Source organism: Peromyscus leucopus, chromosome 1 (assembly GCF_004664715.2).
Source record: "Peromyscus leucopus breed LL Stock chromosome 1, UCI_PerLeu_2.1, whole genome shotgun sequence".
NCBI classification, from domain to species: domain Eukaryota; kingdom Metazoa; phylum Chordata; class Mammalia; order Rodentia; family Cricetidae; genus Peromyscus; species Peromyscus leucopus.
Window position 1 is genome coordinate 132712692 of NC_051063.1, and position 72089 is coordinate 132784780.

The 72089-nt window shown below is 38.9% G+C and overlaps 1 long non-coding RNA gene across 1 annotated transcript; it reads right to left on the bottom strand.

The window, feature by feature from the left end:
* Nucleotides 1–30482: 30482 nt before the first annotated feature.
* Nucleotides 30483–42953, bottom strand: LOC114682551. The gene is made up of 2 exons (XR_003733062.1): nt 41079–42953; nt 30483–33490 (listed from the first exon to the last, which is right to left on the bottom strand). It is a non-coding gene; the product is annotated as an uncharacterized LOC114682551 (long non-coding RNA).
* Nucleotides 42954–72089: the final 29136 nt, after the last annotated feature.

Sequence of the window (72089 nt, forward strand, 5' to 3'; positions counted from 1 at the left end):
CATGTACTTGTCCCTGGTTACTGGCTATCTACCTAACAGCCTCACATTCCACTGGCTGATGGCTTATTGTGATTCTGGACTGTAAATTTTACCTTTCAGGGAACAGTTTCCGATATACCATTTTAGATTCCACAAATGCACTTATTTGTGGAATCTGATACTTGAAATTTTCATAGAGTCCCAGGTGGCTGAGAATTGTCACTTATACAGTCATTTCCTTAATGGCTTCTCTGAGGGAGCATATGATTAATACATCCCTGTTTTCTGTCAGGTATTTTTTTCCCAATGTAAACCATCCTTGCAGATAGTGGAGGATTCAAATCTTAGGTAGTGATCACAAATATTAAAGCTGAAGCAGGAGATTCAGAGGAAGGATCACATACCCGGCAGAGCAGATGCAGGTGGCTCAGAGCAGAAGTGTGGAAAATCCCACCCACTCCCTGCCTATCCTATGTTTCTATTGCCTCTGTCTGCTGCAGTTCTCTGGGATAGTTATTTTCCTCCTGTGTTGTGCACAGTCAGGCTTTGGCAAAGTCCAGCTATGAGCTGGAATTTAGCCAGGAGCCTGGCTATTGAAACTGTGGACTGCAAGCCTTTTTATTCCATCTGTCTGACTCATATTCAAATACACACAGACCAGGAACCAATAAGGTGAGAGCTGTCTAAAGTAGAGTGCAGAGCAAATGATGCAATGAATTTGGAGATCTCCATTAGAGCTGTGACTCATCTCTGTCTCCCTCCACGCTGTGTGTTCTAAAATGGGCAAGGAAACTGAAAAGTAACACAGGATAAAATATATTTACCCTTGGTTCTGCCTCCATCTAACGGTAGAAAACAGGCTGATGGTGTCTTGTAGTGTTATGAAACTAAGCCACCCCGAAACTTCATGACTGTGCATCCTATCTCCATCAGTCCGGAAGATAGTTTAGTCATTCCAGGGCCTTGGCTACTAAGTTACCCTATGGTATGTGATTATGTAAACTTCATGCAGCTTGATTACAACATGTGAACTCATGTATGGGAGGCCAGCTTTAAATGCTGGCCTCCTATCCAAACCATTCCCTCACCATGATCAACTTATCTCTCCTCTACTCTATCACGTCTGCTGTCTCCTGTGGAATTTTGCTCACACTCCTTAACACAGCCATGTGATAATCCATGCACACCCCCAATCTACATTAGGGATCAAGGCTTCTTCCCCCTGCAGGCCAGCAACACTCATCACTTTCCTCTAAATGGTAGGTACCCTTCAAGGTAATTCTTTTAACACCCAGCATATAAGCTTGAGGGCTTCCACCACTGAATACATCTCTCCTCCCAGACACCTTTTATCCTGCCCTCACAAAGAGAAAATTTTCATCATACACAGTGAAACAAACAGGGCCATGTTTTCTTAAGTGCCAGAGGACATCAGAAATAATGCCTTGTCACTACTTGCAGGAAAATGAGATTTTACCCCACAACTGTACTCAATCTCTCTTGATTGGGAATACCATTTATTTTTTTTCTTCTTCTTGATTCTGTCTTCAGGTTCTCCTGTACCTACTGACATATTCTGCTTCATCAATTTATATCTGTGAGTCTAATAAAACTTTCAAATTTCTAGTTTAAACTGTTGTGGATATCACTCTTTATAAATAAAATTCTGATTGGGCAGTAGCCAGGTAGGAAGTGGAGGTGGGAAGAGGATAGAAGAGAATTCTGGGAAGTGGAAGGCTGAGGCAGTGAGATGCTGCCACCTGCTACCATGAGAAGCTGTTATGAATCAGTAAGCCATGAGGCACCTGGTAACATATACATTAATAAAAATGGGTTAATTTAAAATATAAGGAGCCTGCCACAGCCATACTCTTCATGGCTAATATGTCTCTGTGTGTTTACTTGGTTGGGTCTGAGCAATTTTGGGACTGGCAGGTGAGACAGATTTTTCCTGACAAATTTTTCCTGATGAAAGCATAGATCCACTGTTTCAAAGAGATGATGGCTCCCAGAGCTGGCAGTTAACGTACCACTGCCATGTTGAAAAGCTGAGGTGGGCACAGCCAGTAGCTACAGTGCCTTTTCTCTCTTAGAATGCTTCAGTTTAAAGCAATAATTCACTAATAGGCAGATTCACTTTGCAATGTCTGTAAATATGTATGTAGGTTTGGAAGAAAGATAAAGAGGAATATACACAGTAATATAAAGAAGTAGACTGTTTTTAAAAATAAAGTCTTTAAAGAGACAGTAAAGGTGGTATAAAAAATAAGCCACATAAAATTGGATATTATACAGATAATCTGGATTATGTTGTTTTGGGGATTTTTAACTGCAGAAAAACAGTTGGCAAGAAAGAGGAGGATTTATATGAGCAAGAATTGTTGAAACCAAGGTTGGATAAAGCACAGGGACAAATAGCCAAATGAATGGAAACTCATGAACTATGAACCCATAGCTGAGGAGCCACCAATTGGTTCAGGCCCTCTGGATAAGTGAGACAGTTGACTGGCTGATCTGTTTGGGAGGATTCCAGGCAGTAGACTGGGTCCTGTACTCAGTGAATGAGTTGGCAGTTTGAAACCTGGGGCTTAAAGAGGGACACTTGGCTCAGACTGGGAGGAGTGTACTGGAACTGCATGGAATTAATCTACCAGGTTGAACTCAATCCTCAGGGGAGTCTTTGCCTTGGAAGAGATGGAAATGGTGGTTGGGCTTGGAGAAAGGTGGGGGGAAGAAAAAGAGTGGAGAACAAGGGTATCTGTGGCTGATATGTAATATTAACTTAAATTATAAAATAAAAAAATAATAAAATGTTACAGGTATTCACTTATAAAATTTTATTTCATATTATCCACGACACTTTCCCATCCTTGCTTGCTCTCATACTCTCCCTGTGAGTCAACTGAAACTCTCAATCCTTTCTCCCTCTCCTTTCAAAAAGGATAAGGTCTTTGTGGGAATCAACAAAGCACTGAATATCAACTTGAGGCAGGAGCAACCACCTCTATGCTGATTCAAGGCTTAATAATGCATCCTACCATAGAAAATAAGTTTCCAAGAGCCAGGACTTGCAATAATGGCGTGTCCTGGTCCCACTGCTAGGGTTTCCATGAAATACCAAGCTACAAAAATGTCTCCCAGATGCAGAGGGCTTAGCCCAGTCACATGCCAGCTCCCTGGCAGTCCATCAAGAATCCATTAGCCCACAAAACATCAGGTCATCTGTCTATGTGGTTTTTCTCATCATAATCTTGATGCCCCGCCCCTCTGCTCAGATAATCCCTATATCATATGTCCTGGACCCCAAGTTCTCAAGCATGGGTTTGAATCTGGATCTCTGTATTTTTTCCATCAGGTACTGAATGAAGGCTCTATGAAGACCATTAGGATAGTCACCAATCTGATAAAGGGGGAAGGCCAATTTGGGACCACCTTGCCAGCTAGGGACCTCCCTGAAAAGTTGTCAATAAGACAAAACAGCTACCTACAGGATGTGAAAATAATCTTCACCGATTACACATCAGATAGAAGATTGCTTTAAAAATACATAAAGAACACAAGTAACCAGGGATAAAAATACCAAATAAGGCCAGTAAAAATTGGGGACAGATATAAAGAGAAAGTTTTCAAAAAAAACAATTTGAATATCCCAGTTACACTTAAAGAAGTATTAACACCCTTAGAGACCAGGGAAATACAAGTCAAACTGCCAGTAAGATACCATCCCTAAGACACCTGTCAGAATGACCATGATCAAAAGTACTAATGGTAGTATATGTTGAAAGCAAGTGGATTAAATGGTGTTTGTAAGCAGTGGGACATATGCTACTCAGTGACAGAATGGACCCAACAGCTTCCCAGTGCTACAGCAGTAATCGTAGATCCTGATAGTTAAGCCATGAAGCTAGGCTCTCAGAGAGGTGGGTATGAGGGGAAAAGAGCCAGCCATAAATGTTGTGTGCCATTCCATAGCCTAAGCTGAGCCTTGTTAAACTGCAAATATCATAGGAATTGAGGATTTGTATCATGAGTTAAAAAAACTATACAGATATTCAGTAAAGAAAGAATCAGACAGAAAAAAATGTCAAGATATTTAACAGTATGTTTAAAAATATACATAAACCAGTGTCTCTGATGTTATTGTGTAATAAACGCACACACACACACACACACACACACACACACAAACACACACATACACACACACAAACCATACAAGAAAAACGCTGAGGAGTCTCCTGTACATTAAAGAATAGAATTTGGTAAATATATGTGTGAGCATTGTTGATCTTACAAAGGGAGATCCTTTTAACAATTGTTTACATTATAAGCATGTTATAAAGAGTCCCTTAAGCCATTGATAGACCTGTTATCTCCACTTATAATCATTCTTCTTTATTAAGGTAAAATTGCAGCTAAAAGGACTACAAAGCAACAAGGTAAAGTTGATGACATCACCAGCTTTTTCAAATGTCATAATTTACCAACACTTAGCCCTGCATAGGGCATTGCTGGTTTCAATTAGAAAGACAGGTCTAGTTTTCACCATAAAATTTTTCAGAAATGCAGACCTATAATATAGACATGAACACAAAATATATGGAATATAATATCTTAGTATATTTCACTTGACCAAGAAGGTACAAGACCAGAAGGAGACCTTTATCTGATAATTCCCTGAAAACATGTAACTTCTGACAGTCTTCTAAATATTTATCCTCATAAAAACAAGCCACATTGGCTGTTACTGTCTGAAAAAAAGCACCATTTACATGACTAAAACAGATCTCCAAATATGCTCAAATGGAGTACAACTTATAATGTTTTGTGTCATGTCACCTGATCAATCCAGAATCTCACCATTATTCTTTGAATAAGAACATATTTCATGCAATGATCAGACACAGATCTCATTTAAAAAAGAGGATATCTGCGTGAAGACGGTGTGTTCTAAAAAAGATAGGGAATTAAAAAGCACAAATATTAGAAAATTTGTGTGCCAAGAAAATATTACATGAAGGTAAGGAATCAAATACAAATGTTAGCACAGTAAAACCACAAATGATAATGCCAACATAGATGGGAAAATCTCTCAAGATTCCCACTTAGCAGAAAATCTTGCAGAAATATTGGATGCTAAGAAAGAAAGAATTCATTTAAACTATATCAAGAAAGTGTACACATGCATGTGTATCTGTGTATATGTATACACATGCATAAGCAAACTCATACATATTCACATACAAAAACTGATATCAATGTTATAATGTTGAAATGCATCATAGAACAAATGGAGAGGTATTGTAAAAACTGAATCCATTATACTATGAAGGGTGTCAGTGTTTTCAAACTAATGAGGCATTAATGTGTTTTTTGTTTTATTTCATGGACAAAAGCATATCTTTAGTGCCAAATTAGAGCTTAAAATACCATTTAAAAATAAACTTACACATTCCAATATGATGGAAATAAACTATTTTTGAAGTACCTACAATGTTATGTCATAATAGAAAAGAAATGCAATTTCTGGTATTTACATCTTCACTGGGATTGACTACATGTGGTAGGACTGAAGGTTAATCTGCATGTTAGTGGACTAAATGTTGAGGAACAAGATTTCTCACTCTCATGAGCTACATACTCTAAAAGAGGAAATAGTGAGTAATTGTCAAATATAATTTTGTCATAGTGGACAAATAATCACTGGAGGAGTCAAGTAATTAGTTCAAGAAAAAATGAAAAATGTGTGTTTATTATTATCAAATGAAAGATTGAAAGCCTGTTGCCATCATCAATAAATAATTGACTTCCAATGAAGTTAATGCCCTCTCTTCCTTCATTTATAGTAATGGACTGAGAATTAGGAAAATATCATGAACAACAGACTGTTAATGCAAGAACACAGTAATAATGCAAACCAAAAATGCAAAGTTGATACTGTGAATACCTAAAAGCCACCAGGATATTAACAAGTGAGTTTCCAGTGCTATACGTTATCTTCCATACTATATTGATTCTGGTAACTGATAGAGAAGTGACTGCAAATGTTACTGCTCCAGATTTTCAGTGCCTCTGTGGTACATGAATAAAATTATAATGCCAAGCCATTCCCACAATAAATCTCCCAGGGTAGAGAAAACAGCAGGATTTCACCAGTCTTTGCCAGATACTAAAGCATCAAGAAAATCAACTTAATTGCCCATAGAGAGGACATCAAGACTGGCACAGGGATGCTATATCCTTAAAGAAAGCAGTAAATTCATAAGAATGGAGGAGCAGGACTCCCCTAGCCTATGCCACATCCTAAACCTGAAGTGATTTCAAAACAAGAAGGAGAGACCACATCTTTAAAGAGAAGCGAAAGCTACAGAAGCAGGAATCTGCTTGCTGCACATCGGAAAGGATCAGGTGACTCAGGTCTGTAATGCTTGAATCAAACAATCTTTGATTTGGAAATTTCCACGGGATCTGTCTCCCCTTGTATTACAGGAGAAATCTGCCTTGTGGGCAGCAAATAACAATCGGATTTTAGTTTGCTCATAAGCAGCTGAGACCCAGATTATACCCACAGGCTGACTGGTGAGAAACTGCTCTGCTGACAATTTTTTTTAGCTCTTCTGGCTTCTGAATGAGGAGGATGTGCATTCAAATTTTGTTTGGAATAGGAACCTGTTGGAGCCCATTTAGGCTTTACCAAGCAGGTCTACATAGAGAGGATGATTTAATCATGGCTCTGAGTGCAGGTGGCTGAGATGTCCTGCACCTGTATTGCAGGGCTGTTGTCGTTTCTCCACCCTTTGGCATTGCTTTAACTACCCAAGAGCAGAGAGAATAGATGCTGGATGGATTAGGATACAACCACTCTCAAAACTATCCCATATTTTCTATGTGTTTCTCTCTCCTAAAGCCTTCTAAATCATATTTCCTGCTGTTTCTACTCGAGAATTCTCTGTGGAAATGAGGGGGTGGTACATGTGGCAACCCACATGAAACAATATGGAGAGTGAACTTAATTCCAGCAATGGAAAGCACATCCTGGGCACTCTTTGGGATCTCCTTCAGAGCTACTGATTCATTTCACCCTCCCAACTAAATTTGTGCTGCAGCCAAAACAACAAAACTGAAAGTGGATGACAGAAAATGATGTAATGAATCTTAGGCCCAGAATTCAATTCTCAAAAGAGAAGAATATCTCAGGGAAATTAAATAGTGATCATGTACCCGGTCCATGTCCCTGTTTCCTGGCTATCTACCTAAAAGTCTCACTTTCCACATGCAGATGTCCTTTTATAATAGTAACTCTGAGGGAGCATATAATCCATACATCACTGGTTTCTGTCAGGTATTAAGGCTGAAACAGTGGCTTCAGGGGAAGCAGGACATTTCCTGCAGAGCATGAAGGTGCAGGTGACTCAGAGAAGGAGTGTGGACAATACCACCAAACCCTGCTTATTCATGTTTCTACTGCCTCTGTCTGCAGAGGTTCTCTGGGACAGTTATCCTTCTCTTGTGTTATTTCCAGTCAGGCTTTGGCTAAATCCAGCTACGAGCTGGAATTTAGCCAGGAGCCTGGCTATTGGAACTGTGGACTGCAAGTGCTTTTATTCCATCTGTCTGACTCATATTCAAATACACAACCAATAAGAAGAGAGCTACCTAAAGTAAAAGGGAAAGAAAATGAAGGTAATGGTTTGGACATCTCCATCAGAGCTGTGACTCATCTGTCTCTCCCTACTTCCTGTGTGTTGTAAAAGGAGCAGGGAAACTGAAAAGGGAACACATTATAAAATGTAATTACTATGGTCTCTGCCTCCAACTAACAGTAAATTATTGGCTTATGGTTTCTTGTGGTGTTATGTGTCCCAGTCACCCCCTAACTACATGACTGTGCATCCTCTATCCATCAGTCAGGAAGATAATTAGTCATCCCAGGGCTTTGCCTACTAAGTTACCCTATGGTATGGGATTATGTAACCTTCATGCAGCTTGATTACATAGTCTATGCTCCTGCATGGCATAGCTATGTGAGACATGAATAAGCCTGCAAACAAGACTGTCAAATCTAGCACAGGCTATCTGACAAGCCACATGAAGGCCTCCCGGTCCATGTTTAAAAGTTTGTAGAGAAAGCCATTGGGCTTGAACCCACCGCTGTCCCATGTTAGACAACTGGGCCTCATCTGAAACACTATTGATATGGACATAGGTTAGTTGACTGACCCTGTGTGACTCATGACATGGGGACAAGAATCAAAGAGCATTATACAGGCAATCTCGTACACTGGGTAATTGATGATTGCAGGTACCGAGGTCCTTACCCAACAACTCTCATGTCATACCAAAATCGTGAGTATCCATAATTATATAGGGATGATCCATTTCCCTCCTTTGGACACTGGAGGCCTTTAATGCATCCTCTGGGAGTTTTGGGGTCTTACCTGTCATTCCAATCTCCCTGTTGTCTGGGTAGAGGGACACCCGAACTTACCCCACCAAACCTCATGACTTAAATGTATTTTCATGAGAATATCTCTTACACACAGTTTTGGATGGGGAAAACTATCCTGTGTGCATAATGGGAAGACATTTTTAGCAAAGGCATTAGCTTCTAGTTCATTATTGCACACATTTCCCTACCGCAGATTTTTCAGCAGCCCCTCTCCTCCTCCTTGGCACTCAGCCCACTAGCTCTGACATGACATTTCCCTTTCAATCTCTTATGTATACCCCAGAGTCTTGGATAGCCAGAACCCTGCTCTTTCTAGAAACCATCACTCTATTTTTATCCAGATTCAGCACCCTACCTGTTACTTAAGCCTATCACCCCTGAACTTCTCAGAAAGATGCTACTTCATCCAAATTCTTCTCCTTTTAACACCTCTATACTTAGATTTAAGAAGCCTAATAGAATACACCACGTGATTTAAGACCTGCATGTAGACCAATTTCTAAATGGTATCATTAAATAAAAAACACGGTGCTAAACATAGGGGTGAAGACTTAGAGATCAGGAAAATGGGAAAAGTCACAAGCAAACCTTACCTGACCAGCCCAATGAAAGCTACTTGCTGTCTTACACATGCTTTCATTGCCTTGCTCTTATGCTCTTTAATTGGCTATATTAGCCCAGCTATCTCTTTTTATATTGTATGTCTGTACAGAACTCCAGGTCTTTAGGTTTGGTACTGGCCCTAAAAAGTGTGTCACCATGGTTTGCTCTGTTCCCTAGTATGGCCTTGAGAACACAGAGACCCTGTCTAAAAATTGTGCTGCCTGAATTTTTGTTTACATATAATGGCTGTCCTCTCCTGCCTGATATCCAGCAAGCTTTAATAAACCATAAATAAAATAGGACCACATTTCAGCACAAATAAAATATCAGTACACCTGCAGCTCATTAGAACTTCAGGGGTTCTCTCAATCCTGTAATGCCTGGACTTTCCTCAATTCTTTACACTATCCCTTCAGAAACCACACACTACTCAGTTCTAGATCTCAAGGTTACCTTCTTTCCTATACCTCTAAGACTTCTGTCTCAATAATCTTTTCCTTATCCTGGGCAGATGCTGACTCTTACCTGTATATGTAGCTAACTTGGACTGTCTTGACACACAGTTCATGGACATCCCACAACTTTTTCATCAATCCCCACCTTCTGGGTTGCTCTCCTTCTCCCTCATTGGCTTTACCTTTTACAATTAGTAGATTACATTCTACTCTGTGACCCATATGTGTAAGTTAGTCAAACTAACACCTCCTCTTCAAATTTTTTTGTACAGTTGGAGTAATGGAGTCTCAAGTTCCAAAATCCAGCTCTCCACTCCTCAGGTCACCTTTTTGGATGTAAACATTACCACAACATATTAGGCTATAGCTTCAGATAGAAAGCATCTAATTCAGTCTTTTGTAGGATGCTCTACTAAACAGGATATTCTTACCTTTCAAGAAATAGCTGACTCCTTGAAATCCCGTGTTTGATATTTTCAATCTCCTGGCTCACTCCTTTTATGAGGCAGCTCAGGGATCCTGCATTAATCCCTCATTCACCCAATTATTAATTCTTTTCAGAAATTGCAATAGGCTCTGCTTCATGACTCTGCACTACACCTCCCTAATATCTCACCTATACCTTCCAGTTAGCACAGGGGCAATTCCTAAAGGTTATACATACTACAAATATGCTTTTTTTGTTTTGCAAGACAGCTCTGTGTAATTTTGGTGCCTGTTCAGAATCTCGCTCTTTAAACCACGCTAACTTTGAACTCACAAACATCTGCCTGAGTCTGACTCTGAAGTGCTGGCTTTAAAAGCATTTGCCACCACCACCAATTTCCAAATATACTTTGCATACCCTCCTGTCCCACACTCACATGTGGAAAAGGCATGGGTTTCTCACAGCAAAAGGACAATTCATAACTAATTCAGGCCAAATATTGGTCAAGGTAAAAGCTTCCTGTTTCCCAAATGTAATAGGAATTATTCACTGTCAGTCTCATCAGACTGACAGCTCTATCATCTCAAAGGGAAATAACAATATCAACCTAGTGTCTAGGACAGTAGCAATCTAGACTCCAGACTCATGTCCTTCACTACAGGCAATATATATAGTTCAACCCACATCCTCACAGTCATCTCCTGTCACTAGGCCAATTCTGTCGTGTCTATACCAGCTCTTTCATGCTAATAGAATTGTTCCGTTTCAGTTAATAGAAAGGGAACCTACAGCCCACCTGCTGTGGGATGTTCTGTATGCTCTGAATATCTTGCTCTGATTGGTTAATATAATAAAATGGTGAATGGCCAGTAGCCAGGCAGGAGGTATAGGCGGTCAAATAGAGAGGAGAATTTGGGGAAGTGGAAGCCTGAGTGAGGGAGATGCTAACAGGAACCATTATGAGAAGCAATTTGTAATGATACTGTTAAGCCACGAGTCACATGGCAACTTATAGATTAATAGAAATGGGATAATTTACGACATAATAACAGCTAACAAGAACCCTAGCCATTAGGTCTTACAATTTGTAAATAATATTAGTCTTGGTGTATTTTCTTGTGTCTGAGGTCAGCAGGAGCCAGGCTGAATCAGGATAACTTCAGATACAAATGGCACCCAATGGTTCGAGTTTCCACCTGAAATCTGAAAATAACCAATTCTAACAGGAGCATGAACCATGTGGGTGGTGAGAATCTGCAACATGCGAGCTTGAACTACTGTATGGTGGGTTCCCCGCATGTGGGCTTGACCGATTCCCACTGAGTTACACAGAGTTTTCTGTAAGACAATACAGCCTCATGGACTATCCCTTAATACTAAAATTTTCTTTATATTTCCATAAGAATAGAGCATCCTCATCAAGCAAGAAGTAATATGAGAAGCTGCAATCAAATTTCCAAATATGCCATGCTTGCATTGGAGGTGAAATTGGCTCACTCCTTCTCTAAACCCAAGCATATTGCTAAAACAGAGGTTGAGAGATTCTTTTTTCCCATAAAGAGCCCTCTGGTGAGGGATAGAAATAAAGAAATATTTTTTATTTAAAAATGGTTGATTTAAATACAATCTCTTTATGAAAATAAAAGTGGGTTGATTGGACATAGATATGATAGGAAGAAAGGGTAGATGATTGAATCTACTTTTAAAGAACAACTTGTTTAAAATATTTTACATTGCTCCAGATTTTGGTTATTGATACCACTTTAAAGTTAATTTTGTAATACTGTATATATATTTCTACTCTTGTTTAAGATATCATGTTTATGTAATTCATTTAGAATGTGCTGGATAATTAAAAACTATAGATTAGTAATTAATTTTCTATGATAGTCAAACTTATATTCATGTTAAGTATTCTTGGTATACATAGACATATTGCAGTTAGGTATGTAATATTCAAACACTTCTAAGACCAACAGAATATGGCATTTTTTTATATTTTTAGACATTCTGGAGAGTGAGACATGTCTGCTCCTAGCATCACCAAATTACTTAATAGGAGAGGTTGGGCACAGAAGATACTCCCTATGGATTTTTATCTTCTTCTTGGCACACAATAGCCATTTGGGCAAGAAAATGTTCTTTCCTGGACTAATTGATAAAATATATGACTCCATGTGCAGGAAACATAGGAAGGTGACCACTGAAATTTGTTTGGCAAAATGGTGCTTTAGGTTTCTGTTTTGTCAAGGTAAATGCCAGACATTCTACAGGACACAGAGAGAAGTGACTGAAAAGTTGGCAGAGGGGGCACATGCCTTTTATCCCAGCAATAGGGAGGCAGAGGCAGTTGGATCCCTGTGAATTCGAGGCCAGCATGGTCTCCAAAGTGATTTCCAGGTAAGGCAAAAATTTACAAAGAGAAACCCGTTCTTAAAAAAAATGAAGAGAGAAAGAGGGGGACAGAGAGAGAGAGAGAGAGACAGAGAGAGAGAGAGAGAGAGAGAGAGAGAGAGAGACAGAGAGAGAGAGACAGAGAGAAAAAGACTGAGAGACTCAAGACCTGGGGGCTGAAGACAGATACCCCATCTGTATAAAGGAACTTTGGATGACAGTCTAGACTGCCAGCTGTCTCTGTCTACTCTCACAACATTCCTGAAAGTGGCTTTCATCATTTTCCCATTTCGCAGGTAATAGTATATTCTTCTGAGGTCTTTGATGGAGTTAAAGCCTAGATACTTATAATTTTCCATAGTTATGATAAAAGATATGTTAGATAAGAAAAGTTAGACTCACATATATAGGATAGATATAATATCTTCCATAATTTTGGCAGATACAAACAGACTAGATATTTTAACTAAAATTCTTGCTTGATAATTGTTTTGTTATTTGTAATTTTACTATGTGAAAAGTAAAACTTTCCTCTTTGAAGAAAAGAAAAGGGGAAGTGCTGTGGGATGTTCTGTATGCTCTGAATATTTTGCTCAGATTGCTAATAAATAAAGTGCTGATTGGCCAGTAACCTACCAGGAGGTATAAGTGGAAAAAAGAAAGAGAAGAATTCGGGGAAGTTGAAGGCTGACTTAGGGAGATGCTGCCAGCTGCCATGATAAGAAACATGTTAAAAAATGGTAATCCAAGAGCCACATGGCAACTTATAGATTAATAGAAATAGGTTAATTTAAGAAATAATAACATTAAACAAGAACCCTGAGCCATTAGGCCATAGAGTTTGTAAATAATATGTCTCTTTGTGTTTGCTTGGTTCTGAGTGCCATGGATCTGGGAAAGAACAGGATAACTTCAGCTACACCTACCTCTGAGAAATTATAGTCCTTATAGTTCTTAAAAACTGTTACTGGTGCCGGGCGGTGGTGGCACAAGACTTTAATCCCAGCACTCAGGAGCCAGGGGCAGGCGGATCTCTGTAGTTCGTGGCCAGCCTGGGCTACCAAGTGAGTCCCAGGAAAGGTGCAAAGCTACACAGAGAAACCCTGTCTCGAAAAATCAAAAAAAAAAAAAAAACTGTTACTGCCTGTTGTAAAATTTGACAGAAGTCAGAATACAGTTCCACATATTTGAGCCAAAATTTTCACTCCAGCCAGGTTAGAGGGTCCCTTCCAAGGCCTGACTGGCAGCTCAGTGTTACTCATATGCCCTCAGTCAGACAAAGTAAAGATCTCTTCATGGTTCAGGACTCATTATCAAGTTGTGGAGAGATATTTCTTATTTATACTATGTGGTCTCAGACAGTCTCTGACCTCCTTCCCCAGGATTTGGGATCCCTGTACTTCTTCAGTCTGATATTACTCTGGAGTTCACCTCCAGATTTTCCAGACCATATCTAAAGCTTTTAATATATCTTGGCATTTTCATATCCCATATCATCATAAGTCATCAGGGAAGGTAGTGTATACCAAAAAATCTTTAAAACACATTCTTATTAAGAGGACAGTGGGAAATTTACCCTGACTTGGTGAAATTATTGTTTCTAGCTCTTTTCAGGCTCTGGACACATCCAAAGCAAGCCCTTTCAATCTCACCATTTGAACTCATGTATGGGTGACTAGCTCTAACTCCTGGCCTCTGATCCTAACTTTTACCTCTCCCTGATTTCCTCCTATCTCATCTACTCCATCAGCTCTGCTGTCTCCTCTGGAATTTTGCTGACTACTCCTTACACCAGCCATGTGATATTCTATGCCCAACCCAAAATCGACTTTGGGGATCAGGTCTTTCTTCCAGTCCAGCAAACCTCACTCCTTTACATTACATGGAAGGTATCATCCAAGGTACTTCTTGTAAACCCCCATAGGTTCTAAACTTAAGGGCTTTCCCCGCTGGATATATCTCCATGGCCTGAAACCTTTTATCCTTCCCTCACCCAAGAGAAATTCTTCCCCATACACAGTGAAAAAAACAGGGCCCCATTCTCTTAAATTCCAAAGGACATCTGGATTAATGCCTTGTCAACAATTCTAGAAGAATGTGGTTTCCTGACACAACATTCATTCCCACTAAATTGTTAACCCCATTAGTTTTTTTCTTCTACCTGATTCCCCCTTCAAGTTCTCCTGTCCCTACTGACATATGCTGCTTCATCAGTTCCCCTCTGTTGACTCTAACATCATATTCAAATTTCTAATTAACTGCACAGCTAATTGTTACAAGACCAACATCAGCCATAGATCCGGAGGCAAGAGAAATAAAAAAACATACTCAAAATATACTGGTAAGAAACCCTAGTAGACCAGATGTATAAATATGTCATTGTCAATAGGGTCTTCACTTTGTAAAAACAAACTTTAATATAACAAACTATCATTGTTAAATGCCCTCAGAAAGTTATCACCTATGTCTCCTCAATATTAAAATAATAAAGTAAACAGGTACCTTAAGGTTTGTCTCAGGAGAAGATAAAAATGCCTAATTGATAATATTAAAAGAAATAACTCATGATCCACATTTCTTTCTCTCCCTCTCCTTCTCCTGCTGTGGATGTTGTTCTGTATAAATAAAATGCTGATTGGTTATTAGCCAGGCAGAAAGTAGAGGCAGGAAAATAACTACGCAGAGAAACCCTAATTAAAAACCCGAAAGAAAAAAAAAGGCTAAAATGGCTACACCTAATAACAGTATTCTGTATAAAGGGTGAGTTAGTTATGTATACATTTGTATATGAACAATTAGGTAAAATAACATTAGTAAAAAGTGGTGTTTATTTTGATAGTTTACAGTGCTGATATTAAATTGAAGGAGCAAAAAATATGTGAAATAATTTAAATGTACATATGAATGGAATTCTAAACTAAGACAAGGCAGTGTACAAAAGCATATGTATATGTGTATATGTATATATATATATATATATATACTCATACATACACACATATACAATTTATATAAATATTATAATTAATTGAAATGCATCATAGAATATGTAGAGAGAGATGTTATGAAAACTTAATTCCTTATACTGTTAATAAGTTTCAGAGTTTTCTCACTCATGAGGCAGGATTTTGTTATTAATTTGAAATTATGTCCAATGATATGACTTTAGTGTAACCATGAGGCTCCACAGACATTTTAAAAATATACTTACACTGCATAATATTATGGAAAGAAGTACTTTTTAAAGTCCCTACACATTAATGTCATCAGAGAAGACAAATCCATCTTCTGCTACTTGAAGATTCACTGGGAATGACTACATATGATAGGATGGAATTTTATTCTGTGTGTTAGTGGATTAAAATGAGGAAGAAAAAAATTTCCCACACTCAGAAGCTACATATCCTAAAAGGGAAAATAGTGATCAACTTTCAAACAACAGACTCATATAAAAACAATTTCTTTCCTTCTGCCAAGTTCATATAGAAATTAACTAAGCCCTAATGACAGGGATATCCTAACATATCTGTGACTCACTTGGCCCTAATCAGAGATGTACTTCACACAGTATTTGGGAAACAACAAAATGATGTGCAGGGTGGGTCTTACTTTAGAGCCAGAGAATCTTTTGTGTGTTATGTTCTGAAGTTTAATGTCTTCTGCAAAACAATACCTGTCATATATTGGATTGGCTTAACAAGTAAGAAAATATTATGTACAAGTGATCCTGCATGCCAGAACACAGTGATAAAACAAAAAAAGAATGCAAAGTTGAGCCTGTGAGAATATATATAGCAAGAGGATGATAACAATAATTTTCCTGTTTAATACTTTATGATCCATATTTTATTTTCTTGGGTGATAGGTAGGTTAGTGTCTACAAATATTACTCATTGATATTTTCATTTACTCTGAAGATCACGAAAGAATGTACAGTACCATAGCCATGGCCACAATAAATCTTCCAAGATAGAGGAAAGAGAATTTCGCTAGTCTCTGCCAGAAAGTAAAGCCTCAATAAAACTATCTGCCTTGCCCATAGAGCATCACTTCAAGCCTGACATGGATGCCATATCCTTAAGGGAATAAGTAACTTCAGAAGAAGAAAAGGGCAGGTTTCCTCTAGGCTCTGCCAGATAGGAACATATGAGGGGAATTCAAACTACCAGAGGGAGGCCACATCTTAAAGACAAGCAGTATATGCAGAAGCAGGATCTGCTTGCTGCACATTTGACAGGATTAGGTGACTGGGGCTGTAAAGTTGGGAATCAAACAATCTCTGACTTTGCGAATTTCCAAGGGCTCTGTCTCTTGTGCATGTTAGGATCAATTTGCTTTGTCGGGGCCAATGTACAATAGGGTTTTGGTTATACCCATGAGCAAATGAGACACCAAATGTAGCCAGAGACAGACTGGTAATATATTGCTCTGCTGACAAGTTTATTAGCTCTCCTTGCCTCTGAATGAGGAGTATGTGCTTTACAAATGGATTTGGAATATTAACCTGTTAGAGCCCATTTACCCAGCAAGTTTGCATAGAGAGGATGTTTAGATTATGGGCCTGACTTCAGGTGTCTGAGATGGTCTACACTATGCAGTACTGGGGAGGGTTTTTTTTTTTCTCCACCTCTTGATCTCTCTTTAAATACCCTAGGCCCCACAGATTTAAATCCAGGGAATTTTGAAGCTATTCTGTAATTTCTATCTGTTCCTCTCCCCCCTATCATTCTAACTAATATTTCCTGCTTCTTCTAATTAAGATTACTCTTGGGAAATGTGGGAGTTCACAATGTCCCTCACACTGGAACCAATAAGGAGAGTGATCTCAAATCTACCAATGGAATGCAAATCCTGTGACACTCTATGACATCTGATTCAGAGCTGCTGAGTCATTTCACCCTCCCAAATAAATGTGTGCCGCAGCTAAAAAACAAAACTGAAAACGGATGACTGGAAAAAATGTAATGTATCCTAGGACCAGAATGCCATTTCCAAATGAGAAAAGCATCCCGTGGTGATCATGCTTCCAGCTACTTGGCCCTGGCTATCTACTTGAAACCATTGCTTTCCACCTGCTGATGGCTGAGTGTGATTTGGGGCTGTCAATTGTACCTTTCAGGAAACAGTTTACTATATGCCATTTTAGATTCCCCTAAATCACTTTATGTGGAATTTGGCACTTGAAATTTTCACAGAATCCCAGGTGGCTGTGAGAATATTCCCTGAAACAGTCTTATTTTAATGGGTCCACTGAGGGAGCATGTGATCAATACATCTCTGTTTTATGTCAGGTAATGTTTCCCAACATAAAACTTCTCTGCCAACAATGTGATAATGCAGAATGCAAGACTGAGGCAGAGATCACAGATACTAAACCTGAAGCAGTGGCTTTAGAGACAGTAGCAGATTTCCTGCACAGCAAACAGGTGCAGGTGACGCAGAACAGGATTGTGGGAAAACCTTACAAATTCCTGCCCATCTCAGGTATATATTTCCTGGTCTTTTGCATCTCTCTGGGAAAGTATTCTTTATCTGGAGTTGTATTCAGCTGGAATTTATCCAGGAACCTGGCTGGTAAAAGCCTTCAGTGCAGGCATTTTTATTTGTTCAGTCTGCCTCCTATTTGAATAGACATAGATGAGGAACCAATAAGGAGTGAGACCTGAAATCCAGGAATACAAAGCAAGTGATATCAGTGAATTTGGAGATCTTGTCAGAAGTGCTGACTCATTTATCCCCCCTTGAGTTCTTAAAGAAGCATGGAAACTGAACGAGGAGCCCAGGATGAAATTTAATTTACTCTGGGCTCTGCCTCCAGTGAAAAGTAGATACCTGACTGATGTTGGCTGGTGAGCTGAGCAAGTTTTCAGCTGCTTTGTCTTAAAATATACCTATCTACAAGAAAGGCTCCATTCCCATAGGCACTTTTCTGATTGTGACTCGTGGCTGCCAAGTACATCTGACAGCTCTCTCTGTGGTAGTTTTGTTTCTGTTTTTTTCTGTTTTTGTTTGTTTGTTTGTTTTCTAGAATTTGGGTTGCTCTGTGTAGCTTTGGTACCTGTCCTGGATTTCCTTCTCTAGAACATGCTGGCATCTAGCTCACCAAGTTCAGCCTGGGTATGCCTCCATAGTCCTAGGATCTATTTAGGAACTGCCCCCTTGCAGGTTTTCAAAATGCTGCCACTAAACCTTCCAGACATAATTCAGCCCTTCCCTCTATGTACCAGAAAGATAGAGTTATTCCCTGGGTGCCCAAGGCCATTATCTGTGTCCACTTTTACACTTGTAGCACACCTATCAAAAAAAAAAAAAACCTATACCTCACCACACAGGAATTGTCACCATGCATTCATGCTTTAGCAGCTGCTGAGCTCCTTATTTGATAATCAAAGAAACTAATGTTCGGTCAGTCACAACTCTTTTCTCCCACTGTAACCTGTCCCATCTCATAACTTATAAAGCCTTACAAACATCATCTCCTTCTTCAGATCTTTCTTTCCAGGTGGTGATACTGGAAAATGCCACATTTACTTTCCAGTCTTGTCCATCCCTTCATATTTCCAGCCACCTTCCTCAACCTAACCCTGATCATTCTCTATCTCTTTCCTGTACTGAAACCTAGAGGAACTATGTTGCCCAATTCTTTACATAAACTGGAGAGCACATTGCCTCAGGCCACTTATACATGATGAACAGATTCAGCTGCTTTTCACATGAGTAGACACCTAAAGTGTGTTATAACTTAGTGTCATATGCCGAGGTGGCAGAATTACAGGCATTATCCACACATTACTAACCAACATGCTCAGATGGTAGCTTCCTGGGTTCCTTCCAATTGGACCTGAGGTAATCATTAAATGTTATATAGTCTCCAAATATGCTTTTAATAACATACTGTCCCATGCTGCTTTATGGAAAAAGAACAGACTCCTTACAGCAAAGAGAGGATTCATATCTAACTAAGGCCAAATAATGGCCATGCTCAAATCCTTCCATCCCCAAAAGCTATAGAAATCATCCATTGTCAATCTAAGCATTCAACAGTTCCATCATCTCTTGGAGAATAAATCAGGTTGACAAGGTAGCTAGAAGATTGGCCTTTAAGCGCCTAGACTTGCCACTTTCATCTCAGGAAATCCATACAAAGTAGCCCACATCATCACAGTCAACTCCTGACACTAGGCTAATTCTGTGCTATCTCCATCAGCTCTTTCATACTAATAATCATGCCCTGTCTCAATTCATGAAAGCCCACCTACATCCTACCTCTGAGGACTTACAGTTCTAAGAAATATTAATGTCTACTGCGAAATTTACCAAAGTCAAATCCCAATTACAAACATTGAGCCAGACTTCTCCATACAATAGGCTAGAAGTTCCTTTGGAGGAACTGACTGGCAGCTTGATATTACTCTTATGGCCACTGTCAGATGAACTGCATATCGGCTCATGGTCTTGAACTCATTTTCAGTTAGATATAGGCATTTCTAGTTACTAATAAATGGTCTTAGACAGTAACTGACATCCACCTCTTGGAGATAATCTGCCTATTTGGGATCTTGGTCTTTCTTGAGTCTAGTAATTGTCTGGAATTCACCTCCAAGATTTACCAGATCATATCTAAAGCTCTTAATGTACAATGGAATTTTCATATCACTTACCCTCCGAAGTCTTCAGGGAAGTTAAAGCATACCAATATTTCTTTAAAAAAATATTCTTTTTAAGCTGCCAGAACAACTTCACACTGAGTGGTTGAAATTATTGTCACCAGCTATTGTCAGGCTCTGTTGACTTCCCAAGCAGGCCCTGTCAATTCCACAATTTGAAATCATGTATAGGAGACCAACTCTGAATGCTGGCCTCCTATACAAACCATCACCCCTCCCTGATCACCTGCTCATTCCTCTACTCTATCACGTCTGCTGTCTCCTATGGAATTTTGCTGGCCCTACTTACCTCAGACAAGTGATAATCCATGCACACCTCCAGTCCACATTGTGTATCTGGTCCTTCTTTCCCCTGCAGGCCAGCAACCCTCATCACTTTCCTCTAAATGGTAGGTACCCTTCAAGGTAATTCTTTTTACCTTGAGGACTTCCCCCACTGAAAACATCTCTCTTGCCTGATACCTTTTATCCTTCCCTTACCCAAGAGAAATTCTTCATCATTCAAAGTGAAACAAACAGGGCCCTGTTCACTTATTAAGTTCCAGATACATTAAAATGAATGCATTGTCACTAATTCCAGAAAAATGAGGTTTATTCCACAACTGTTCTCAATGCCTCTGGATTGGGAATACCAATTATTTTTTTCTTCTTCTTGATTCTGTCTTAAAGTTCTTCTGTCCCTAAGGACATAGTCTGCTCCATCAATTTCTGTCTGTGACTCTAATAAAACATTCAAATTTCTAGTTAACTGCTCAGCTAATTGTAACAGGACCACCATCTGGCATAGAGCCTGTGGTGAAAGGAACATCAAGATATACCCAAGTGGTAAGAAACAATAACCAGAGGTATTTAGACCTCAAGACAAAAGTAGAGCTTGGACTCTACAAAAAAAATAATAAAAACAGACTATAGTATATAATCCCTCACTGTTAAATGGCCTCAGTAATCAATCACATGTGTCCTTATGCTTTGTCTCACGTGAAAATAAAAGTCCTGATTGATAATAAAGTAAAAATACACACATGTTCCATGATTCTTCTCTCTGTCTCTCTCTGTCTCTGTCTCTGTCTCTCTCTCTCTCTCTCTCTCTCTCTCTCTCTCTCTCTCTCTCTCTCTCTCTCCACCTTAGAAGACCAAAGTACAGGCAATCTTCTCCCCTGGGCAATGAACAATTGAAGATACACAGTTCGGTACCCAACAAAGTCCTGTCATACCTAAAACATAGATTAGCCATTATTATATAGGAATGACCCATTTCCTTCCTTTGGGGACAGGAGGCACTTATTGGATCATATGAGAGTTTTGGGGTCTTACTTGTCATTCCAATCTCCATGCTGTCTGGGTAGGTGGACAGCCTTATGCACCTCACCAAACACTAAGACTTAAATGGATTTTCAGGGGTATATCTTTTACACACAGTTTTGTTTGTGCAAACTTGCCCTCTGCCCCTAATGGGAAGAGATTTTTATCTAAGGCACTAGCTCCTATTTCATTTGTGCCCACATTTCCCTACAACAGATTTGTCAGCAATTCCTCTCCTCTTCCTACTCCTGGACACTCAGCCCATTAAATCTGACATGATATTTCCCTATCAATCACTCATGTGGACCCCATAGTCTTGGATAGCCTGAACCCCTCTCTTACTAGAAACCCTCAATCTATTGTTATCCAACTCCAGCACATTACCTGGTACATCACTCAATCTCAGTATACACTTTCTTTCCGGAGTCTTAGAGGACTTAAGCCTATCATCCCTGAAATTCTCAGAAAAAAATGCTACTTCATACAAACTCTTCACCTTTTAAAACCTCCAAACTTAGAGTTAAGAAGCCTAATAGAATATACCACCTGATTTAAACCTGCATGTAGACAAGTTTATAAATGGTCTCATTAAATAAAAAACACGATGCCAAATATAGGGGTGAAAGACTTAAAGATCAGAGAAATTGGAAAAAGCACAAGTAAGCCTCACCTCAAGAACCCCTCAGCTTCCAAATGCAAGCTAATTGCTCTCTTGCCCATGTCTTTATTGCCTTGCACTTATGCCCTTTAATTGGCTGTATTAGCCCAGCGATCCCTTTTTTACATTTTATGCCTGTACAGAACTCTATGTATTTATATTTGGTACTGGCCTTAAAGGAGTGTGTCACCATGTTTTGCTCTATACCTTATTATGGCCTTGAACACACAGAGACCATGTCTTGTAAGTGTTCTAATTGAGGCTGTGCATTGCCTGAATGTTTGTTTACATAATATCACTGGCCTTCCCCCCACCCCGATCTCCAGCAAAATTTAATAAGGCATAAATAATATATCACTACTTTTCAGCATTAATAAAATATCACTACACCTGCAGTTAATTAAATCTGCTGTGGCCCTCTCAATCCTGTAATGCCTAATCTTTACACAATTCTTTACCCTCCCCCTTCAGAAACCACACACTTCTCAGTTCTAGATCTCAAGGATAACTTCTTTTCTATACCTCTCAACCCCCTGTCTCAAAATATCTTTTAATATCCTGGACAGACCCGGAAACTTACTTCTATATGTAGCTAACATGGACTGTCTACACACACAGATTCATGGACATCTCACAACTATTTCATCAGTTCCCAAATTCTGACTTGCTCTACTTCTCCCTCATTGGCTTTAACTAATACAATAAGTAGATAACAGTCTACTCTGTGGCCCATAATTTAAGTTAGTCAATCTAACTCCTCCCTTCTTGTAAAATTTTGTACAACTGGACTTATGGAGACTCAAGTTCCAAAATCCAAATACCACTCCTCAGGTCACCTATTTGAGTGTAAACATTACCACAACATTCTAGGCTATATATTCAGATAGAAAACATCTAATTAAGTCTTTTGCAGGCTGCTCTACCTAACAGGATATTCTCTCATTTTTAGGAATAGTTGACTCCTTGTGTTCTGCATTCCATCTTTTTAATCTTCTTACTCACTCCGTATATGAGACAGCTCAGGCATACAGCATGAACACCTCATGCCCCCTGTTATTATTCCTTTCCAGAAGTTCCAATTGGATCTGCTTCAGGACACTGCAATACCCCTCCCTGATCAACTCTTACTTTCTCTGTCTATGTAACAGAAAGAGAGTGATGTCATGTGCCACCACTACCAGCTTCAAATATACTTTTCATATCCTGTCCCACATTCATATCTGGAAAAAGCACAGGATTCTCACAACAAAAGGAAAACTCAGGCCAAATAATGGTCATTATAAAAGCTTCCTATTTCCCTAATGTAATAGGAAACATTCACTGTCACTCTCATCAAACTGACAGCTCTATCATCTCTAAGGGAAATAACTGTACTAACCAGGCAGCTAGGACTGTGGCAATCTAGATACCAGATTCATGACCTTCACCACAGGCAATACAAATATTTCAACCCACATCCTCACAGTCATCTCCCATCACTAGGCCAATTCTGTCCTATCTATACCAGTTCATTCACCCTAATAGTCTTGCTCTTTCTCATTTCATATCCGGAAACTATAGCCTACCTGCAGTGGGATGTTCTGTATGTTCTGAGTGTATTGCTCTGATTGGTTAATAAATAAAGTACTGATTTTCCAGTAGCTAGGCAGTAAGTACAGCCAGGACAAAGAGAGAGGAGAATTCATGAAAGTGGAAAGCTGAGTGAGGGAGATACTGGCAGATGCCATGATGAGAAGCAACATGTAATGATTCTGGTAAGCCAGATATCACATGGCAACTTACAGATTAATTGAAAGGGGCTAATTTAACATATAAGAACAGCTAAGAAGAATCCTGAGACATTAGTCCATACAGTTTGTAAATAATATAAGTCTCAGTGTGTTTCCTTGTGTCGAGGGCAGCGGGAGCCGGGTAGAAATAGGATAACTTCAGCTTCAAATGGCACACCACTGCTTGAGTTTTCATCTGAAACCTGAAAATAACAAATTCTAAAAGGAGCAGGAACCATGTCTCATGTGGGTAGTGAGATACTGCAACATGTGGGCTTGACCTACTCTATGGTGGGTTCTAGGCATGTGGCCTTGATCTATTCCACTGAGTTACACAGAATTATCTGTAAGACAATAAAGCCTCAGGAACTACCCCATGATCCTAAAATTGTCTTATGTCCCCAAAAGAATGCAGCACCCTCGTCTAGCAGGAAATATTTTGAGAAGCTACATCCAAATTCCCAAATATACCAATAGGCATTGGAGGTAAAATTAGGTCACTCATTCTCTAAAACCAAGCATATTGCTAAAACAATGCTTGAAATATTATTTGTCCCATAAAGAGCCCTCTGGTGGGGGATATAAAAAAAGCAATATGTTTATTTATAAAGGGTTGATTTTAAATGTAATATCTTTCAAAAAATAAAAATGTGGGATAGGATCAAGATATGATAGGAAGAAAGGGTAGATTATTGAATCTACTTTCTAAAAACATCTTGTTTAAAAGGTTTTACATTGCAATACATTTTAGTTATTGACACAAGTTTATACTTAATTAGGTTATAGTGTGTGTATGTTTTTAGTGTTCTTTATGATATTATGTTGATGTATTTCATTTAGACTGTACTGGATAATTAAAAACTGCAGATTAATAATTAGTCTATGATAGTCAAACTTATATTCATGTTAAGTTTTCTAGGTATACATAGACATAATTCAGTTAGGTAGGAAAACTTCAAACACTTCAAAGACCTAAGGAATATGGCACTTAAAATATTTTAAAAATTTGGAAGATCATTACAGTGAGCCATGTCTGCTGCTGGCGTCAACAATTTACTTCAGAGAAGAGGATGGGCATTGAAGACCCTCCATATTCAGTTTATCTTCTCTTTGGCAAAAAATAAAATATCCATGTGGGCAAGAAACTGCTCTTGCCTGGAATAATTAAATAATGTATGACTGGACATGCAGAAACCACAGGAAGGTGACTACTGAACTTTGTTTGGCAAAATGGTCCTTTAGGTCCCTGCTTCATAGAGGATACTGCCTGACATTCTACAAATAAAAATCTGATAGCAGAGTTACAAAAATTTATAATATCATGGCAACCAGAAGAAGATTTTAAATTCCCTCTGTTTGTCTAGTAATATGTTTAAAAATACTTCCAATGTATAGAGTCACGTTGGAACTACAGAGACAGTTTAAAACATTCACTTCAGAATTGTATCATTCAAAGTATTTTGATATCAAGATATTCCTTGCTCCATGTAGGACCCCATGTGGACCTCCCCCAATAATTTTTTCCTAAACTTTCTCTTCTTACTGGACAGCAACTTGTCAGATTCTCACAGCAAATCCAAGAAGCAATGGAATAGTCCTAAGAGTATAAACTGTGGAACACAATTTACTGCATGACAATGCCCACCTACCTCAAAACCCTCTATACTCACAAAATCAAACAATGCACACTTAGCAAGATGAAAGCATTTCTGGGAGACTATCTGTCCCCATGCTCATTTACCTTTATCCCCTAAACCCTTATTTTTTTATAAGAATGATTCTAGATTGTTATACTTCCTAGCCACACTCCCAGCAGCATGTTGAAACATGCACATTCCTACAGCCAGGAAAAATGTTTAGTCACCACAGGACCTTATGTTGTAAGTAATACATGTACTGTGTGATCACATAATTTGCCAGCAGCATGAACATGTAACCTATCTAGGTACAAGCATGGCATAGCTTCATAGACTCATATGCCCACATTGGGAAGTCCCACAAAAGCAGGTTCCACCAATTCCTCTGCATGATAAACACAAAGGTTATTTCCATAATCCTATGCAACTTTTCCCTATTTGCTTTGCTTAATATACTCTGATAGTGGGTTTCAATGTACCTCAAGTTTCTTTCAAAGGGAAAACAGTTCCCAAAAAAAGAATAACAGAGAGTAATGAGCAGGACCCTCCAAATATCTCTCAGATTCTAAAGTCTGTAATGATTTGTCTTAATCACAGATAAATAGTACTTCAGAACAGACACAGGGATGTTGTTTCTTTTTGTTTTATTTTTGTACCCTTCTGAAAGGCCAAGAACAAAATATTAATGACAGCATTTACTGAAAAGCATGTAGATTGAATGGTGTTTATAAGCAGTTGGCAGTTTTCTCCTCTCTGTCAGCATGGACCAACAAGTTCCCAGAGCTACAGCAGCAATCCTGTATAACTAAGCCAGAAAGCTAGGCTCTCAAGGAACCAGGGATGAAAAGCCAACCAGAAATGATATGTGACAACACATACACTAGGCTGATTCCTGTTAAACTGCCACTATCATAGGAGTTTAGGATTTGTCTCATGAGGTCAAAAACAATACAGAATTTCTGTAAAGAAATATTCAGTCAAAAAAATGTCTAGACATGTAACAGTGTGCTTAAAAATGAACCACATACCAGCGTCTCTGTTGTTCTTTTTTAATCCACATACACATCATACAACAGAAATACTGAGGATTCCTTGTACATAAAAGCACAGAATTTGGTAAAATTATGTGAGATCAATGTTGTCCTTAAAAAAGAGGTTCTTTTGAAAATTGGTTACATTATGAGTATTTTAATAACAATCCCTTAAGCAATTGATAGATCTGTTCTGTTCACATATACTCATCCTGCCTTATTTAGGTAAAATTGCATCTAACAGGACTACAAAAAAAAACACGGGAAATTTGATGACTTTACCAGCTCCTTCAAATGTCTAATTTGAAGGGCTGGACTTTAGCCAGGAACCTAGCTGGTAAAACCCTTCAGTGCACTATTTTATTCAATCTGACAGCCTCCTATTCGAATAGACATAGATTAGGAACCAATAAGAAGAGAGATCTCAAACCCAGGAATAGGGTTTATTTGTGTGTTTGTTTTGTTTTTGTTTGGTTTGGTTTTTAGAAATCAGTTTTGTCTGTGTAGCCGTTACCTGTCGTGGATTTCCTTCGCTATGTAACAGAAAGAGAGAATTAAGCACTTGGGGCCCTAGGACATCATCTGGGACCCAATTTGGCATGTACAGCATATCTGTAAAACGAAAAACCTAGACATCACCACTCAGGGATGGGTAACTTGTATTTGAGCTTTAGCCGCAGCTTAGCTCTTTATTGTGGAATCAAAGAAACTTTTCTGTGGATCACTCTTACCTAACTTCTCCTACTATAACCTGTCCCATCATTTAATTTATGAAGTCTTACAAACTTTACATCCTTCCTGAGTTCTTTCTCTCATTGTAGTGTTACTGGTAGATGCCACACTTATTTTCCAGTGCTCCCAACCCTTCCTGTTACAAGCCTTCTTCCTCAGTCAAACCCTGCCCATTCTCCATCTCATTCCTGCACTGAAACCTTAGAAAAAGTGTGGCCCCATCCTTCACATATAGACGGGGATTCAGAATATTTTTATTCTGATATCCACTGTGTGTAATTAGACATGTGCATAAGCTGGGTGTTTGGAACATGGGGCCTATGCAAGGACACTTTGTTCAGCCTGGGAGGAGGGGACTGGAACTTCATGGACTGAAATACCAGGTTGAGCTGAATCCATCTCCAGGGGAGTCCTTGTTCTGGATAGATGGGAATGGGGCATGGGCTGGGGGTTGCACGCAGGGGGGGTTAGGCAGGAGGAGGGAGGACATGGGAATCAAATTATAAAATAATAAAAGAGAACTAGATATCAAGAAATTTACCATGATCATAGAGTTCATAAATCTCTGTGTTTATTTGGTTCTGAGCATCTGCAGGAGCCAGGTATACACAGGAAAACTCAAGATACAAATGGTGCCAGAATTGAGGCCAGAGTTTGCACCTAGAAGGTGGGAAAGAAGATTCCAAAATGGAGCAAAAAACATCTTCCTAGTTGTCTATTTCAAGTTACCTGTAGCCTGGGGGCTGGACCTACTCTATGGAAGGTTTGTGGTGTGTGGCCTTGATGTAGCATGGCAAGAATGAGATATCTAGCCCAACTTTTAGGGTGTTTGGCCATGCCATCACCAGAGTAGGTCAGTCCCGGCTGTCTCTCAGCCATTGCCAGCAGTCTTTTGTGGGGGTATCTTTGTGGATTTCTGTGGGCCTCTTTAGCACTTTGTTTCTTCCTTTTCTCATGTGGTCTTCATTTACCATGGTCTCCTATTCCTTGTTCTCCCTCTCTGTTCTTGATCCAGGTGGGATCTCCCACGTGATGGGATGGCCAAACACCCTAATAGTTGGGCCAGAAACACCATCCAAGGACTGAGGAATCTGGATGCAGATATCCACAGCTAGGCCCCCGGGTGGAGCGCTGGGAGTCTAATTAGCGAGAAAGAGGAGGGTTTATATGAGCGAGAATGGTTGAAACCAAGGTTGTATAAAGCACAGGTACAAATAGCCAAATGAATGGAAGCACATGAACTATGAACCACAGGCTGAGGGGCCCCCAACTGGATCAGGCCCTCTGAATAGGCGAGACAGTTGATTAGCTTGATCTGTTTGGGAAGCATCTAGGCAGTGGTACCAGGCTTATGGCATGAGATAGCTGTTTGAAACCTGTGAATTATACAGGGATGCTTGGCTCAGTCTGGGAGGAGGGGCCTGGACCTTCCTGGACTGAGTCTATCAGGTCGATCTCAGTCCTCCTCGGGGGTGGCCTTGATCTGGAGCTGGTGGGAATGGGGGGTGGGCTGCGGGCAAGGGGAGGGGGGCAGGAAGGGGGAGAACAAGGGAATCTGTGGTTGTTATGTAGAACTGAATAGTATTGTAAAATAAAAAAAATGAGATATCTAAAAGCTGCACATTACACTGTATGGTGGATTTAGCCTTTGCTTGTACAGACAAAAAAAAGGTATCAGAGCTACATGCTGCTTTGATAGAGGAATAGACCCACTGCCTCCCGAAGTCTGGCTGTGATCCTGGCTTCTCTAAAGCCACAGTTGCTGTTTCAGTATTAGTAAGGTTGCAATTTTAATCAGGAGGTTCACAATAAGACAGATTAAATGAAACAATTTACAATGTGTGTAAAAGTGTATATAGGATTGAAAGAGAGATAACCATGAATATATGCAGTTATGTGAAGAAATAGATAGTTTTAATGAATAAAATATTTAAAGAGAAATTAAAAGTAATATAAAAAATAAGCCACGTAAGGATAGATATTATACAGAGAATCTGTACTGTGCTGTCTTTGAACATTTTAACTGCAGACAGTCATTTGTTTGTAAAGGATGCTGAGTTAAAGTAATATGTATATTTTAAAGGTATTCTGACTTCAACATTTGGATCTAAGGATTGCATTCAAAAAAAGACTCCACTTTTGTTTCCACAGAAAACAAGAGGCTATGGATTTGTTCAAGATTAAGATACATCATGTTGACCTTCCAAGACCCCCTGAAAGGTCTCCAATGACATCAGGGCATAGATGATTCAACATCCAGAATATTTTCAAGAGGATTGGCTCAGACAATACAGCCGCACGAAGTATTCCACAATCCTAAAATTTTCGTTGTGTCCTCATAAGAATACAGTGCCCTCATCTAGCAGAAAGTAGTATGAGAACCTATACACAAATTCCTAAATATACCAAGCTGGATTTGGGGAGAGAATTGGCTCAATCCTTCTCTAAACACAAGCATATTACTAATAAATGTCACCACAGGACTTGGCTTGGCATAATGATCCTTGACGTTCCTACTTCACAGAGGAAACTGCCAGATATTCTATAGGACACAGAGAGAAGTAACTCAGAGACTCTAGATCTGTGGACTCAAGACAGATGCCCTGTCTTTACGGAGAAAGTTGAATGATTGTTCAGGCTGCCAGCTGTCTTTGTCTACTCTGGCAAGACTACAAAATTGCTGGCACCCTTCTCACATTTCTCAGTTCTGCAGAGAGGATGATTGGACCACAGACCTGAGTGCAAGTATCTGAGCTGTTCTGCATTTGGCTGTGCTGGGGGGTTGTCTTTGCACTAAATTTCTATAAATACCCTAGGACAGACAGTGTCAGGGCCCATTGAGATAGGTTGCAGGCCCTCTCAAGGCTATCCTGTATTTTCGATCTGTTTATCTCCACAATCTAAATCCTTCTAATCCTAATATGTCCTGATGCTCTTACTCAATAAAATGCTGGGGAACTGTGGAGTTGGTGGGAAGCCACCTCCACAGGCTTATCAGGAGTTTGTAGGGAAGGATGAGCACCAGAAAAATCAAAGCCTTATATTTAATAAAAATAAATGAATGGAGAGATGTTGTCACCATGAAAATAAAACATCCTGTCATATTTCTTAAGGTATTTTAAATGTTCGTATACATCAGAGTGTGTTATGACTCAAAATGTCTGACCTGAATAAGCGCTTGCTTATGATGAATGTGAATTTTTTAAATTGCTATTATAATATTGTGTGTGCACCTGTCTGTAAGTACACACTGAGGCCATAGGAGGATGTATGATCACCTGCAGATAGAATCACAGAGAACAGTAAACCACCAAATTTAAGTTGCAGTTTTTTAATTTTGGCATGACCTCTATGAGAATACCATGACATTGGACCTTTGTTAATAATATATGGCAGTTGTTTGTCCCAAGGCTCAAAAGGTATATTAAAGAATAACAAATCAACAAAGGCACAAACATGTACATGTCTCTGTGTTTTGTGCAGTTATATCATCAAACATTTCCAGACATATGTGAACTAGGCATTCCTGTGTCACAATATTTTCCATACACCCCAACCCAATAAGTTTCTGTCTCTCTTCACACTCCAAATTATATCCCTTCAAACTTAATTACATGTATGATCAACATAATCCTGTACTGAGTATATAAGCGTTCAATAACCAATGAACACTGAATTGATTACATTGTTTTCACAATAATTTCCATATTTAATGATTGTTTTTGTCTATTTCTTTAATTTGAATAGATTTTATAATATGTGTGCTAAAAGAAGCATAAAAATAAGAAAAAAAATTAACATGAATATTGGTGATACTTATATGTTTGACCAAAAATTTTAAAGCAGGTTTAAAAAATTAAAGTTATGAAAATGATTGTAGGTTCTGCCTCATATTGAATGTAATAGATGACTAACATATGTATATACTTGATCAAAAGTTATGTAATAAAAATTAAAAAAGGAGCATGGGTTTGAAAAGGGCCAGGAACCTGAGACCAGAATGGTGACAGATTTTACAAAAATAGTTTATTCCTTCTGCCAGAGTCATATAGAAATAAATAGAGTCCTAATAACATTGATGTACTCAAATATATATGCATCACTTGGCCCTAATAAGAGATATTACTTCAGGCAATAATTGGGAAACAACACAATGATTACAGACAAGGGTTTTCTAAAGAGCGTGAGACACTTAAAAGCACCATGTTCTGATCTTTAATGTGTTCATCTCTACCTGAGAATCACAGATATTTGTAATGAAAAGATGGCAGAATGCTTTCAAAAGATTCAGAGGTTGTTGCTGATTCCAACATACCATAGTTTTCCACTATTAAATTTACTATCAGACATAGGAATTCAGAGTCTGAGGGGAGATAAGTTCTGCACTGCTTCAAAGCATACTAAAAGAAATATTCAACAAAAAGGAATCATTGGTGTTTATCATTATCAAGGGAAGTATTGAATATGTCTCTGTCATTATCAATAAATAATTGATTTACAACAAAGCTAATGACCTGTTTGGTTTCATACATAGGAATGGGCTGAGAAGTAGGAAAAATCACCTACATGATATTCTGAATGCCAGAACACTTTGATAATGCAAACCAAGAATGCAAATTTGAATTTGTGATTACCTAAATGGCAACATGTTATAAGAAGTACGTTTCCTGTGATATGCTTTATTTTTCAATGCATTTTGCCTTTGGTGACAGATAGAGAAGTATCTGCAGATATTAATGCTCCATATTTTCAATGACTCTACGTTTTCTGAATAAAACTAAAATGCTATTGCCATTTCCACAATAACTCTCCCAGGTTAGAGGAAAGGGTAGGATTTCACTACTCTCTGCCAGATAATAAAGGCTCAAGAGAATTAACTCCCTTGTTTCTAGAGCAGCACATCAATACAGATACAGGGATGCCATACCCTTAAGGATAGCAGTGGCTTCAGAAGAATGAAAGAGCAGGACTCCCCAAGTCTCAGCCAGATACAAAAACCTGAAGTGAAATCAAACGGAGACAGTGAGCCCACATCTTTAAAAAGAAGCTGTAGCTGCAGAAGCAGGCATCTGCTTGCTACACATTTGACAGGATCATGTGACTCAGATCTGTAATCCTAGGAAACATACAATCTTTGACTTTGCTAATTTCCATGGAGTCTGTCTCCCCTTCTATGTAAGGAACAAGCTGCATTTTCTGTGCCAATGTAAATTCAGATTATAATTATATCCATGAGAAACTGAGAACCTTAATACAACAAGAGGCTGATTGGTGAGAACATGCTCTGCTAAAAATTTTATTTGCTCCCATTTCCTCTGATTGAGGAGTGTGTGCTTTCAAATTTTGTTTGTAACAGAAACCTGATAGAGCTAATTTAGTCTTTACCTAGCACTTCTACTTAGAAGGATGATTGGACCATGGCCCTGAGGGCAGGAATCTGAGATGGTCTACACTTTTCTGTACAGAGGTGAGGTCCTTTCTCCACAACTTGGCCTTCCTTTAAATAACCTAGGGCAGAGACAGTATGCTGGATGGATTAGGAGACATGCATTCTCAAAGCAATCCTGTATTTTCTATCTGATTCACTTACCTATATCATTTTAAATAATACTTCCTGCAGGTTCTACTCGAGAAACCTCTGGACAAATGAGGGGGTGGGGCATGGCCCAACCCACAGGAAACAATATGGAGGTTGAGCTCAATTTCAGCAATGGAAAGCAAATCCTGTGTTACTCTTTGAGATCTCCTTCAGAGCTGCTGAGTCATTTCACCCTCCCAAACCAATGTGCACTGCAGCCGAAACAACAAAACTGAAAGTGGAAGACAGGAAATGATGTAATGAATGCTAGACTGCCCAGAATGCAATTCTGAAAAGAGAAAAGCATCCCGTGGTAATTAGAGGTTGATCACATACCCAGGTACTTGTCCCTGTTTCCGGGCTATCTACCTAACAGCCTCACTTTCCACAGGCTGATGGCTTATTGTGATTCTGGGATGCAAATTGTACCTTTCAGATAACAGTTTCCCATATACCATTTTAGATTCCACAAATGCACTTATTTGTGGAATCTGACACTTGAAATTTTCATAGAGTCCCAGGGGGCTAAGTGATAATTGTCACTGATACAGTCATTTCCTTAATGGCTCCTCTGAGGGGATATAATATTAATGCATCCCTGGTTTCTGTCAGGTTTTTTTTTCCCAATGTAAGCCATCCTTGCAGATAGTGGAGGATTCAAATCTTAGGTAGTGACCACAAATATTAAAGCTGAAGCAGTAGATTCAGAGGAAGGATCACATATCCAGCAGAGCAAACAGATGCAGGTGTCTCAGAGCAGAAGTGTCAGAAATCCGACCCAATCCCTGCCTATCCTTTGTTTCTATTGCCTCTGTCTGCTGTGTTATTTACAGTCAGGCTTTGGCAAAGTCCAGCTACCAGCTGGAATTTAGCCAGGAGCCTGGCTACTGAAACTGGGGACTGCCAGCCTTTTTATTCCATCTGTCTGACTCATACTCAAACACACATAGACCAGGAACCAATAAGGATAGAGCTGTCTAAAGTAGAAGGGAAAGCAAATGACAGCAATGAATTTGGAGATCTCCATCAGAGCTGTGACTCATCTCTGTCTCCCTCCTCTCTCTGTGTTCTAAAATGGACAGGGAAAGTGAAAACGAACACAGGATAGAATATATTCACATTGGATTCTGCCTGCAACTAACAGTAGGAAACAGAGTGATGGTGTCTTGTAGTGTTATGAACCCAAGCCACCCCAAATCTACATGACTGGGCATCCTGTCTTCATCAGTCAGGAAGATAGTTTAGTCATCCCAGGGCCTTGCCTTCTAAGTTAACCTATGGTATGTGATTATGTAAACTTCATGTAGCTGGATTACACCATGTGAACACATGTATGGGAGGCCAGCTTTAAATGCTGAACTCCTATCCAAACCATCACCTTCCCATGATCACCTTATCACTCCTCTACCCTATCACATCAGCTGTCTGCTGTGGAATTTTGCTGACACTCCTTAACTCAGCCATATGATAATCCATGCACACCCCCAATCTACATTGGGGATCAAGGCTTCTTTCCCCTGCAGGCTAGCAACACTCATCACTTTCCTCTAAATGGTAGGTACCCTTCAAGGTTATTCTTTTAACACCCAGGTTATAAGCTTGAGGGCTTCCACCACTGAATACATCTCTCCTCCCAGAAACCTTTTATCCTGCCATCACAAAGAGAAATTTTTCATCATACACAGTGAAACAAACAGGGCCATCATAATTGATGCCTTGTCACTAATTCCAGAAAAATGAGTTTTTTTTTTCCCACAACTGTACTCAGTCTCTCTGGATTGGGAATACCATTTATTTTTTTTTCTTCTTCTTGATTCTGTCTTCAGGTTCCCCTGTACCTACTGACATATTCTGCTTCATCAATTTCTGTCTGTGAGTCTAATAAAACTTTCAAATTTCTAGTTTAAACTGTTGTGGATATCGCTCTGTATAAATAAAATTCTGATTGGGCAGTAGCAAAGTAGGACAGACACTTGGATGTCATTTATTTTGTTTTATTTTATAACTGTCAGGAAAGGCCAAAAACGAATACACTAATGACAACCTATGTTGAAAAGCATGTAGATTAAATGGTGTTTATAAGCACTTGGCTGTTTGCTACTCACTGTCAGCATGGACCATCACCCTCCCAGAGATGCAACAGTAGTCATGGTTCCCTGATAGCTAAGCCATGAAACCAGCCTCTCAGCGAAACAAGGATGAAAAGCGGATTAAGAAACTGATCAGGAAAACTCAAGTTGGCTAGCTGAGATGATCCAGATTCACAGGCAACTCTATCAAGTCCTGAGACAAGCTCTGCACTTTTCCATTATGCAGAAAATAGATACTGCTACCTTTCCCAAGACTTGACAATTAATCCCGAATGTATTTTCAGAGCCTACTAAAGTTGTCTTTGCCCTCAAAAAGCAAGAAATAATTTTAAGAAAACTATGCACACATGCCAAAGTGATGGTGTGTGTGTTTTTTGGTTGTTCAATGGCTTATGGTTAAATATCATGTGTATATATATATATATATATATATATATATATATATATATATGTATATATATGTGTGTGTGTGTGTGTGTGTGTGTGTGTGTCTATTTCCCAAATATTTCTTCTAATAGATTTTCATGTAAAACTTTTCAGATAGACAGCAGGGATGGAAATCAATATCTCCATAGCAATTAAAAAAAATGGTGGGTGTGTATGAATAATCCCATGGATAGCATATGGAATATTCCTTTACAATGACTGGATATATATCATTGTGGTTGTTTTAATAAAGAACTTGACTTGTTTAAATCTAGGAAGGATAAATTTATGCAGAAGAACAAGACAATTATGTTTCTGTGAAGAAGGGATGAGGCCCAGAATTGAGAAGAGACTAAGAGAGAAGGATATAAACTTGCAATACTGAAAAAAGGAACCACTCCACGTGGCAGACCATAGATAAGTATTATGGGTTAATTTAAAATGTATGAGTTAGCTAGTAATAAACTTGAGTTATAATTATTAATAAGTCTCTGTGTGGTTATTTGGGAACAGTCTGATGGAACACAAAACACGAGCAACAAATGGCATTCCTACGTGGGTCCAGAATTTATACATAAGACTGAAAAAAATCCACAAAAATGATGCTAAGCACTCACAATAAGGGCTAATAGTGGCTTACTGATCACGGCTTTCCTAAGCACAGATATTGCTAATGGAAAACAGATGCATGGCTCATTTAAGAGCAGGCTTCTTGACTGGGAACATACTACTAATAGGAGCATGACACTTTTAAGGAGCTTTCTGAACAAAAATTTAAATGAATATAATTTTTTTCATGTTTCATGTTTCCTGATGTAGCCTTTTTAAATTTTTTAAAATTTTTATTTCATGTAATAATGATATTTTTCCATCCTTTCTTGCTCCCATACTCTCCAGGTAAGTCCACTCAAATCCCCAATCCTTCCTCCCTTTCCTTTCAAAAGTGGTAAGGTCTCTCTTGGGAATCAACAAAGCACTTAATATTAAGATGAGGCAGGAGCAACTTCTTCAGTGCTGCGTCAAGGCTAAATAAGGCTTTGAACCATAGAGAATATGTTTCCAAGAGCCAACTCATGCATCAGGGACATATGCTGCTCCCAATGCTAGAGGTCCCATGAAATACCAAGCTACAAAAATGTCTCCCAGATGCAGACGGCATAGCTCAGTCACATGCCAGCTCCCTGGCAGTCCTTCCAGTGTCCATGAGCCCACAAAACCTCAGGTCCTCTGTCTATGTGGTTTTTCTCATTATATTCTTGATGCCTGCCCTGTACATATAATCCTTCTATCTTATGTCTTTGACCCTAAGATCTCAATCCAGATGTTGAATCTGCATCTCTGCATTTGTTCCATCAGGAACTGAATGAAGGCTCTATGGAGACACTTAGTATAGTCACCAATCTGATTAAGGGGGAAGGCCAGTTTGGAACCACTCTCCCTATTACTAGGAAAATTAACTAGGGCCCTCCCTCTAATGCTGTCAATAGGACAAAACAGCAGCCTACAGGATAGGAAAAAAAATCTTCTCCAACTACACATCTGACAGAGGATTGATATAAAAAATATAGAATAAACACAAGAAATCAGGCATAAAATTACCAAATAATGCCAGTAAAAATGGGGGACAGATTTAAAGAGAATGTTCTAATCAGAAGAATTCTGAATGAACTAGATACACTTAAAGAATTATTAACACCCTTAGAGTCCAGGGAAATATAAATCAAAATGCCAGTAAGATACCATCCCTAAGATACCTGTCAGAATGGCCAAGATCAAAAGTACTAATGGTAGCATATGTTGAAAGCATGTGGATTAAATGGTGCTTATAAGCAGAGGGACATATGCTACTCAGTGACAGAATGGAGCCAAAAGCTTCTCAGAGCTACAGCAGTAACAATGGCCCCTGATAGCTAAGCCATCAAGATAGGCTCTCAGAGAGGGGGGAGGAGGGGAAAAGAGCCAACCATTAATGTTGTGTGCCATTCCATACCCTAACCTGAGCCTTGTTAAACTGCAAATATCATAGGAATTATGATGTTTCTCATGAGGTCAAAAACAATATAGTAAAGAAAAATTCAGGCACACACAAAAAAATGTGTAGACATGTAAGAATGTTTTTAATTATATATGTATATACCATTGTCTCTGATGTTCTTTTGTTATACACACAAACACGCAAACAAACATACACAAATCATACAAGAAAAATGATGAAGAGTCTCCTTTACATAAAAGCACAGAATTTGGTAAAATTATGTGTGATCATTTTTGTTCTTAAAGAGGACGTCTTTTGAACAATTGTTTACATTATGAGGATGTTATAAACAGTCCGTTAAGACATTGATAGACCTATAATCTCTACGTATAATCATTCTTCTTTATTAAGGTAAAATTTCAGCTAACAGGATGACAAAGCAATAAGGTGAAATTGATGACCATACCAGCTCTTTCAAATGTCATCATTTGCCAACATTTTGCCCTTCAAAGTGTATTGCTGGTTTCATATGGAAAAACAGGTCTAGTTTTCACTCAAATCTTTTTCAGAAATGCAGACATATATCATTGATGGAACACAAACTCTGTGGAATATAATAACAGTATATTCCACATGGCCAGGAAGGTAGAAGACACAGAAGGAGACCGAACATCTGCAACTTCTCAGAAAGAATATAATTTCTGACAATCTTATAAATAGTTATCCACATAACAACAGGCAACATTGGCTGTTACTGTCTAAAAAATAGCATCACTTACATCTAGTAAATGTATTTTACAGAATTTACAGAACTCCAAATCTACTCAAATGGCATATAACTTATGTTTTGTCTCATGTCAACTGATCAATCCATAAACTCAACATTATTCTTTGAATGAGAAAATATTTCATGCAATGGTCAGACACAGTTCATATTAAAACAAAAAGGATGTCTGCATGAAGACAGTGTCTCTTAACAACGATATGGAAGTAAAAAAAAAACAGAAATAATAGACAAATTGAGTGCCAACAAAATAATACATGAAGGCAATGAATCAACCAAAAATGGGTAGCACAGTAAAACCACAAACTGTGATGCCAACATTGATGGAAACTCACTCAAGATCCCCACTTAGCAGAAAATCTTGCACAAATATTGCATGCTAAGATAGAAAGAATCCATTTATACTGTACTCTAACACTGATAGTCCTTTCAACTACAAAAGGTCAATGTTCAAATGACTACACCTTATCACCACATTCTGTACAGTTTGTGAGTTAGTTATGTATACATTTTTATGTGTACAATTTGGTAAAATACTTTTAATAAATAGTGATATTTATTTTGACAATTTACTGTGCAGATATTATGTAGCAGAATGGAAAAAGAGAGTGCAAAATGAACTCAATTCAGTACTCATGCATGAAATTAAAACCTATATCAAGAAAGTATACACATGCATATGTATCTGTGTATATGTATATATATGCATAAGCAAACTCATGCATATACACATACATATACTTATATAAATGTTTTAAGGTTGTTGAAATGCATCATAGAACAATAGAAGAGATACTGTGAAAACTGAATCCCTTTTAGAATGAATAGTATCAGTTTTTTCTCACTAATGGTGCAGTAATGTGTTATTTGTATTACTTCATGGACAAAATTATATCTTTAGCTCCAAACTGGAGCTTAAAAGACCATTTCAATAATATACTTACACATCCCAATATGATGAAAATAAACTATTTTTGAAGTACCTACAATCTTATGTCATCATAGAACAGAAATGGTATTGTTGCTATTTACAAGCTTAACTGGGATTGACTGCATGTGATAAGGACTGAAGGTTAATCTGCAAGTTCGTGGACTAAATGATGAGAAACAAAATTTCTCACTCTCATGAGCTACATATCCTAAAAGAGAAAATAGTGAGCAACTCTCAAATAAAATTTTTATATGTGGCCAAAAAATCAGGGTAGGAATCAAATATTTATTCAAGAAAAAATGAAAAATGTATGTTTATTATTATCAAATGAAGTATTGAATACCTGTCTGCCATCATCAATAACTAATTTACTTCAAATAAAGTCAATGGCCTCTCTTTTATTAGGTAAAGGAATGGACTGAAAATTAGGAACAAATCACCCTCAAGAGACGCTTTTTGAAAGAACACAGTGATAATGAATTCAAGAATGCAAAGTTGATACTGTGAATAGCTAAAAGGCATATTAACAAAAAAGGATATTAACAAATAAGTTTCCAGTGCTATACTTTATTTTTCCTCCTTTTCGATCTGGTAACAGATAGAGAAGTGACTGCAAATGTTACTGCTCTATATTTTCAGTGCCTTTATGGTTCATGAATAAAATTATAATGCCATAGCCATTCCCACAGTAAATCTCACAGGGGAGAAGAAACAGTGGGATTTCACCAGTCTCTGCCAGGTACTAAAACATCAAGGAAATCAATCAACTTCATTGCCCATAGAGAAGAACATCAAGACTGGCACAGGTTTGCTACTTCCTTAAAGAAAGCAGTAGTTTCAGAAGAAGGCAAGAGAAGGACTCCCCTAGCCTATGCCATGTCCTAAAGCCTGAAGTGAATTCAAAATAAGAAAAAGAGATCACATCTTTAAAGAGAAGCCATAGCTACAGAAGGAGGAATCTGCTTGCTGCACATTTGAGAGGATTCAGGTCTGAAATGCTTGAATCAAACTATCTTTTTTTTGGAAATTTCCACGGGATCTGTCTCTCCTTGTATTCCAGGAGCAATCTGCCTTGTGGACACCAAATAACAATCGGATTTTAGTGTGCTCATAAGCAACTGAGACCCAGATTATAACCACAGGATGACTGGTGAGAAACTGCTCTACTGACAATTTTTTTTTAACACTTCTTGCTTCCGCTGGTGGAGGGTGTGCATTCAAATTTTGTTTGGAATAGGAACCTGTTGGAGCCCATTAGGCGTTACCCAGCTGGTATGCTTAGAGAGGATGACTGGATCATGGGTCTGAGTGCAGGTGGCGGAGATGACCTGCACCTGTCTCTGCAAGGGGGGTTGTCTTTTCTCTGCCCCTTGGCATTGTTTTAACAACCCAAGGGCACAGACAGTAGATGCTGGATACATTAGCATACAAGCACTCTCAAAGCTATCCTGTATTTTCTTTATGTTTCTGTCTCCTAAATCTTTCTAAATAATATTTCCCAGTGCTTATATTTGAGAATTTCTGGGGAAAGGAGGGTGTTGGATATGGCCCAAACCACAGGAAACAATAAGGAGAGTGAACTCAATTCCACCAATGGAAAGCACATCCTGGGCACTCTTTGAGATCTCCTTCAGAGTTGATGATTAATTTCACGCTCCAAACACAATGTGCACTGCAGCCAAAACAGCAAAACTGGAAGTGGATGACAGGAAATGATGTACTGAATCTTAGGCCCAGAATTCAATTCTCAAAAGAGAAGAACAACACAGGGAAAGTAGATGGTGATCATGTACCCTGTACTTGGCCCTGTATCCTGGCTATCTACTTGAAAGCCTCAATTTCCACCTGCAGATGGCTGATTGTGATTCTGGGCTACAAATTTTCCCTTTCAGGTAACCATTTCTGATATGACATTTTAGATTCTCCAAATGCACTTATTTATGGAATCTGATTTTTGAAATCTTCATAGATACCCAGGTAGCTAAGTGAGAACTGTCACTGACACAGTCATTTTGTTAATGCTCCTCTGAGGGAGCATATGATCAATACATCACTGATTTCTGTCAGGTATTAAGGTGAAGTACTGGCTTCAGAAGAAGGAAACATTCCCGACAGATCAAGCAGGTGCAGGTAATTTAGAGAAGGATTGTGGGCAATACCACCAAACCCTGTTCCTCCAATTTTCTACTACCTCTGTCTGCTGCAGTTCTCTGGGACAGTTATCACTCTCCTGTGTTGTTTCCAGTCAGGCTTTGGCTAAATCCAGCTACGAGCTGGAATTTAGCCAGAAGCCTGGCTAGTGAAACTGTGGACTGCAAGCCTTTTTATTCCATCTGTCTGACTCATATTCAAACATACAACCAATAAGAAGAGAGCTGTCTAAAGTAGAAGGGAAAGCAAATGATGGCAATGATTTTGGACATCTCCATTAGAGCTGTGACTCATCTGTCTCTCCCTCCTTCCTGTGTGTTGTAAAAGGAGCAAGGAAACTGAAAAAGGAAAACATTATAAAATGAAATTACCATGGGTTCTCACTCCAACAGTAAATTACTGCCTTATGGTCTATTGTGGTGTTATGTGTACCAATCAACCCCTAACTACATGACTGTGCATCCTCTGTCCATCAGTCAGGAAGATAGCTTAGGCATACCAGGTCCTTGCCTACTAAGTTACCCTATGGTATGGGATTATGTAACCTGTATGCAGCTTAATTACATACTTTATGTTCCTGCATGACATAACTATGTGCGATATGAATAAACCTGAAAACAAGACTGTCAAATCTAGCACAGTCTATCTGAACAGCCACATGAAGGCCTCCAGGTTTCTGTTTTTAAATTTGTAAAGAAAGCCACTAGGCTTGAGCCAACCCCTGTCAATGTAGGTCCCCTGGGCCTCATCTAAAACGCTATTGATATGGACATAGGTTAGTTGACTGACCTTGTGTAACTGATGGCATTAGGACATCAATCGAAAACCAACATACAGGCAATCTCCTACAGTGTTAAGTGATGTTTGAAACTAACGAGGTCCTTACCCAACAACATTCATGTCATACCCAAAGCTAGAGTAGCCATTATTATATATGGATAATCCATTTCCCTCCTTTGGACACTGGAGGCCCTTACTGCATCCTGTGGGAGTTTTGCAGTCTTACCTGTCATTCCAATCTCCCTGTTTTCTGGGTAGAGGGACATATTAACTTACCTCACCAAAACCCATGACTTAAATGTATGTTCATGGGAATATCTCTTACACACAGTTTAGTATGTGGAAACCTGCCCTGTGTGCTTAATGGGAAGAATTTTTTTTGCTAAGGCACTAGCTTCTAGTTCATTAGAGCCCATATTTCCCTACCCCAGATTTGTCAGCAGCTCTTATCCTCCTCCTTCTTGGCACTCAGCACACTACCTCTGACATGACATTTCCCTTTCAATCTCTCATGTATACCCCATGGTCTTGGATAGCCAGAACCCTTCTGTTGCTAGAAACTATCACTCTATTGTTATCCAGTTCCAGCACCCTACCTGGTATATCACTCAAATTCAGTACACTCTTTTACCCCAGAGCCTTAGAGGATTTAAGCCTGTTATCCTTGAACTTCTCAGAAAGATGCTACTTTATCGAAATTCTTCTCCTTTTAACATCTCTTAGAGTTGAGAAGCCTAATAGAATATACCTCCTGATTGAAGACCTGCATGTAGACCAGTTTCTAAATGGTATCATAAAATAAAAAACACAGTGCCAAATATAGGGGTGAAGACTTAGAGATCAGGGAAATGGGAAAAGTCACAAGCAAACCTTACCTCACCAACCCTGCAGCTTCCAAATGCAAGCTACTTGGCCTCTTACACATGCTCTTATTGCCTTTTTCTTATGCCCATTAATTGGCTATAATAGCCCAGCTATCTCTTTTTACATTGTATGTCTGTAGAGAACTACGTGTCTTTGTGTTTGGTACTGGCCTTAAAGGAGTGTGACACCATGCTTTGCTCTGTTCCCTAGTATGGCATTGAACACAGAGAGACCCTGTCTGATAAGTGTGCTACCTGAATTTTTGTTTACTTAAAATGGCTGTCCTTTCCTGCCTGATCTCTGGCAAGCTTTATTAAATCATAAATAAAATATCACCACATTTCAGCACAAATAAAATATTAGTACATCTGCAGCTCATTAGATCTTCAGGGGTCCTCTCAATCCTGTTGACTGGACTTTACTCAATTCTTTACAATATCCCTTTAGAATCCACACACATTTAGAAACACACTACTCAGTTCTAGATCTCAAAGATACCTTCTTTCCAATACCTCTCAGCCCTCTGTCTCAAAATATCTTTTCCTTATCCTGGGCAGATAATGACACTTACCTATATATGTAGCTACCTTGGATTGTCTTGACACACAGATTCATGGACCTCCCACAACTTTTTTTATCATTCGCCAGCTTCTGGCTTGCTCTCTTTCTCCCTCATTGCCTTTACATCTTACAATTAGTAGATTACATTCTTCTCTGTGACCCATATGTGTAAGTTATTCAAACTAACACCTCTCCTCTTCTACATTTTTTGTAGAGTTGGAGTTATGGAGTCTCAAGTTCCAAAATCGAGCTCTCCACTCCTAAGATGATCTATTTGGGTGTAAACTTTACAATATCGTACTAGGCTATAACTTCACATATAAGCATCTAATTCAGTCCTTTGTAGGATGCTCCACAAAACAGGATATTCTTACCTTTCAAGAAATAGCTGACTCCTTGTAATCCTGTGTTTGATCTTTTTAATCTCCTGGGTTACTCCTTTTATGAGGCAGCTCAGGGAACCTGCATTAATCCCTCATTCACCCCATTATTAATCCTTTCCAGAAATTGCAATAGTCTCTGCTTCAGGAATCTTCATTCCAGCTCCCTAATGTCTCTCATCTATACCTTCTATTTGGCACAGGGCCAATTCCTAAAAGATATACATACTCCAAATATGCTTTTTATTTTTGATTTGCAAGACAGCTAACTCTGTGTAAGTTTGGTGCCTATACTGAATCTCACTCTGTAGACCCCACTAACTTTAAACTCACAGACATCTGCCTGGGTCTGACTCCAAAGTGCTGGTATTAAAGGCATGTACCACCAACACCAGCTTCCAAATATACTTTGCATATCCTCCTATCCCACACTCATATCTGGAAAAAGCATGGGCATCTCACAGAGAAAGGACATTTCATAACTAACTCAGGGTAAATATTGGTCAAGATAAAAGTATCCTATTTCTCAAGTGTAATAGGAATTATTCACTGCCAATCTCATCAGACTGACAGCTCTGTCATCTGTAAGGTAAATAACTATATCAACCTAACATATACGACAGTGGGCAGTCTAGAGCCCAGGCTCATGTCCTTCACCACAGGCAATACATATAGTTCAACCCATATCCTCACAGTCATCTCCTATTACTAGGCCAATTCTGTCGTACCTACACCAGCTCTTTCATGCTAATAGTCATGTTCTGTTTCAGTTAATAGAAGGGAACCTACAGCCCCACTGCTGTTGGATGTTCTGTATGCTCTGAATGTCTCGCTCTGATTGGTTAATAAAAAAAAGTAATGATTTCCCAGTAGACAGGCAGGAAGTATAGGCAGGACAAAGAGAGAGAAGAATTTGTGGAAGTGAAAGGCTGAGTGAGGGAGATGCTGCCAGAATCCATGTTGAGAAGCAACATGTAATAATACTGTTAAGCCACGAGGTACATGGCAACTTATAGATTAATGGAAATCGGTTCATTTTAGATATGAGAATAGTTAACAAGAAGCCTGATCCATAAGGCCAAAGGGTTTGTAAATAATATTAGTCTTGCTGTGTTTTCTTGTGTGTGAGTGCAGCGGGAGCTGGGCATCAATAGGATAACTTCAGCTACAAGCGGCACCCAATGGCTCGAGTTTCCACCTGAAATCTGAAATTAACCAATTCTAACAGGAGCAGGAAACATGTCTCATGTGGGTGTTGAGATCCTGCAACATGCGGGCTTGAAGTACTCTATGGTGGGTTCGATGCATGTGGGCTTAACCTATTCCCACTGAGTTACAGAAAGTTTTCTGTAAGACAATACAACCCCATGGACTATTCCATAATCCTAAAATTTTCTTTATATCCCCATAAGAATAGAGCATCCTCATCAAGCAGGAAGTAGTAAGAGAAGCTGCACCGAAATTCCCAAATATGCCAAGCTTGCATTGGACGTGAAAATGGCTCACTCCTTCTCTAAACCCAAGCATATTGCTAAAACAGAGGTTGAGAGATTCTTTTTTTTTTCCCATAAAGAGCCCTCTGGTGGGGGATAGGTATAAAGCAATATTTTTATTTAGAAAGGGTTGATTTAAATAAAATCTCTTTATAAAAATAAAAATGGGGGATAGGACATAGATATGATAGGAAGAACAGGTAAATGATTGAATGTACTTTTAAAGAACAACTTGTTTAAAATGATTTATATTGCAATAGATTTTAGTTATTGATACAAGATTAAACTTAATTTTGTAATACTGTATATACATTTCTACTCTTGTTTAAGATATTATGTTTATGTAATTCATTTAGACTGTACTGGATAATTAAAAATACCAATTAATAATTAGTCTTCTATGATACTCAAACTTATATTCATGTTAAGTTTTCTTGGTATACATAGACAAATTTCAGTTAGATAGGTAATATTCAAACACTTCTAAGACCTACAGAATATGGCATTTAAAATATTTTTAAGAATTTAGACATTCTGGACAGTTAGACATGTCTGTTCCTGGCATCACCAAATTACTTCAGAGAGGAGGATGGACATTGAAGACACTCCGTATGGAGTTAATCTTTTTCTTGGCAAAATATCCATTTGGGCAAGAAACTGTTCTTGCCTGGACTAATTGATAAAATATGTGACTCAACATGCAGGAAACATAGGAAGGTGACCACTGAACTTTGTTTGGCAAAATGGTAGTTTAGGTTCCTATTTCCTCAAGGAAATTGTGTCTACAGGACACAAAGAGAAATAACTGAGAGACTCTAGGTCTGTGGGCTGAGAAACATACCCCTTCTGTATAAAGGAACTTTGGATGTCTGTCCAGGCTACCAGCTGTCTCTGTCTATTCTCACAAGACTCCTGAAAGTTACTTATATCATCCTCATATTTCTCAGGTAGTGGTATAATCTTCTGAGGTCTTTGATATAGTTGAAGCCTAGATAGTTATACCTTTCCTTAGTTATGATAAAAGATAAGTTAGATATGAAAACTTAGCCCCAAAAATATAGGATAGAGAGGATATCTTTGATAATCTTGCAAGTAAAATATACTAGATTTTTTAACTATAATTCTTGCTTGATAATTGTTTTGTTATTTGTAATTTTACTATGTGCAAAGTAAAACCTTCCTTTTGAAAGGAAGAACAAAAGAAAAGGCAAAATGCTGAGGGATGTTCTGTATGCTCTGAGTGTATTGTTCTGATTGGTTAATAAATAAAGCGCTGATCAGCCATTAGCCAGGCAGGAAGTATAGGGGGACAAAGAGAGAGTAGAATTTTGGGAAGTTGAGGGTGAGGGAGGGAGATGCTGCCAGCAGTCATGGTGAGAAGCAACCTGTTAAAAAACTGGAAAGAAAACAGCCACATGGCATCTTAGAGATTAATAGAAATGTGTTAATTTAAGTTATAAGAACAGCTAATAAGAGGCCTGAGCCATTAGGCCATATACTTTGCAAATACTATAAGTCTCAGTGTGTTTTCTTGGTTCTGTGTACCATGGATTCTGGAAAGGTACAGGATAACTTCATCTACACCTACTTATGAGGACTTACAGTCCTTTACTGGCTATTGTTAAAGTTGTCAGACAGAATACAGTTCTACATTTTGGAGCCCACAATTTCACACCAACCAGGTTACAGGGTACATTCCAAGGCCTGAGTGGCAGCTCAATTTAACATATATACCCACAGTCAGACAAATTAAATGTCTCCTCATGGTCATGGACTCATTTTCTAGTTGTGTAGAGATATTTCTTGTTTCTACTAAGTGTCCTCAGACATCCTTCCCTAGGATTTGGGATCCCTGCATTTCTTCAGTCTGAATTAGTCTGGAGTTCATCTTCCAGATTTCTAGACCATATCTAAAGCTTTTAATTAATGTACGTTGGAATTTTCATATCCCTTACCATCATAAGTCCTCAGGGAAGGTACAGTATACCAATAATCTTTAAAATACAATCTCATTAAATGCCATCGGAAATTCATTCTGACTTGGTGAAATCATTGTTTCTATCTCTTTTCAGGTTCTGGACACTTCCCAAGGAAGCGCTATCAATCTCACCATTTGAACTCATGTATGGGTGACTAGCTCTAACCCCTGGCCTCTGATCCAAACTTTTACCTCTCCCTGATAACCTCCTCACTCCTCTATTCTATCACCTCTGCTGTCTCTTCTGGATTTTTGATGACTACTCCTTACACCAGCCATGTAATAATCCATGCCCTACCCTCTATCCACTTTGGGAATCAGGTGCTTCTTTACCCGCCAGTCCAGCAAACCTCACTCTTATACACTAAATGGAAGGTAGCCTTCAAGATACTTCTTGTCATCCCCCACAGGTGCTAAACTTGAGGGCTTTCCCCACTGGATACATCTCCACAGCCTAAAACTTTTATCCTGCCCTCACCCAAGAGAAATTGTTCTTCATGTACAGTGAAACAAACAGGGCCCCAGTCTCTTCAGTTCCAGAGGACATGAGGATTAATGCCTTGTCACCAATTCCAAAAGAATGTGGTTTCTTCACACAACATTCAATCCCACTAATTGTGAATACCATAAGTTTTTTTCTTCTTCCTGATTCCCTCCCCAAGTTCTCCTGTCCCTACTGACATATTCTGCTTCCTCAGTTTCCCTCTGTTGACTCTAATAGAATATTCAAGTTTCTAATTAACTACCCAGCTAATTGTTACAAGAACAATATCAGTCATAGATCTGGAGGCAAAAGAAATATCAAAATATATCCATAATATTCTGGTAAGAAACCCTAACAGACCAGCGGTATAAACACCTCAGTGTCAAAAAGGTCTTCACTCTGTAAAAACAAACTTTAGCATAACAATCTATCATTGTTAAATGAATGCCCTCAATCAGTTATCACCTGTGTCTCCTTGATACTAAAGTAATAAAGGAAACAGGTGCCTTAAGGTTTTTCTAAAGAATAATAAAAAATCATAATTGATAATGGAAAAAACTAAAGTGTGATACACATTACTTTCTCTCACTCTTCTTCTCCTGCTGTGGATATTGCTCTGTATAATAAAATGCTCAATGACCAGTAGCCAGGCAGTAGTATAGGCAGGATGAGCAGAGAAGAGAATCCTGGGAACAGGAAGGCTGCATAATTTAAGATACCAGTAAGCCACAAGCTACATGGCACAGTATAAAGTAATAGAAATGGGATAATTTAAGATATAAGAACAGATATCAAGAAACCTGACACAGCCATATAGTTTATATGCAATATGAGTCTTTGTGTGTTTACTTGGTTAGGTTTGAGCAGCTGTAGGAATGGCAGGTGAGAAAGATTTGTCCTGACCTTGGGCCAGGAAAGCCCAGGAAAACTCTAGCTACATTCTTCTCTCTGTCTCTCTCTGTCTCTGTCTCTCTCTGTCTCTCTCTGTCTCTCTGTCTCTCTCTCTCTCTGTCTCTCTCTCTCTCTCTCTCTCTCTCTCTCTCTCTCTCTCTCTCTCTCTCTCTCTCTCTCTCTCTCTCTCTCTCTCTCACAAACCCTAACCAATAAAATTCTGATAGCAGCAGAGTGCTAGACTTTATAAGATCATGGCTCACAGCTCAAGATTTTAAATTCCTTTTGGTTGCTTCATAATATGTTTGATATTTTATTACTGATAAACTTGAATCTTCTTCCAAGCTCTACAGCCAGATTGGATACACCTTAGCAGTTGAGATCCCCTTCAGATAAGTATCATTAAAACTTTACCGGTCACAGGATGTACTTCCCTCTTCCTGGGGAACCCAGCAAGATAAATTTATTTCTGTACTTCTTCATCTGCCTCTGCAGCAACTTGTCAATTTCACAGGTTACAAAACAGAAGATAATATTCAACTACCTTTGATTGTCCAGCCACCTCTTGAAAAGACCCCTTCCCTATGCCCAAAATTATTTAATGCCCAACACGTCAGCTTGAAGCAATTCTGGGTTGCAAAGAACCCACGTTCCCATTTATCTGCCACCCTTACCCCCTAATGTTTTCCTATATCTACAAGTGTAGTAGGAATGTAACAATTGCTAGCCACCCCCTAACTAAATAACCATGCATATAATGCCCATCAGTCAGGTTGAATGCTTAGTCATCCCAGATCCTTGCATCCTATGTGATCCCTGTGCTAGATGAACATGGAATATGCTTGCAGCTTGATCAAGTAAATTGTGTGCATGTGGACATAGACACATAAGGCCACAAGCACATGCTCAGAGGACCAACAACAGCAGATTCCCCCCAAGCCTGGCCACCTTTTTCACACAATTCACTTGTAGTATGCCTATTGCACAATCTCTCTTTTTCCTTCTCAATTAATATTCTTCCAGTGGGGTTATTGCACTTTTTGTTTTCTCTCACATGGTAAATAGTGATAAGATAAATAATAGATGCGCTGAGAGAACTTCTAGCTGATTGGCCTAGATCCTATCTATTTACAAGAAAGTATTTATGCCTATCTCGACTTTGCTGATTGTGACTAATAGCTCTCAAATACATCTGGCTGCTCTCTGTGTGATCTGTTTGTGTCAGAAACTTATGTGTGTTTTCTTATGTAGTATAATTTTAATTATGATATATAATTACATATATTGTCGCATAATTATAATTTATAATCATAATTTTACATGCAGTTAAATAATAATAATACATAATATATTTATATCTATTAGAGTGTTCTACAAAAAGCTATTATGGTTGAAGAAAAAATCTTGACTTCAAGCTTTCTTCAAAATAGTGCCAATAGTAATATAATATCTCACAGTGTCTTAATGATAACGAAATATATTAAGATTAATTTATTTTATGAAAATATATACATATATTTATATTCTGAGCAATTATATTGTCTACTCTAAGTCCCTAGAAGTGATTGCACAGTTACATTTGCATGGGTTGCAACAGTAGTCAGAGCTCTTGATACCTAAGCCATTAAGTTGGTCTCTCAGAGGTCCACGTGGGGGGATGGGAAAACAACAAATGTCATGAGCCAAAACATAGAATAACTTGAGTCCTGTAAAACTGCAACTGTCAAAATGGGTCAGGATCTATCTCATGAGATCAAAAACAATACATTTGATTATTAAAGAAAGATCCAGACAGAAAAAAAAAACACCTAGTACTGTAGAATGGTCTGTATGGCAAATGTATCCTCTGATTGGTCAATAAATAAAACACTGATTGGCTTATGGCCAGGCAGGAAGTATAGTTAGTGGGACTAACAGAGAAGAGATTTGAGAGAACAGGAAGGCAGAAAGATACACTGCCAGCCTCTGCCATGACAACCAGCATGTGAAGATGCTGGTAAGCCAGGAGCTAGGTAGCAAGGTATAGATTTATGGAAATGAATTAATTTAAGCTATAAGAACAGTTAGCAAGAAGCCTACCACGTCCATACTGTTTGTAAGCAATATAAGTCTCTGTGTTTACTCCATTGGGTCTGAGCGGCTGTGGGACTGGTGGGTGAGAGACATTTGTCCTGACTGTGGACCAGGCAGACTGGAGAAAACTCCAGCTACAGGCTAGATTGTTTACTGTGTGTTTAAAAATATACAGATACCAGTGTCTCGTTGTTCTTTTGTAACACACACACACACACACACACACACACACACACACACACACACACATACACATCATACAAGAAAAATTATGTGGATTCTCCAGTATATAAAACCAGAGTATTTGGTTAAATAATGCTGGACCATTTTTTGCTTTATAAAGGAGGTTCTTTAACCATTTTTTTTTTACAATATTAGGATATTAGAAACAATCCCTTAAGCCATAGATAGAACAATTATGCCCACTTATAATAATCCTTCTCTATGAAGGCAAAATTGCAGCTAAGAGGATTACAAATCAACAAGGTAAAGTTGATGGTTTTACCAGCCATTTCAAAAATGTCATAAATTTGACTAAAATTTAGCTGTTCAAATTGCCCCACTATTTTGGGAACCAAAGACATATATTGAGTTCTCACACTAATTTTTTTTTCAGAAATGCAGATATTTATCATTGACTCTGCCCAATATAATAAAGCAGCATCTTCCACATGGCCATGGAGATAGTAGGCCCAGAAAGAGAATATTCATCTGTAACTTCACTGAAAGCATATAATTTCATAATGTCTTGTAACTATTTATCCTTACACTCTCGGGCAACATTGACTGTTACTGTCATAAAAAGCATATTTTACATTAGTATTACACAATTTCACAACTGCTCAAATGGTAAATCCTTTTTAAGTTGCCGGGCAGTTGTGAAACATGCCTTTAATCCCAGCACTCTGGAGGCAAAGGCAGGCAGATCTCTATGAGTTCTATGCAAGCCTGGTCTACAGAGTGAGATCAGGACAGGAAAATAAGTACACAGAGAAACCCTATCTCAAAAATCCAAAAGAAAATAATGCTAAAATGGATACACCAAATCACCACGTTCTGTATACAGGGTGAGTTGGTTATGTATACATTTGTAGATGGACAATTAGGTAAAATAACATTAGTAAATAGAGGTGTTTATTTTGATACTTTGCAGTGCAGATATTAAATTGAAGTTGCAAAAAGATATGTGAAATAATCTAAATGTATGCATGAAAGAATTATAAACTGTGTAAAGATAATGTAAAAAATGCATATGTATCTGTGTATATGTATATATGCATGAGTAAATTCATTCATATACATATATACAATTTATATAATTTTTTTAAAAATAATTGAAATACATCATAGAATATGTAGAGAGATATTATGAAAACCTAACTCCTTATACTATGAAGAAGTATCAGAGTTTTATCACTCTTGTAGTAGCAATTTGTAATTTCTTTGACATTATATTGAAAGATATGGCTTTATTCAAAATCTAGCATCTTCCTATGAGTGAGTACATACCATATTTATCTTACTGAGTCTGGGTTACCTCACTCAGGATGATTTTTTCTAGATCCAACCATTTGCCTGCAAACCTCATGATGTCATTGTTTATCTCGGCTGAGTAGTATTCCATTGTGTATATGTGCCACAATTTATTTATCCATTCTTCAGTTGAAGGACATCTAGGTTGTTTCCAGGTTTTGGCTATTAAAAACAATGTTGACATCCACAGCTGGGCCCCTCATGGAGCGCTTGGAGTCTAATTAGTGAGAAAGAGAAGGGTTTATATGAGTGAGAATTGTTGAAGCCAAGGTTGGATAAAGCACAGGGACAAATAACCAAATGAATGGAAGCACATGAACTATGACAGTCTGAGGGGCCCCCAACTATATCAGGCCCTCTGAATGGGTGAGACAGTCGATTGGCTTGATCTGTTTCGGAGGCATCTGTGTGGTAGTGCCTGGTCCTGAGCTCGTTGCATGAGTTGGCTGTTTGAATCCTGAGACTTATGCAGAGACGCTTGGCTCGGTTTTTGGAGGAGGGGACTGGACCTGCCTGGACTGAGTCTATCAGGTCGATCCTGTCCTCGGGGGAGACCTTGATCTGGAGGAGGTGGGAATGGGGGGTGGGCGGGCGGAGGGGGAGGTTGACGGGGGGGGGTAGAGCAGGGGAATCTATGGCTATTATGTGGAACTGAATGGTGTTGTAAAATAAAATAAAATAAAATAAAAAAAGATATGGCTTTAGTGTAACCGTGGAGCTCCACAGACCATTTCAAAAATATGCTTACACAGCATAATATGATGGGAAGAAGCTCTTTTTGAAGTTTCGTACATATTGTCATCATAGAAATCAAATCCATCTGCTTCTATTTAGAAGATGCACTGGGAGTGTCAACATGTTATAGGAAGGAAGTTTATTCTGTGTGTTAATGGATTTAATTGAAGAAGAAAAAAATTTCCCACACTCAGAAGTGACATACCCTAAAAGGGATAATAGTGATCAACTTTCAAATGACCTACTCATATGAAAACAATTTCTTTCCTTCTGCCAAGGTCATATAGAAATTAACTAAGTCCTAATGACTGGGATAAACTAACATAATCTGTGCATCATATGGCCCTATTCAGAGATGTTACTCAAGGCAAGTGGTGGGAAAAAACACAATGATGTGCGGGGTGGGTGTTACTATAGAGTCAGAGAGTCTTGTGGGTATTATACTCTGAATTTTAATATCTTCTGCAAATCAATACCTGAGATCCCCAAATATTTGTGTCGAAGAGATGGCAGAAATATCGAGAGAATCAGGTGTGGTTGAGGATTCCAATATACCTTAATTTTCCAGTCTCAACTTTATTATAGGACATAGGAAATCAGAGCTGTGGGTGGAGACTCAAGATAAGATCCACACTTATTCAATGCATACCACAATTAAAGAAAAATGGAAATCTGGTGTGTTTATTATTTTCAGGGAAGTACTGAATACCTCTCTGAAATCAGCAATAATTATTTGATTTCCATCCAGGCTCATGACCTGTCTGATGTCATATATTGGATTGGACTAACAAGTAAGGGAAGATTATGTACAAGTGAATCTGCATGCCAGAACACAGTGATAAAACAAAACAAGAATGCAAAGTTGAGCCTGTGAGAATGTGTATAGCAAGAGGATGATAATAATTATTTTCCTGTGCAATACTATATGATCCATATTTTATTTTCTTGGGTGATAGATAGGTTAATGTCTGCAAATATTAGTAATTGATATTTTCATTGACTCTGAATTCACGAAACAATGTACAGTACCATAGGCATGGCCACAATAAATCTCCTAAGGTAGAGGAAAGAGGATGTCACTAGTCTGTGCCAGAAACTAAAGCCCCAAGAAAACTGTCTGCCTTGCCCATAGAGCATCACTTCAAGCCTGACACATGGATGCCATATCCATAAGGGAATAAGTAACTTCAGAAGAAGAAAAGGTCAGGTTTCCTCTAGGCTCTGCCAGATAGGAACACATGAAGTGAATTCAAACTAACAGAGGGAGGCCACATCTTAAAGACAAGCAGTATATGCAGAAGCAGGATCTGCTTGCTGCACATTTGACAGGATTAGGTGACTCGGGGCTGTAAAGTTGGGAATCAAACAATCTCTGACTTTGCAAATTTCCAAGGGCTCTGTCTCTTGTGCATGTTAGGATCAATTTGCTTTGTCGGGGCCAGTGTACAATAGGGTTTTGGTTATACTCATGAGCAAATGAGACCCCAAATATAGCTAGAGACAGACTGGTAATATATTGCTCTGCTGACAAGTTTATTAGCTCTCTTTGACTCTGAAGGAGGAGTATGTGCTTTACAATTGGATCTGGAATATTAACCTGTTAGAGCCCATTTACCCAGCAAGTCTGCATAGAGAGGATATTTAGACTATGGGCCTGAGTTCAGGTGTCTGAGATGTTCTACAATATGCAGTACTGGGGAGGGGTTTTTGCTCCACCCCTTGACATTTCTTTAAATACCCTAGTTCCCACGGATTTAAATATAGGCAAATTTGAAGCTAATCTGTCATTTTTATCTGTTCCTCTCCCCTCTATCATTCTAACTAATATTTCCTGCTTCTTCTAAGTAAGATTACTCTTGGGAAATGTGGGAGTTGTCAATGCCCCTCACACAGGAAACAATAAGGAGAGTGATCTCAAATCTACCAATGGAAAGCAAATCCTGTGGTTCTCTTTGAGATCTGCTTCAGAGCTGCTGAGTCATTTCACCCTCTCAGGCAAATGTGTGCTGCAGTGTAAAAATGAAACTGAAAACGGATGACTGGAAAAAATGTAATGTAGCCTAGGACCAGAATGCCATTTCCAAATGAGAAAAGCATCCCATGGTAAGTAGGTGGTGATCATGCTTCCAACTACTTGGCCCTGGCTATCTACTTGAAAGCATTGCTTTCCACCTGCTAATGCCTGAGTGTGATTAGGGGCTGTCAATTGTACCTTGCAGGTAACAGTTTCCAATATGCCATTTTAGATTCCCCAAATGCAATTTATGTGGAACTGGTCACTTGAAATTTTCACAGAATCCCAGGTGGCTGTGGGACTATTCCCTGACACAGTCATTTTTTAATGGGTCCACTGAGGGAGTATGTGATCAATACATCCCTGTTATGTCAGGTAATGTTTCCCAACATAAAACTTCTCTGCCAACAATGTGATAATGCAGAATGCAAGACTGAGGCAGATATCACAGATACTAAGGCTGAAGCAGAGGCTTTAGAGACAGGAGCACATTTCCTGCACAGCAAACAGGTGCAGGTGGCTCAGAGCAGGAGTGTGGGAAAACCTAACAAATTCCTGCCTATCTTAGGTATATATTTCCTGGGCTTTTGTAGCTCTCTGGGACAGTATTCTTTATCTGGAGTTGTTTTCAGTCCAGTCCCTGCCTAATTCTAGCTGCAAGCTGGAATTTAGCCAGGAGCCTGGCTGGTAAACGGCTTCAGTTCAGGCATTTTTATTTCATCGGTCTGCCTCCTATTTGAATAGACATAGATTAGGAACCAATAAGGAGTGAGATCTGAAACCCAGGAATAGAAAACAAGTGACATCAGTGAATTTGGAGATCTTTAACAGAGCTGCTGACTCATTTATCACCCTTCGAGTTCTTAAATAAGCATGGAAACTGAAAGGGGAGCACAGGATAAAATTTAATTTACTCTGGGCTCTGCCTCCAACTAACAGTAGAAAACTGGCTGATGTTGGCTGGTGGGATGAGTGAGTTTTCAGTTGCTTTGTCTTAAAATCTGCCTATCTACAAGAAAGGCTCCATTCCCCTCTGCACTTTTCTAATTGTGACTCGTGGCTGCCCAGTACATCTGACAGCTCTCTTTGTGGTATTTTGTTTTTTTTCCTGTTTTTGTTTTGTTTGTTTGTTTGTTTGTTTGTTTGCTTGTTTTCTACTATTTGGGCTTCTCTGTGTAGCTTTGGTACCTGTTCTGGATTTCTTTCTCTGACCATGCTGGCCTCTAGCTCACCAAGATCAGCCTGGCTCTGCCTCCATAGTCCTAGGATCTATTTAGGAACTGCCCCCTTGCAGGTTTTCAAAATGCTGCCCCTAAACCTTCCAGACATAATTCAGCCCTTCCCTCTATGTAACAGAAAGATAGAGTTATTCCCTCGGTGCCCAAGGCCATCATCTGTGTATACTTTTGCACTTGTAGCATACCTATCAACAAAACAAACCTCGACCTCACCACACAGGGATGGGCACCATGCATTCGTGCTTTAGCAGCTGCAGAGCTCCTTATTTGTTAATCAAAGAAACTAATTTTCAGTCAATCACAACTTTTTTCTCCCACTGTAACCTGTTACATCTCATAACTTATAAAGTCTTACAAACTTCACCTCCTTCTTCAGTTCTTTCTTTCCAGGTGGTGATACTTGAAAATGCCACATTTACTTTCTAGTCTCCTCCATCCGTTCATATTTCCAGTCACCTTCCTCAACCTAACCCTGATCATTCTCTATCTCTTTCCTGTACTGAAACCTAGAGGAACTATATTGCCCAATTCTTCACATACCCTGGAGGGCACATTGCCTCAGGCCACTTATACATGATAAACAGATGACAACTGCTTTTCACATGAGTGGACAAATAAAGTGTGTTATAACATAGTGTCATATGCCGAGGTGGTAGAATCACAGGCACTACCCATACATTACTAACCAAAAGGTTCAGATGGTAGCTTCCTCAGTGCCTTCCAATTGGACCTGAGGTAATCGTTAAATGTTATATAGTCTCCAAATATGCTTTTAATAAAATAGTGTCCCATGCTGCTTTATGCAAAAAGAACAGACTACTTACAGCAAAGGGAGGATTCATATCTAACTAAGGCCAAATAATGGCCATGCTCAAAGCCTTCCATCTCCCAAAGTTTTAGAAATCAACCATTGTCAGTATAAGCACTTCAACAGTTCCATCATCTCATGGAGAATAACCAGGTTGACAAGGTAGCTAGAAAATTGGCCCTTAAGGGCCCAAACTTGCCACTTTCATCTCAGGGAATCCATACAAAGCAGCCCACATCATCACAGTCAACTCCTGACACTAGGCTAATTCTGTGCTATCTCCATCATTTCTTTCACACTAATAGTCATGCCCTGTCTCAATTCATGAAAGCCAACCTACAGCCTACCTCTGAGGACTTACAGTTCTAAGAACTATTAATGCCTCCTGCAAAATTTACCAAAGTCAAATCCCAATTCCAAATATTGAAACAAACTTCTCCACCCAATAGGCTAGAAGTTCCTTTGGAGGAACTGACTGGCAGCTTGATTTTACTCTTATGGCCACTGTCAGATGATCTGCATATCTGCTCATGGTCTTGAACTCATTTTCAAGATAGGTTGAGGCATTTCTAATTTCTAATAAATGGCCTTAGAAAGTAACTGACATCCACCTCTGGGAGATAATCTGCTTGTTTGGGATCTTGGTCTTTCTTGAGTCTAGTAATTTTCTGGAATTCACCTCCAAGATATACCAGATCATATCCAGAGCTCTTAATGTGTGTTGGCATTTTCATATCACTTACCCTCCTAAGACATCAGGGAAGTTAAAGCATACCAACATTTCTTTAAAAAAATATTCTTATTAAGCTACCAGAGAACTTCACACTGAGTGGTTGAAATTATTGTCACCAGCTATTGTCAGGCTCTGTTGACTTGCCAAGCAGGCCCTGTCAATTCCACCATTTGAACTCATGTATGGGAAACCAGCTCTAAATGCTGTCCTCCTATACAAACCATCACATCTCCCTGATCACCTGATCACTCCTCTACTCTTTCACATCTGCTGTCTCCTGTGGAATTTTGCTGACCATCCTTATCTCAAACAAGTGATAATCTATGCCCACCACCAGTCCACATTGTGGATCAGGTCCTTCTTTCACATGAAGCAACCATCATCACTTTCCTCTAAATAGTAGGTGCCATTCAAGGTAATTCTTTTTACCTTGAGGGCTTCCCCCACTGAAAACATCTCTCTTGCCTGAAAACTTTTATCCTTCCCTTACCCAAGAGAAATTCTTCATCATTTAAAGGGAAACAAACAGTTCCCTGTTCTCTTATTAAGTTGCAGAGGACATCAGTATTAATGCCTTGTCATTAATTCCCGAAAAATGAGGTTTTGTCCCACAACTGTACTCAATGCCTCTGGATTGGAAATACCAATCATTTCTTTCTTCTTCTTGATTCTGTCTTCAATTTCTCCTGTCCATACCGACACATTCTGCTTCATCAATTTCTGTCTGTGACTCTAATAAAACATTCAAATTTCTAGTTAACTGCTCAGCTAATTGTAACAGGACCACCTTTGAGCATAGAGCCTGTGTAGAAAGGAACATCAAGATATAACCAGGTGGTAAGAAACAATAACCAGAGTTATTTAGAACTCAAGACAAAAGTAGAGCCTGGACTCTACAAAAAAACCGACTATAGTATAATAATCTCTCACTGTTAAATGTCCTTAGCAATTAATCACATGTGTTCTTATGTTCCATACAATAACGAGGGCAATGGGGGGTGGGCTGGGGGGAAGGGGAAGGTGCAGGAAGGGAGAGATCAAGGGAATCCGTGGCTGATATGTAGGACTGAATGGTATTGTAAAATAAAATGAAAGGACAAAAAAGATACCAGTAAGCCACAAGCCACATGGCAAAGTATAGAGTAATAGAAATGGGTTAATTTTAGATAGAAGAACAGATAGGAAGAAACCTGACATGGCCATACAGTTTATATGCAATATGAGTCTCTGTGTGTTTACTTGGTTGGGTCTGAGCAGCTGCAGGAATGGCAGGTGAGAAAGATTTGTCCTGACCATGGGCCAGGCAGGCCCTGGAAAACTCTAGCTACATTCTCTGTTCATCTACCCCGCCCCTCACTCTTGCTAATCCTAACCAATAAAATTCTGATAGCAGAGGGTATTAAACATTATAAGATCATGGCTCACAGCTCAAGATTTTAAATTTGTTTTGGTTGCTTCATAATGTGTTTAATATTTGTATTCTTGATAAACTTGAGACTTCTTCCAAGCTCTACAGTCAGCTTGGATCCACCTGGACAATCCAAGTCCCCTTCAGATACGTATCATTCAAACTATACTGGTCACAAGATATATGTCCCTCTTCCTGGGGAACGCAACAAGACATTTTTTTTTTCTGATCTTCTTCTTCTGCCTCTCAAGCAATTTGTCAATTTCACAGCGCATAAATCATTAGAAAATATTAATATAATTTCTAATTACTATAAAATATTAATTAGAAAATTGAATGTTATTAGAGTCAACATAGGGAAACTGATGAAGCAGAACATGTCAGTAGGGACAGGAGAACTTGAGGAGGGAATCAGGAAGAAGAAAAATACTTATGGTGTTCACAATTCAGTGGGACTGAATGTTGTGTGAGGAAACGGCTACCTCCGATCGTCCAGCTACTTCTTGAAAAGTCACCTTCCCTACTGCTAAAATTACTTTATGCCAAACAAATCAGCTGGAAGCAGTTCTGGGTGGCTAAGGACCCCCATTCACATTTACCTGCCACCCTTATCCCCCTGTGTTTTCCTATATCTACAAGTGTAGTAGGAATGTTATAATTCCTAGCCACCCCTAACTAAATAACCATGTATGCACTGTCCATCAGTCAGGCAGAATGCTTAGTCTCCCCTGATCCTTGCATCCTATGTAATCCCTGTGCTAGATGAACATGGAATATGCTTGCAGCTTGATAAGTAAATTATGTAAATGTGGACATAGCTGCCTAAGAGCATAAGCACATGCTCAGGGGACCAACAACAGCAGATCCCACCCATTCCCTGGCCACCTTTACCTCACCATTCACTTTTAGTAAGCCTATTGCACAATCACTCTTTGCCCTTCCCAATTAATATTCTTCCAGTGGGGTTTATTGCAATTTTTATTTTCTCTCACATAGTAAATGGCAATAAAAAAATAATAAATAATATAAAATAGTGGTGAGAGAACTTCCAACTGATAGGCCTAGATTCTCTCTATTTATAAGAAAGTCTTCCTCTTGTCTCGACTTTGCTGTTTGTGACTGCGAGCTTTCAAGTGTGTCTGGCTGCTGTCTCTGTGATCAGTTTGTGTAAGAAACTTATGTGTGTTTTCTTATGTAGTATAATTATAATTATGATATAAATTTACATATACTGTCGCACAATTATAATTTATAATCATACCTTTACATGTAGTTGAATAATAATACATAATATATTTATATCTATTAGAGTACTCTACAAAAATCAAGTTTGGTTGAAGAAAAAATGTTTATTACAAGCTTTCTTCAAAATAGTACCAACAGTAATATAATAACTCACAGTGTCTTAATGATAAAGAAATATGATAAGATTAATTTACTTTATAAGAGAAAAAATACATATATTTATATTTTCAGCAATTATATTGTCTACTGTAAATCCCTAGAAGTGATTGCACAGTTACATTTGCATGAGCTCCAGCAGTAGTAATATCTCTTGATAGATAAGCCATGAAGTTGGGCTCTCAGAGATCCCGGTGGGGGGATGTGACAACAACAAATATCATGCACCAAAACATACAATAACGAGGGCAGAAAAACTGCAACTGTAATAGTAGGTCAGGGTCTGTCTCATGAGATCAAAAACAATACATTTGATTATTAAAGGGAGATTCAGACAGGAAAAAAATACCTAGACTGTTTACAGTGTGTTTAAAAATATACCCATACCAGTTTCTCTGCTGTTCGTTTGTAACCCACACACACATATCCTACAAGAGAAATCATGTGGATTCTCCAGCATATAAAAATCAGATTATTTGTTTAAATTATGATGGACTATGTTTTGATTTATAAAGGATGTCATTTTAAATTTTTTATACTATTAGGATGTTAGAAACAATCCAATAAGCCACATAAAATCGTATTATGACCACTTATAATCATCCTTCTTTATGAAGGCAAAATTGCAGCTAACGGATTACAAATCAATGAGGTAAAGTTGATGATTTTACCAGCTATTTGAAATGTCATAAATCTGACCAAAAATTAGCTGTTCAAATTGCCCCACTGTTTTGGGACCCAAAGACATTTCTTGAGTTCTCATACTAATTTTTTTTTTCAGAAATGCAGATATTTGTCATTGACAGGAAGACAAACTCTGCCCAATATAATAAACCAGGATATTTTCCATGGCCATGGAGATAGTAGAGCCAGAACCAGGACTTTCATCTCTAACTTCACTGAAAGCATATAATTTCATTCTGTCTTGTAAGTATTAATCCTTACACTCATGGGAAATATTGATTGTTACTGTCAATAAAACCATATTTTACATCAATATTACACAATTTCACAACTGCTGAAATGGTAATGACTTTTTAATGTGCCGGGCAGTTGTGTCACATGCCTTTATTCTTAGCACTGGGGAAGCAGGGGCAGGCAGATCTCTGTTAGTTCTCTGCAAGCCTGGTCTACAGAGTGAGATCCAGGACAGAAAAATAACTTCACAGAGACCCTATCTCAAAAATCCAAAAGAAAAAGAAATACTAAAATGACTACACCTAATCAAGACATTCTGTATACAGGGTGATTTAGTTATGTATACATTTGTAGATGAACAATTATGTTAGTTATGTATACATCTAGATGTCCTGACTGTGGGCAAGGTAGGAAAACTCTAGCTACGAATGGAGCCCAAGGTGTTGGCAAGAGTTTCCCCCTAAAACTTGAGTAAAAAGATTACAAAATGGAACTAAAAACAGTTCCTAGTTTGAGTTACTATTGCGGGTTCCTGGGGTATGCACTTGACCTGCAGTATGGTGGGAATGAGGCCTCTGCAAGAGGCACATTAAGCTGGGTGGTGGATTTAGTCTTTGCTAGTGTAAAACAAAGCAAAGTAAAACAAAAAGAGGTTTCTGGGCTACATGCTGCTTTGATAAAAGCATAGACCCATGATGGCTCCCAGAGCTGGTAGAAAAAGTAACACCACCATGTTGGGAAGCTTAAATGGGCAGAGCCAACAGCCACATTTCAGTCTTAGAATGGGGCAGTTAAAAGCAATAGCCTCAAGGTAATAAAAAATAAGCCACATAAAGATGGCTACCACACAAAGAATCTGGATTATATTCTCTTTGATATTCATTACTGAAGAAAAACTTTTTATTGCAAAAGCTGTTAAGTTATGCCAAAATGTATATTTTAAAGGTATCTTGACTTCAAAATTTGGATGTAAGAATATGTTACTTTGGAAAGGGAGGCTCTGCTTTGTTTCCACAGAAAGAAACAGGCTATGGATGTGCTCCAGATTAAGATACATCAGGTTTGACCAGTCAAGACCCCCTGAAAGGTCTCTGATGATACTGAGGCCCAGATGATCCAACATCCAGAATCGTTTCAAGACAACTGGCTCAGGTGATACAGCCTCATGGACTACTTCATGATCCTAAAATTTTCTTCGTATCCCCATAAGATACAGTGCCTCCAGCAGGACACAGTAAGAGAAGCTATGCCCAAATTCCCAAAAATACCAAGCTGGCTTTGGAGATGTGTAAAAGTTAAAACCTTCCTTTTTAAAAAAGAAAAGGGAAGTGCTGTGGATGGTCTGTATGTCAAAACTGTTGCTTGGATTGGTCAATAAATAAAACACTGATTGGCCAGTGGCCAGGCAGGAAGTATAGGCGGGATTAACGAGGAGGAGAAAAGAAAGAACAGGAAGGTGGGAGGAGTCACTGCAAGCTGCCTCTAGGACAAGCAGCATGTGAAGACCCAGGTAATGCACGAGCCACGTGGCAAGGTATAGATTTATGGAAATTGATTAATTTAAGCTATAAGAACAGTTAGCAACAAGCCTGCTACGGCCACACAGTTTGTAAGCAATATAAGTTTCTGTGTTTACTTGGTGGTGTCTGAGCAGCTGTGGGACTGGTGGGTGATAGAGGTTTGTCCTGACTGTGGGCCAGGCAGGAAAACTCTAGCTACATAGGGCGCCCAATGTTAGTGGTAGGAATTCTCGAAAAAGCTACTTGCCTGTGGCCTTGCGGGCCCCAGCTCAGGCCAGAGCCACACATGGCTGGTTGTGATGGCTCACACCCATTGGATATATTGAAAAAGGCAGAGACAAGAGGATCCTGAGTTTGAGGCCAACCTAGAAGAAGCTTTGTCCAGGGTCGAGCCACAAACAGTGGTGGGACCATGGAGACAGCAGCTGCTGCTCCGAGTTCCTGGCTGCTTCTCATCATGTTGGTGACTGCAGTGATGCTGCTACCTGGGGCAAAAGGTTTACTGCTGCTTGTACAGAGAACAATTTCCAAGACCATCGTGTTACAAGAAAACATCAACAAAGGTCAGTTTGGAAAAGTTTGGCAAGACAAATGGTGGGGAGAAATTGCTGTAAAGATTTTCTCTTCTAGGGAAGAATGTTCATGGTTCCAAGAGACAGGCATTTATCAGACTGTGATTACTCCAAACAACAGAGGAGGCACAAAAAAGTCTACAGGGAACTATGGCCATGCCTAATAGCAACTTTGAAATCTTCAAAAAGATGACAGGATCCCACAATGATGATTCCACATGGACTATGGTAAAGCCATTAAGCTGATTAACACCACAGAAAGATCAACTTTGGACTACAGACTGGTTAGGACAATTTTGAGATGACTAGATGAGATGGTCCAGCCTGACAGACTATTCAAACAAGGAATTGTGACATGCCCTGAAATTTCCTATTATGCAGAGACTGAAAAATTGATACAGGACTTGACAATTAACTCAAAAATTTTCTTTTCAGAATCCCCTAAAGATGCCTTCACCCTAGAGAGAGGAAGTAATTTTAAGAAAAACGATGCCCACATCCCCAAGGGTGGGATGGGAGGTTTTTGGTCGTTTAATGAGTTATGTATATTGTCATGGTTTATGATCGTTTGTTACAAGTTGTTAATTGTTAATGTTCAGGAAAAAAGCTGAACAAAGAGATTAGATTCAGAGTTTTTGTTTTAAAAAAATAATGTAAAAAATAATAGGATAAATGGGTAGATCACTGAATCTACACTAAAAAGAAAAAGGGGGCTGGGCAGTGGTGGCCCACGCCTTTAGTCCCAGCACTGGGGAGGCAGAGAGAGGCAGATCTTTTTGAGTTCAAGGTCAACCTGCTCTCCAAAGCGAGTTCCAAGAAAGGCACAAAGCTGCACAGAGAAACCCTGTCTCAAAAAAACAAAAAAGAAAAAAGAAAAAGGGGAAGATAAAAAAATGACAAAAGGTAGATTACTGAATCTATCAAGAAAAAAAGAAATACTTTTTAAAAGGAACTACTTGCTTTAAATAGGATAAGTAATGATTTTTTTTGAGTTTATCAAATGTTATTGCACTGGATATTTTTTAATATATATAATGGAATTTTTGACTGCATATATTGTATATACTTACTAGATAGATTTTCTTGTATTAGTTATAAGCTTTTTTTAATTTTAGAAAAAAGAAAGGAAATGTGGTGCTGTATATACTTATTAAATAGTTTTTCATGTATTAGTTATAAGCTTTTTCTTTAATTTTAGACAAAAAGAGAGAATATGTGGTAGTATTGAGTTCCCCAAAGTATTGTGTACCCTAATAAACTTATCTGGGGTCAGAGAATAGAAAAGCCACTAGATACTTAGCATGGGCAATGGTAGCTCACTCCTTTAATCTGAGCAGTCCAGAGGCTGAAATCTATCTGTTCAAGGCCACATTGGAAACAGCGAGACATGGTGGCACATGCCATTAATCCGAAAAAGTGAGCTTTTAATCCCAGGGAGTGATTGCAAAAACAGAAAGATATATAAGGCAGGAAGACCAGAAACTAGAAGCATTTGGTTGGTTACGCATTCAGGCTTTCAAGCAGCAGTTCAGCTGACAGCCATTGGGATGAGGATACAGTAACTTGCAGTCTGAGGAAACAAGATCAGCAGAGAAGTTGACCAGATGATGTTAGCTGCGGCTTGTTCAGTCTCTCTGATCTTCCACTGATCACCACAATACCTGACTCAGGTTTCATTTTATTAATAAGAAATTTTAAGATTCCTGCTACATCTATAGATGTCATATATTAGAATGGCCTAACAAGTAAGAAAAGATTATGTACAAGACATTCTGCATGCCAGAACACAGTGATAAAGAAAAACAAAAATGCAAGTTGAGCCTGTGAGAATGTGTATCACAACAGGATAATAACAAGTAATTTTCCTGTGCTACGCTTTATGATCCATCCTTTATTTTCTCGGGTGATAGTTAGGGTAGTGTCTACAAATATTACTAATCGATATTTTTAGTGAATCTGGAGATAACGAAGGAATGGAAAGTGTCATAGCCCCCCCCCAATAAATCCAGGGTAGAGGAAACAGCAGGATTTCACTAGTCTCAGCCAGATACTAAAGCCTCAAGAAAATTATCTTCCTTGACCATAGAGCAGCACTTCAAGCTTGACACACCGATGCCATATGCTTAAGGGAAGAAGTAACTTCAGAAGCAGAAAAGGGCAGGATTCCTCTAGTCTCTGCCAAGTAGGAACACATGAAGTGAATTCAAACTAAGACAGGGAGGCCACATCTTTAAAGACACCAGTATATGCAGAAGCCGGATCTGCTTGCTGCACATTTGACAGGATTAGGTAATTTAGGGCTGTAATGGTGAGAAACAAAGAATATCCGACTTTGTGAATTTCCAAGGACTCTGTCTCTTGTGTTGATAGGATCAATCTGCTTTGTCTGGGTCAATGTAAAATAGGGTTTGGTTATACCCATGAGCAACTGAGACCCCAAATATAGCCAGAGACAGACTAGTAAGAAGTTCTGCTGGCAACTCTTATTAGCTCTCCTTGCTTCTGAAGAGAGAGTGTGTGCATTCCATTTGTGTCTGGAATAGGAACCTGTTAGAGCCCATTTACCCAGCAGGTCTGCATAGAGAGGATGATTGGATCATGTACCTGAGTGCAGGTGTCTAAGATTCTATACAATGTGCTGTGCTGGGGGAAGTCTTTTCTTCCACACATTGGCATTTCTTTAAATACAGTATGCAACATGGATTTAAATCCATACATTCTTGAGGATAATCTGTAATTTCTATCTGTTACTCACCCCCCCCCACACACCCATCATTCTACTGGAATATTTCCTGCTGCATCGAAGCAAGAATACTCTGGGGAAATGTGGGAGTCAAGAATGCCCCTTGCATAGGAAACAATCAGGAGAGTAATCTCAAATCAACCAATGAAAAGCAAATCCTGTGTTACTCTTTGAGATCTGCTTCAGAGCTGCTGACTCATTTCAACCTCCCAAGTAAATGTGTGCTGCAGCACTGCAGCTTTAAAAACGAAACTGAAAATGGATGATGGAAAAAATGTAACAGCCTCACTTTCCACTGGCTGATAGCTTACTGTCATCCTGGGCTGCAAAATGTACCTTTCAGGTAACATAATCAATATGCCATTTTAGATTCCCCAAATGTACTTATTTGTGGAATCTGATACTCGAAATTTTCATAGAGTCCCAGGTGGTTAAGTGAGAATTGTCACTGACACAGTCATTTTCTTAATGGCTCCTCTGAGTGAGCATATGATCAATACATCCCTGTTTTCTGTCAGGTATTTTTCCCAATGTAAATCTTCCTTGCAGATAGTGGAGGATTCAAATCTGTGGTTGTGATCACAAATATTAAAGCTGAAGCAGTGGCTTCAGAGAAGGATAACATACCCAGCAGAGCAAACAGATGCATGTGACACAGAGAAGGAGTGTGGAAAACACCACACAATCCCTGCTTATCCTATGTTTCTACTGCCTCTGTCTGCTGCAGTTCTCTGGGACAGTTATCATTCTCCTGTGTTGTTTCCAGTCAGGCTTTGGCTAAATCCAGCTACGAGCTGGAATTTAGCCAGGAGCCTGGCTAGTGAAACTGTGGACTGCAATCCTTTTTATTCCATCTGTCTGACTCATATTCAAATACACAACCAATAAGAAGAGAGCTGTCTAAAGTAGAAGGGAAAGCAAATGACGACAATGACTTTGGACATCTCCATTAGAGCTGTGACTCATCTGTCTCTCCCTCCTTCCTGTGTGTTGTAAAAGGAGCATGGAAACTGAAAATGGAACACAGGATAAAATGAAATTACCATGGGCTCTGCCTCCAACTAACAGTAAATTACTGTCTTATGTTCTATTGTGGTGTTATGTGTACCAGTCACCTCTAACTACATGACTGTGCATCCTCTGTCCATCAGTCAGGAAGATAACTTAGGCATACCAGGTCCTTGCCTACTAAGTTACCCTATGGTATGTGATTATGTAACCTGCATGCAGCTTGATTACATAGTCTATGTTACTGCATGGCATAGCTATGTGAGACATGAATAAGCCTGTAAAAAAGATTGTCAAATGTAGCACAGGCTATCTGACCAGCCACATGAAGGCCTCCAGGTTCCTGTTTTTAAATTTGTAAAGAAAGCTATTGGGCTTGAGCCAACCCCTGTCAATATAGGTTACCTGGGCCTCATCTAAAACGCTATTGATATGGACATAGGTCAGTTGACTGACACTGTGTAACTCATGACATGGGGACATCAATCAATTTCACATACAGGCAATCTCCTACCCTGGCTAAGGGACTTTTGAAGGTACCCATGTCCTTACCCAACAACACTCATGTCATACCAAAATCTTGAGTAGCTATTATTATATAGGGATGATTGATTTCCCTCCTCTGGACACTGGAGGCACTTACTGCATCCTGTGGGAGTTTTGGGATCTTACCTATCATTCCAATATTCCTGTTGTCTGGGTAGAGGGACACCCTAACTTACCTCACCAAATCCCATGACTTAAATGTATGTTCATGGGAATATCTCTTACACGCAGTTTTATATGTGGAAACCTGCACTGTGTTCATAATGGGAAGAAATTTTTTAGCTAAGGAACTAACTTCGAGTTCATTAGAGCCCATATTTCCCTACCACAGATTTGTAAGCAGCTCCTCTCCTCCTCCTCCTTGGCACTCAGACCACTAGCTCTGACATGACATTTCCCTTTCAATCTCTCATGTAGACCCCATAGTCTTGGATAGCCAGAACCCTTCTGTTGCTAGAAACCATCACTCTACTGTTATCCAGTTCCAGCTCCCTTACTTTTACATTACTCAAATTCAGTACACTCTTTTACTCCAGAGCCTTAGAGAATTTAAACCTGTCATCCTTGAACTTCTCAGAAAGATGCTACTTTATCCAAATTCTTCTCCTTTAACAGCTCTATACTTAGAGTTGAGAAGCCTATTAGAATGTACCACCTGATTGAAGACCTGCATGTAGACCAGTTTCTAAATGGTATCATTAAATAAAAAAACACAGTGCTAAATATAGGGGTGAAGACTTAGAGATCATGGAAATGGGACAAGTCACAAGCAAACCTTACCTCACAAACCCTGCAGCTTCCAAATGCAAGCAACTTGTCCACTTACGCATGCTTTCATTGTCTTGCTCTTATGCCCTTTAATTGGCTCTATCAGCCCAGCTATCTCTTTTTACATTGTATGTCTGTACAGAACTACATGTCTCTATGTTTGGTACTGGCCTTAAAGGAGTGTGTCATCATGCTTTACTCTGTTCCCTAGTATGGCATTGAAAACAGAGAGACCCTGTCTGATAAGTGTGCTGACTGAATTTTTGTTTACTTAAAATGGCTGGCCTTTCCTGCCTTATCTCCAGCAAGCTTTAATAAAGCATAAATAAAATATCACCACATTTCAGCACAAATAAAATATTAGTACAACTGCTGCTCATTAGATCTTCAGGGGTCTATCATTCCTGTAATATCTGGACTTTGTTCAATTCTTTATACTATCCCTTTAGAAACCACACACTTTTAGAAACACACTACTCACTTCTAGATCTCATGGATACATTCTTTCCTATATCTCTCAACCCTCTGTCTCAAAACATCTTTTCCTTATCCTGGGCAGATGCTGACAGTTACCTATATATATATAGCTATCTTGGACTGCCTTGACACAAAGATTCATGGACCTCCCACAACTTTTTCATCAATTGCCAGCTTCTGGCATGCTCTCTTTTTCCCTCATTGCTTTTATATTTTACAATTAGTAGATTACATTCTACTCTGTGGTCCATATGTGTAAGTAATTCAAACTAACACCTCTCCTCTTCTACATTTTTTGAAGTGTTGAAGTTATGGAGTCTCAAGTTCCAAAATCCAGCTCTCCACTACTCAGATGACCTATTTGGGTATAACTTTACCATATTGTACTAGGCTATAGCTTCACATAGAAGCATCTAATTCAGTCCTTTATAGCATGCTCTACTAAACAGAATATTCTTACCTTTCAAGATATAGCTGACTCCTTGTAATCCTGTGTTTCATCTTTTTTAATCTTCTGGCTCACTCCTTTTATGAGGCAGCTCAGGGAACTTACATTAATCCCTCATTCACCCCATTATTAATCCTTTCCAGAAATTGCAATAGTCTCTGCTTCAGGAATCTGCATTACACCTCCCTAATGTCTCTCATCTATACCTTCCAGTTGGCACAGGGCCAATTCCTAAAAGATATACATACTCCAAATATGCTTTTTATTTTAGTTTTGTAAGACAGCTAACTGTGTAAGTTTGGTGCCTATCCTGAATCTCGCTCTGTAGACCCCACTAACTTTTTACTCACAGACATCTGCCTGTATCTGACTACAAAGTGCTGGTATTAACGGCATGTGCCACTGACACCAGCTTCCAAATATACTTTGCATATCCTCCTATCCCACACTCATATCTGGAAAAAGCATGGGCTTCTTACAGAGAAAGGACATTTCATAACTAACTCAGGGTAAATATTGGTCAAGATAAAAGTATCCTGTTTCCCAAATGTAATAGGAATTATTCACTGTCAATCTCATCATACTGACAGCTCTATCATCTATAAGGGAAATAAATATATCAACCTAATATCTAGGACAGTGGCAGTCTAGAGCCTAGACTCATGTCCTTCACCACAGGAAATACATATAGTTCAACCCATATCCTCACAGTCATCTCCTTTCACTAGGCCAATTCTGTCGAATCTACACCAGCTCTTTCATGCTAATAGTCTTGTTCTATTTCAGTTAATAGAAGGGAACCTACATCCCAAATGCTGTGGGATTTTTTATATGCTCTGAATGTCTTGCTCTGATTGGTTAATAAAAAAAGTACTGATTTTCCAGTAGCCAGGCAGGAAGTATAGGCAGGACAAAGAGAGAGGAGAATTTGTGGAAGTGAAAGGCTGACTGAGGGAGATGCTGCCAGAATCCATGTTGAGAAGCAACATGTAATAATACTGTTAAGCCAAGAGGCACATGGCAACTTATAGATTAATGGAAATCAGATAATTTCAGATATAAGAACAGCTAACAAGAAGCCTGATCCATTAGGCCAAAGAGTTTGTAAATAATATTAGTCTTGCTGTGTTTTCTTGTGTCTGAGAGCAGCAGGAGCTAGGCAGAAATAGGATAACTTCAGCTAAAAGCGGCACCCAAGGGCTCCAGTTTCCAACTAAATCTTGAAATAACCAATTCTAAAAGGAGCATGAACCATGTCTCATGTGGGTGTTGAGAACCTGCAACATGCAGGACTTGAACTACTCTATGGTGTGTTCCACGCGGGCTTGACCTATTCCCACTGAGTTACACAGAGTTTCTGCAAGACAATACAACCTCAAGGACTATTCCATAATCCTAAATTTTTCTTTATATTCCCATAAGAATAGAACATCCTCATTCAACAGGAAGTAGTATGAGAAGCTGCGCCGAAATTACCAAATATGCCAAGCTTACAATGGACGTGAAATTGGTTCAATCTGTCTATAAATACATGCATGATCCTAAAACAGAGGTTGAGAGATTCTTTTTTCCCATAAAGAGCCCTCTGGTGGGGGATAGGTATAAAGCAATATTTTTATTTAAAAAGGGTTGATTTAAAAAAAATCTCTTTAGAAAAATTAAAATGGGGGATAGGACATAGATATGATAGGAAAAAAGGGTAGATGTTTGAATCTACTTTTAAAGAACAACTTGTTTAAAATGTTTTATATTGCAATAGATTTTGGTTATTGATACAAGTTTAAACTTAATTTTGTAATACTCTATATACATTTCTACTCTTGTTTAAGATTTTATGTTTATGTAATTCATTTAGACTGTTCTGGATAATTAAAAATACAGATCAATAATTAGTCTTCTATGATAGTCAAACTTATATTCATGTTAAGTTTTCTTGGTATACATAGCCATATGTCAGTTAGGTAGGTAATATTCAAACACTTCTAAGAGCTACAGAATATGGCATTTAAAATAGTTTTAAAAATTTAGACATTCTGGACAGTTAGACATGTCTGTTCCTGTCATCACCAAATTACTTCAGAGAGGAGAATGGACATTGAAGACACTCCATATGGAGTTTAGCTTTTTCTTGGCAAATATCCATTTGGGCAAGAAACTGTTCTTGCCTGGACTAATTGATAAAATATGTGACTCGACATGCAGGAAACATAAGAAGGTGACCACTGAACTTTGTTTGGCAAAATGGTACTTTAGGTTCCTGCTTTGTCAAGGAAATTGTGTCTACAGGACACAGAGAGAAATGGCTGAGAAGGCTGGTAAATGTGGTATGAACTTTTAATCCTAGCACTCCCCAGCCAGAGCCAGGTGGATCCCTGTGAGTTTGAGGCCAGGCTGGGCTCCAAAGTTAGTTAGAGGAAAGGCAAAAAGCTACACAGAGAAACCTTGTCTTGAAAAAAATGGAGAGAGAGAGAGACAGAGAGACAGAGAGAGAGACATAGAGACTGAGAGACTCTAGGCCTGTGAGCTGAAGACGGATACCCCATCTGTATAAAGGACCTTTGGATGTCTGTCCAGTCTACCAGCTGTCTCTGTCTATTCTCGCAAGACTCCTGAAAGTTACTTGTATCCTTCTCACATTTATCAGATAGTAGTATATTCTTCTGAGGTGTTTAATGTA